Source organism: Leucoraja erinacea, chromosome 27 (genome assembly GCF_028641065.1).
Source record: "Leucoraja erinacea ecotype New England chromosome 27, Leri_hhj_1, whole genome shotgun sequence".
In the NCBI taxonomy this organism is placed as follows: Eukaryota; Metazoa; Chordata; class Chondrichthyes; order Rajiformes; family Rajidae; genus Leucoraja; species Leucoraja erinaceus.
This window is the reverse complement of record NC_073403.1, coordinates 5,282,227-5,354,053: the sequence shown is the minus strand read 5'-3', so window position 1 is coordinate 5,354,053 and position 71,827 is coordinate 5,282,227. Positions and strand designations below refer to the sequence as shown.

General features: G+C 41.1%; 7 protein-coding genes across 8 annotated transcripts; all 7 read right to left on the bottom strand.

Annotated features, from left to right (window-relative positions):
- Positions 1 to 9,477: 9,477 nt before the first annotated feature.
- Positions 9,478 to 11,405, bottom strand: hoxb4a (homeobox B4a). Its single transcript, XM_055656873.1, has 2 exons — positions 10,276 to 11,405; positions 9,478 to 9,939 (listed from the first exon to the last, which is right to left on the bottom strand). Exons 1-2 carry the CDS (start codon positions 10,682 to 10,684, stop codon positions 9,614 to 9,616), a joined length of 735 nt encoding a protein of 244 aa, XP_055512848.1. The 5' UTR covers positions 10,685 to 11,405; the 3' UTR covers positions 9,478 to 9,613.
- A 13,145-nt stretch (positions 11,406 to 24,550) lies between these two features.
- Positions 24,551 to 26,585, bottom strand: hoxb5a (homeobox B5a). Its single transcript, XM_055656872.1, has 2 exons — positions 25,771 to 26,585; positions 24,551 to 24,879 (listed from the first exon to the last, which is right to left on the bottom strand). Exons 1-2 carry the CDS (start codon positions 26,309 to 26,311, stop codon positions 24,629 to 24,631), a joined length of 792 nt encoding a protein of 263 aa, XP_055512847.1. The 5' UTR covers positions 26,312 to 26,585; the 3' UTR covers positions 24,551 to 24,628.
- Positions 26,586 to 28,166: 1,581 nt separating this feature from the next.
- On the bottom strand, positions 28,167 to 30,884 carry hoxb6a (homeobox B6a). Its single transcript, XM_055656876.1, has 2 exons — positions 29,744 to 30,884; positions 28,167 to 29,059 (listed from the first exon to the last, which is right to left on the bottom strand). The coding sequence occupies exons 1-2, from the start codon at positions 30,174 to 30,176 to the stop codon at positions 28,800 to 28,802; spliced, it is 693 nt and encodes a 230-aa protein (XP_055512851.1). The 5' UTR covers positions 30,177 to 30,884; the 3' UTR covers positions 28,167 to 28,799.
- Positions 30,885 to 36,697: 5,813 nt separating this feature from the next.
- hoxb7a (homeobox B7a) lies at positions 36,698 to 40,203 on the bottom strand. Its single transcript, XM_055656878.1, has 2 exons — positions 39,042 to 40,203; positions 36,698 to 37,503 (listed from the first exon to the last, which is right to left on the bottom strand). Exons 1-2 carry the CDS (start codon positions 39,439 to 39,441, stop codon positions 37,268 to 37,270), a joined length of 636 nt encoding a protein of 211 aa, XP_055512853.1. The 5' UTR covers positions 39,442 to 40,203; the 3' UTR covers positions 36,698 to 37,267.
- Positions 40,204 to 40,557: 354 nt separating this feature from the next.
- On the bottom strand, positions 40,558 to 46,325 carry hoxb8a (homeobox B8a). Of its 2 annotated transcripts, XM_055656874.1 has the most exons (3): positions 45,906 to 46,325; positions 42,230 to 42,943; positions 40,558 to 41,400 (listed from the first exon to the last, which is right to left on the bottom strand). In XM_055656874.1, exons 2-3 carry the CDS (start codon positions 42,654 to 42,656, stop codon positions 41,114 to 41,116), a joined length of 714 nt encoding a protein of 237 aa, XP_055512849.1. In that variant the 5' UTR covers positions 42,657 to 42,943; positions 45,906 to 46,325; the 3' UTR covers positions 40,558 to 41,113. The 2 variants fall into 2 exon arrangements, with proteins under 2 accessions (XP_055512849.1, XP_055512850.1); XM_055656875.1 differs by lacking the exon at positions 45,906 to 46,325 and having other exon boundaries at positions 40,558 to 41,397; positions 42,230 to 45,676.
- Positions 46,326 to 48,474: 2,149 nt separating this feature from the next.
- On the bottom strand, positions 48,475 to 56,526 carry hoxb9a (homeobox B9a). Its single transcript, XM_055656870.1, is given in 3 exon segments — positions 48,475 to 53,023; positions 54,184 to 54,598; positions 54,600 to 56,526. Coding segments are annotated over 3 exon segments (786 nt in total). The 5' UTR covers positions 54,729 to 56,526; the 3' UTR covers positions 48,475 to 52,781.
- Positions 56,527 to 63,287: 6,761 nt separating this feature from the next.
- On the bottom strand, positions 63,288 to 69,955 carry hoxb10a (homeobox B10a). The gene is made up of 2 exons (XM_055656869.1): positions 69,174 to 69,955; positions 63,288 to 63,692 (listed from the first exon to the last, which is right to left on the bottom strand). Exons 1-2 carry the CDS (start codon positions 69,889 to 69,891, stop codon positions 63,421 to 63,423), a joined length of 990 nt encoding a protein of 329 aa, XP_055512844.1. The 5' UTR covers positions 69,892 to 69,955; the 3' UTR covers positions 63,288 to 63,420.
- Positions 69,956 to 71,827: the final 1,872 nt, after the last annotated feature.

Below are 71,827 nucleotides of genomic sequence, written 5' to 3'. Positions count from 1 at the left end.
AACCTCAAATCTCTGTGGACTGTGAAACGGGGGGGGGGGGGGGGGTGGGGGTGGGGGGGGGGGGGGGTGTGGGGGTGGGTGGGTGGGGGGGGGGGGGGGGGGGGGGGGGGGGGGGGGGGGGGGGGGGGGGGGGGGGGGGGGGGGGGAGGGGGGGGGGGGGGGGGGGGGGGGAGGAGGGGGGAGGGAGGAGGGGGGGGGGGTGCACAGAAAATATGGAAACAAATATTGTCTTCTGGGCGAAATGAAGCCCTCGTTGAACAACAAAACACACACACACACCGCCGGCGTTACAGGAGAAATATTACCATTCAAGTGAATTATATCTGAAAATTAGTTTCGTTTGTTGTTATCAGAGAGAGGTGAGGGGTTAGAGTTATTGCATTTTCACTTTTCTAATAGCTGGGTCTAGGGAGCGCAGAGCCGCGCCGATATAATTGATTGCCTTGTCTTTACTGGAGCTAATTTGATAGGTTATTGAGATGCGCTGGAACAGCACGGCTTGGAGAGCCAGTCACACCACAGGGCAGCCCAAAATGCACAATCTTTGACGAGCCTTTTTTTTTTTTAACCACGTGTGAGTTTACGATGAGGGTAACATTGTCTGAGATTTTTTTTTTTTTTTTTTACAAATACGAGCTACTCTGCTGACAAATAACACAAACTTTAAATTTAAAAAAAGAACTAGCAACGGAATTGGACCCGCATTCTAACATTTGTGATCCCATCATCTGGTCTCCACTGCTCCACCCGTTAAAATGGTATCAATTGAATATAATGTTGCCGTGATATTCGTGGACAAGGGTTAGGTTTCTCTATCAGCAGTTGTGATACATAAACGGCGGCGCGTTCAAGGATTACAAGTGTGTCTATTCTAACTGGCGGTTCATATTGCTACTTAGTTATTGCCATATACACATCTAATGTCACCCTTGCCAATATTTGCAGGGTGCCCATGGTTGCGATACAGTTCTCCCAGATTAAAAAAAAAAACCCTAACTTTTCATCAAATAGGCGGGCACAGCCCAGTTAAGTATATTAAAGTCAAAAACGCATGATTTATTCTGCGGGGGATAATTAAGTGTACATTAAGTAATCATCGGATGAGAGCTACAGTTACCTCTCCAGATGTATAGGGACTTTTTCTTTGTTGCACTCCCTGATACGTCAGGGATTCATTAAAATGCTTTTACTTAAATTATCCGTTCATTTCAATAGTATTAACCCCCTGGCGGACGGCTTGAATAAAGGGAGCAAGATATTCAAGAAACACAATGATAAAACTATTTCACAAATTCAGCCAATTACCGGTAGAGGCAATGGGAGAGAGAGGAGTCCGGAATTACATTTTTAAAACAATTTCCCTTCGAGTTTGTTGCTCTCTCAAAGAGTGACATGTGATCTGTGGAAGGAATTCGCAGACGCGTCAATAAACAATGCAACAACATCTAAAGGCAAAAATATTGGTCAATATATTGGCAAGTCTTTGTTCAGCAATAGTAATGTCATCTGCGTGTTGGGATTGTTCAAATGTATTGGTGTTACTGTCTCCCCCCCCCCCCCTCCCCTATCGCTACTCGCAGAAATGCTAACAAAGCTTTTAGGAGGGGCATTTACCTAGTTAAATCGACAGAGCAATGTCGGGGTCGCTAGCCGAAGTGAGGAACGGTCTAACAACTTTATTAATAGAACGGCCTTGAATCCTTGATCATTTCAGAATATCAAAGCGTAGCTTCCCTTCCCAGCATCGCTCTCAGCGCTTGTGAACGAACATTGTGCCATTCGTGTGTTGAGGGCACCAAGTCACGTTATTTTATTTTTCCATTTTGGGGGCTCGGAGTTATCAACTAATATAGCCTCAATTGAATCCGGGGTCAAGCTTGCAAAGACATTTACACGTCTTCGCTATGGAACCTAAGCAATATCCAATTGTGTTTCAATATCGATTTACTAATGTCTCTCCCCTCTTTATTTTCTCAGGAGCCTGTTTTTTTTTTTGTTTTTTTTTTGCCAAATGGGGAGACGCCGACATTCTGAAGGCCTGTCCATCATAGAGCAACTATTTTCGGGTTTTTTTTGTTTCCTTATGTACATACTCATAAGTGTTATCCAGAGGCACACACACAAAAAACATGCTGGAGAAACTCAGCGGGTGCGGCAGCATCTATGGAGCGAAGGAAATAGGCAACGTCCTCCGCTCCATGCAAAGAGTTGAACAATCTTTCACTATAGGAAATAGGCAACGTTTCGGGCCGAAACCCTTCCGGGTTTCGGCCCGAAACGTTGCCTATTTCCTTCGCTCCATCGATGCTGCTGCACCCACTGAGTTTCTCCAGCATTTTCCTGTGTGCCTTCGATTTTCCAGCATCTGCAGTTCCTTCTTAAACTCTTAAACAGTATTATCCAGAGAGCGGAGTTGCATATTATGTATCCTGGTTTGTAAAAAAAATGGGCTTTACCTGTATCTATGTGTAAATGTTTACATGTATAAATATGTTTATGTGTTGGAGAGAAAATATGTGTGTGGTGTGTGTGTGTGTGTATGTGTGTGTGTGGGGGGGGGGGGGGTTGAAGTAGAGAATAAAACACAGACAACGTATGTTATGTATGCTCCACTAAATCATAACCAAACTCTCCATTTATTCAAAGCATATGGATTTGCCCCCACATAGTTATTGTCTGTCATTGACTTCAGCTCCTGTACATTAAACAATTGAACAGTGGAAAATGAATTTGTTTTTTTATTTTAATTTCGTTGAAGCAGCAGACACAATGGGCACAGACAACCAAGAGTCCTGCGTAATTGTCAAAACAAACAATTATGGACACTTCAGATCATCATAATTAAAAAAAACCCATCATTAAATATCCCTCAATAAGAGAAATATTGCCATTCAGTTGACAGATAGTGATATTTTCAGACACACGCGCGGGTTTCAGCACTGATGTTCCTTGCCTGTTGCAACCATTAATATTTAATATTCATTGAGTTATTCTAATTTTACTACATAAAGGTTTGCACTAACGACCGGTGTTAAATGTTACGCTGCTATTAATGGCTTCAACTTGACTGGCTGGCGTCCAACCACGGAATGAAAGGCGCTGGGTGTTGTGGAAGTCTCTTAGTCTGTGCTCATTTACAAAATTGGGTTCTGCAATTCATTTGTGGTCACCCAAAGCACCTCCTTTACTGGGCTCTTAGTGCAATAAGGGGTTGTGTTTTTAAAAAAGAAATTCATACAAACTATCCATAATTGGTAATCACGGATGCTGTAATTCAAGACCTCCAGCTATAGCTTTCATATTATCCTCTGATCTATTGCTACAAATGGCCAGCAATAATCAACTCTGGGGAGAGGATTCCAACCTTCCCCATTCCTGAATATCATCACTTGCACATCATTCTCAAAAGAGCATGATTTATCACACAGCCGAACATAAACAACACACAGCTTACACACAATGGCATCCATAGTGCTGCTGACATATTTCGCAATAAATCAAGAAAGCCAGAAGAAGGAAAAAAAAACATTCCCACAAAAAAAAAAAAAAAATCAATGAAAACGGGGAAATAAACAAACATACCACCGTGGAAAATTGAAAAATAGGAGGATAGGCACTATTTGTCAAATGTTATGACAGTCTAAATAACACACATAATATTTACATAGAGAGACACGAGGCAGTGCAGCTGTGTACTTACAATAATCCAGCCTAAGGTGTGACTCTCCTCTCAAATTGTTTTTATTTCAGCCTCTCTCTCTCTAGTTATAGGCTTGTTTTTAAAAGGACAGTAGATTTTCACGTCAGACACCGGGAGACCGTGCCGGCGATTTACCGCCGAATACATATCTATTCTGCAACAGCTGCATTAATTATTTAATGAATCACGTGACCGAGGGGGGAAGGGGGGTTTTCAGATTCATACTCCAAGGAGATGCCTGACCTTCCATTGGGGAGTGCAAAGAAATTCTTTCATATGTATCCACACTTTTATTTTTGTACTCAAATGTTGTATTCGTCCATTCTTAATGGTTGCCGTTACAAAATGCAAACGGGGCTCAGAGAATTCATTGCATACCTGGAACTAGATGCTAGTGATATTCTGATGACTTATTTGGAGACAATTCGTCGCACTCACAATCTAAGTGCGACTTTTTTTTTTATTTTTATTTTTTTTTTTACGATACCTTTGTGATCTAGTCCTTGCAAATTTGACCGCGGAACCCAGGGCAACTCTTAACTCAGCCTGAATCATTTCGCCACGTTTCCTCGTGTTGACCGACTAACTTATCCCTCATTGTCCATTTCACCTCCTCTCGGCTGCTTCTCTGACGCACCGTCGTTTCTCTTATTACTTTTCAAACGATATTTATTACTACTAAATACATTCCTTCCCCTGAATATATTACTTCCACTATCCGCTGGCTGCAGAAGGCAAGAAAATTACCTCGACCAGTTAACGGATGGTTATTTTATTTAAAAAAAGATGATTCGCAATTCTGATATGGACATTATTTGCTTCAAATCTCTATGCAGGGTCAGAGTATCTATTATTATCAGAGGGGTATCTATACGGTCCTGCTACGAGCAGCAATTTAAAACAATTCTATAATCCTGGTGAGAAACATGCCCCGAGAATACAATTTAACACAGTTCTGTCTAACGTTGTCATTCAGTTTTCGCTCTGTGGGTGCTTCTTGAAATGAAGGCCAGCGATCTAAATTGCGGGAGGATTCTCAACAATGGCACGGAGGATTATTTCGTTCTACGTTTCAAAATAATCGATGTGATATCGTCTATACTATCACCTGGCGCTCCGCCTTTGTTTGCACCAGATCTCATGGTAAAATGATGGGATATAATCCTCAAATATCTCATCCGGAATGTTAATTCTTGCTATAGTGGTTAGAAACATTTAAGGCCTTAAGCAATAGGGAATAATGTACAGCAGGTTACAACAAAACCACTACAGTACATTGATCAATAAAAGCAGCGAGGGGCGGGGACTTCTGGCTCAACAAAGAAAATATCATTCATTTCAGTATCTATTTTTAAATACCCATTTCCAATCGGTTTCTAAATTCAATGGCGAATTACTTTTCCATTTCCAACCATTCACTTGTGTCTCTGCGTTCCAGATAAAACGGCAATGTTTGCTGAACAGTTCGGCTACAGAATTTAATAAAGTTACAGAAACTGGACTTCTCTTTCAAATGTTCCCAACAACAACCGCTTGGTGAATAGCGAAGGACAGGCGTTTGTTTTATATCCAGTTTTATGGAAACATCGTTTGAATTATAGCTTCTGTGGGTCCACTTCGGAAATAATAAGCAATAGTGAATCTCTAATTCATCGTGATGGGGGACATCTCTCTCTCTCTCCTCTCCTCCGATCTTCTCTATCCCTCATCCTCCCTCTCTCCCCCCTCTCTCTCCCTCTCTCGCTCTGTGTCTTTCTCTCCTCTCTCTCCCACTCTCTCTCTCCCTCTTCTCTCTCTCCCTCTCTCTCTCCCCCTCTCTCTCTCTCTCTCCCTCTCTCACTCCATCTCCCTTTCTTCCTCCCGGTCTTTCCCTCTCTCTCTCTCCTCCAGAACAAGCCCCTGAAATCGATCCCCTTTAATGAGTCTGACTCCCTCCTCCCTCCTCGCATTCACCCCTCTCCCCCCTCTCTCTCCCCCTCCCACACAATATACCATCCCTCTCTCTCTCTCTCTCTCTCTCCCTCTCTCTCTCTCTCTCTCTCTCTCTCTCTCTCTCTCTCTCTCTCTCTCTCTCTCTCTCTTCCCCTCTCTCTCTCTCTCTCTCTCTCTCTCTCTCTCTCTCTCTCTCTCTCTCTCTCTCTCTCTCTCTCTCTCTCTCCCTCGCTCTCTCTCTCTCTCTCTCTCTCTCTCTCTCTCTCTCTCTCTCGCTCTCTCTCTCTCTTTCTCTCACCCTCTCTCTCTCTCTCTCTACTCTCCTCTCTCTCTCTCTCTCTCTCTCTCTCTCTCTCTCTCTCTCTCTCTCTCTCTCTCTCTCTCTCTCTCTCTCTCTCTCTCTCTCTCTCTCTCTCTCTCTCTCTCTCTCTCTCTCTCTCTCTCTCTCTCTCTACCCTCTCTCTCGGGCACACTCTCTGTCTCTCCCTTAATGCCTCTCCAGCTCACGTTATTTCCCTATCACTGATCAAACAACATTCAAAGACAAGTAAGCTAAACCAGGAAGCAAAACACACAAGCGAATATTAAAACTGCCTGCCTGGTCTATACAAATGTCGCCGAATTGAAGAGGAGAATGGTGCCCAGCGCAATGGATGATATTCTGTACATTGAGGAGTCTTGGATCTTTGGATCACATTCTGATTACAAATGGGAAATACGCCTCTCCCCACAACATCCACGTACTTCTCATTGAATATAAAAACAGGGACTTGAAAACAAACATTGTGATTATCTACCTTATGTAAGATGAAAGCAATTGCACACAAGACGACCCTAACTGCACGGTTACTTTTTTTTTTCAGCGACAGAGCACAGATTTTCTGTGGACTGAACGAGGAGTAACCCTGGAGGTTTTTTTTAAAATCCTTTAGCATTGAGAATGTTCAGATAGAACAGAGTCATGTCTTAAAGGTCAAGGGTTTCAGGGGTCAGACTGCTAGTATAAAAACAGCTAATCGCAGAGAAAAGTTGTCCTTTGCTTGAACCCTTTCGGCCGTCCAGTTGACTAACAGACGCCCTGACTTTATTCTGTCCGATTCATATATATGTTTAAAACATCACACAGAGAGAAAACAACAACCACGCCATCTCTAGCAGCAGCTGATTTCTGGCCGCTGTATTTACTACATTTTCCAAGAGGCACACAGCGAACAGCGTTCACATCTTACTGTCAAAGGGGACAACAAAGCAATCTCGTTTTGTTTGACGTTACCTTTCGTTTCGCTATTTTCCATTTTCCAGATCTGAGCACTTTCTCGATTTTTAATCATGGCTGAGAGGAAATCTTCCGGTGTAACTGAGAATTTCAAGGCACTGCCTACATTTTTAAAGTACCTTCCTGGTCGAACATCACTTTTCTCTGGGACGAGCCTTCCAGATTTGCTGTTGAGCAACAATGGGAGAAGTATTTAAAGAAAGCAAGTGATTAATGATTTCAACTTAATTCCCGCATTTCTAGAAACCTCTCCGCGTACAAATAATGCCTGTGAACTTTAGTTGTATAGCTTGCATTCAGAAGCGCTGGCAGCAGTCAGGCGGGAGAGTGTGGGGCTGACTTGCCTCTTATCAGTGTCTATGAATAGAGAAAGCAGAATAGCTCTTGCTGAGATTCAATGAATAATTCTTATATTATTAACTAAAGCAATTAATCCGCAGTGTACTTGAAAACTGTGTCCCCCCCCCCCCCCCCCGAAAATGTTATATTTGGAAATATTACACTTCAGTTTCTTGCCACCCCCGGGAAACACAAAAAACACATACATTGGTTAGTGAGAATCTTCTCATATAAACGACAGATTGTAAATCCTGCAGTTGTCTCCCAAGGCAAAATGTGTTCTTATTAAATCGAACTTTTTTTGTGTGTGTGTGTCCTTCCCCCCCCTACAATTGGACGTGCGAATTCCCTTTAATGTGAGGTTTGCACCGTGTAACACTTTAGCCTGTGAACGGTAATTAGAAAAGGACACATCGCAATGTGGTCAGGTCAATGATGTTGCGTTTGAAAGAGATGAGAGGGGGGGGGGGGGGGGGGGGGGGGGGGGGGCTTTTGCAGGATGAGATGTGGGGGGGGGGGGGGTAGGATTGGGGGTTATTATCGCACCCTGCAGTGGGGAGTCTGCAAAATGTGTATTTTGCAACAGCATTTGTAAAATCGCAAGTCTGAAGCAGAGCAGATGCATCAAAGATCCGAGGCCTTGAATGAATCATCCAAATGGCTGATATTAATATAGAAAAATGTGTGGTACCTTGATATATATTCCAGTTAGCTTTTCCTTTTTGGTTTGTGCTGCATTTTCAGACCCCAAGTTTGCATGCGCAATGTGTTATACGAAAGAAAATTAAAATTAATACGGAGCTTCATCTGACAAAAGAGGTCATTCATCTTCTTGATTATCTATTTGGTTGTCAAAGATTGAACCATTGCACTGCCCAATCCCTTTCTAACACACAGACACACACACACACACACACACGCACAAAGGAAAAATGCTAAGAGGCTCTGTGTACAAATGACAGACCTGCGCTTAACGTACAAGGTTGCAAAATAAAATTTAAAAAAAAGTATCGGATCGATACAATCAAGAGCCAACAGACGAGAACATACATGACTTAACAGCAATTTTCACAGATGTCACCATTACATTATTGGCAGGCGCATACACCTCTAACAATGTTACAATAAGCATTGTGTAAATTTTTGCGATGTATCTACTTCGATATCTTTTTCTTACTAAATCAATGAGCCTTTGTTATCACACACAGGCCAACTCACGCAAGCAGATGATGTTAAGGAATACCACAGTCATGATATCGGGTCATATGGAGCGTGGCAATAATTTATCCAGCAGACTAGGCAAAGATAAACAAAAGAAAAGATGGGCCTTGAAAAAAATTTATTTCAGTTATCACTATTTACACGTATTTTGGTCTGAACGAGAGTCGACACATGTAGACAATGCAAGGACATAAGACTGCTAACGAAATACAATCTCCTTTGGGCCCGAACGATGCAGCCTACTAAAACTTCATATTTTGGAATGCCATAAACGGCGACGATGACGTTAAAAACAGTTTATCTAACTAGCTTTCCACTTTGTCTCCCCCCCCGCCCCGCCCGCGAAAGCACATAGTGATAATACCGAGGCCAGAGGCAAATATTGTATCGTGGCTGCACAAGTCACATGCAACATTTTAAGAATCACTTTAAATAACTTTGCTGACATAATTTATAGCTACATATGATTTTTTTTTTTTTTACACGTTTGTTTGTTTTTAAAGTCCAACGACATACATTTCTTTTTTTATTGGCACCGGAAGAGATATATTTGGGATCAAAAACGTCTGAAGACATGGAGTTCAGATCAGTGCAATATTCCAAAGGAAATAGCCATTTTTTCTTTTCTTCTTGTAAACCCCTTTGGAAAATGGCTCCAAGCTTAAAACACAAGGGGCATCTTGCCGAACCGTTTCAACATTCTTGCCGCAAAGTTTGTGGGTTTGTTTTTTTTGTGTGTTTGAATAAAAGACTGTTTGTCAACGCAAGTTGATGAAACGGACCCTCATTTATTAAAGTGTTCCTTTGCTGTCGAGGTAATAGTGGGCAGAGAGTTCATCCTTTGTATCACCAAGTAAACCTGACAAATGGGGAGACTTTGGCGTGATTAAAGATGAAACGAAAAGACATCTTTGCCAATCTCTTCTGAAAACTGCAACCTACAATATTACGGGAGGGGGTGGGGTGGGGGGTGGGGGGGGGGGGGAGGGTGGAGGGGGTAGAGGGGGTCAGAGAGAAGTTGGCAAAAAATCAGAGTATTTACAGTTTAGGCTCTGCCATTATAAATAACCTTCAGTCCTTCAAGTTAACATCCTATGCTTGTGCCTGCGCGCATCTACCAGTTTCACTCGCAAAAAGGGCAGCAGCTATAACGTGGCCGATTGTCCACTTGGCTCCTGGTTCTGAGAGCTTCCTTGCGACTGATGATTTGCAGAGGACGATGAGCCTGCAGTAGTGGTAGACCTGATCTTGGTATTTGGCAACTTGTGGTCCTTTTTCCATTTCATTCGCCTGTTTTGGAACCATATTTTTATCTGTCGTTCCGACAGGCAAAGTGAATGGGCTATTTCGACCCTGCGTCGCCGAGTGAGGTACCGGTTAAAATGGAACTCCTTCTCCAGCTCCAGAACCTGCTGCCTCGTGTAAGCAGTGCGGGAGCGTTTGGATTCCCCTCCTTTGCAATTAGGATTCACTGAACAAAAAGCAACAACACAGAAATAACTGACTGAACACCACGCATCTTACAAGGAATAAGCGCTAAGAAAAAAAAACACTTAAAACTAAGCAACAGTAAAAGAGAGGAAAAAAAATGTAAAAAAACTTCACTACTGTCATTAACTGCCTTTCAAAGAGATCCGAGCGCCCTGAACACAACACATCAAAGGCGCATGGCTAGAAGTGCAATTCTACTGCAATAAACATTTATGGAGGCTGTGATTACTGACCTCCAGATAGGCGATCGTAAATCTAAAGAATAGCTATTTACAATGGGTGGAATAGATTCCGGGCTTTCAGGCAAGCGACTCACCGGAGTTTATATGTAATTTCTTCATCCATGGATAAACCACAGGCTCCTTAGAACAAGCAGTGTTTTGGTTGCTGAAGTTCTGGCTACAAGAGGGCGGTGGGCTTGGAGACACCGAGACACACTGGTGGCCATGCTTGGCTAAGTGGTCCTGAAGGCCGGCCTGCGACTGGACGTGACCCTTAGGCGCCACGGCTTGCTCGCCCGAGCCCTGCAGCTTACTGCAAGACGAGTAGGGCTGGTCACTCTGGTACGCTGACCGCGGGTACATCGCCTCATGTTGGAACCCTGGCTCCCGTGCCCGGGTATAGTAATCCGGAGAATGGCTTGGTAGGTAACTGTTCTGTGAATACTCTTCACACGGTGGGAATTTAGGGTCCACATAGTTAGAGTTAATCAAAAACGAACTCATGACCTTTAATATCTGAAATGCAAAATAACTCAAAAAATTTTCTAACCCAGCCGTTTTTTCCTGTTCCCTGAGCCCTCCTACTTCCCTGGCAAGTGAACAAAGTTAGGCGCTCATGTGACGCAGCCAGCCAATGGTAAGGTCGGTTCGATTCCCGGATAAGGAAATAGAATTGAATGCCGAATGTTCCTAAGCTTGTCCTGGAAACAGTTTTTAGATTACTGATGTTGAATGTGTACCTTTTGTAAATTCATGAAACTTAGCAAGTTGCCGAATAGGCGTATCTTGTCTCAAGGCCGTTAAATGCGTTTAAAAATCGGGAAATTCTGTCTACGCTGCGTGTATTAATGTTTGTAGCCACCCCCCAAACGCTGCACAGAATAATCCATTCAATTTTACTAAATGCATAAAAAGTGAGATTGTATCCGCTCAGAATCTATCTGTAACTCGCAAATCCTCTTGTAATGGCGATGCTAACGCCTTTGCGGCGATCGGGGAGGGGGGAAGGTGTCCTGGCTGGCAAAGATAAATCGGACTGCTTCGGATCAATAGAAAATTCATCAACTAATTCTGGGCACCAAAAAATCTACAAATTACATTGAGCAGCTCATTAGACGGGCGATTTTCACCAAGAACACCCCCTGTTAAAACGACCCCGCTCGATCCACACTCAAAAATATGTGCAGTTATAACCAAGGGGAAAAATGAACAGGTGAGAACAGAATCCAAGTCTAAACGAAGTTACCCACGTTCGGTTAAAAAGCACCATCGCAAATTGCGGAGAGGCTGTTGAGGCACGATCATCTCGATATCACATTGAATGACTTTCGTTGTCTTAAATTAAAAACGTCCCAACATATTGTCCTGGAACAGCAACATGCTGTCATTTAGGATGTAATCCTGCTTGTGAATTTCAGAGATGAACTCAGATTTGACACAGATGCCTTTGATGGTTTATTTGGCACAATAGACATAGAATTGAAGGGAAAAGGTACAAATAGCTGGAACTAAAATCCATTTGGAGAAATCTCACAGATTTATAATGTTTTGTGGGTTACACAGGGAAAATATATATGAGTCCCGGCTTCCGAGATAGCTGATATCTAATTCTTAACCAATCTTTTCAATCCGACCATTTCTAAACGGAGGAATGTGCGGGATTATCGAAATAGGTAACACTTACATTCCATATTTCAATGACGTAACCAATGCAAGGCGAGTGCTTAGAATTCTTGCAACAAGAGTGGGGGGTGGAAAGGAGGAAAAAACAAGGACTGCCCGCCATTACAGGGAGCAATCTCACCCGCAGAACCAGGTAGATAAACACCATCCCTCGATTTTTATTTATTTAGATAGATTATCGATTTGTAGAAAGAAGATTCTCGGCGTAAGCATATTCTTCCGTCGTCCGGGTGAATGTTGTAGTGTTTGTATCGACTACATACTCCCCTAGATACGAATTTGTGACCACGACATTGTCAACACAAATTCGGATCTACAGGGTATATATAGAGGACATACATATTTGCAGCATTTTTTGTAGCCCAATGACGTTCAAGAACTTCCATGTAAATGTACACACGTACACACTACAGCACTAAGTGTATAGATGTATGTTAAGGCATATATTTGTGTCGCCACAACCTGAGACAGGATCCGTTTCTATGTTGTCTTTCAGTGATTGAAGCGCAGTCTATGTATATGTTTTGAACATCGAAATGTCAGCTGGATAATTTTGTACACACGTGGCAACAACTTTAATTAATTCTGAACAAATCTATCTGCAAGATTCTCCCAAACAATCCCCTGTCTGGGCCGACTCCGAACAATCCTACCGGCGGCCACTCTTGTGTTTGTATCAAACAGTTTGGACAAGGAGGCAAAGTCATGTATTACTTTTCATGGGGGGGGGAAAAAAGTTAGCTTATTGCTTATTAAAGACAAACAAAATCGTAATATTCATGCCACAACAATGGAAATGTTTAAACCCAGCGGCAACCTAAATCTCAAACATCAAGACAGTGAGCAAAACCGTGCATTTTCCCACCCATGATAAATTATGGCAAAAGAACAAACGTGACTGCTGTATTTGTGTGATTTATAATTGTGTGGCATGTGGCCCAAGTAGTGAGAACTAAACGGCCAACTAAAGTGACCTCTGTACTTCTCCAGATAGCAAATTGTGTGATTTCTCCCCGCGAATTTGACGTTGACCATAAATTGTCTCCAAAATTACATCTTTTTAAAATCTGTGCCAATCTAAATTTATTTACGACGGAGAAATACCAATTGGACCGAATACAAAACATTTATTTTACAGATAGTGGCAATGTTGTTTACGACATGCAAACTGTAGCATAGGAACTGATATCCGGATGGTTGCAATAAAACATGAAAAGCCTGCGGAGATCTACTTGGCGCGCCCATCGCATATGAAAAGAGTTCATGACTTTAAAATAAAAACTTCCTCCACACGGGTCTAACAGCAATAATGTTGATATGCAGCTTTAAAATGCAATTTTATGTAATTTATTTTTCGGCCAACATCCATGACTCATTCTTTTTTTTTTAAACAGAACTGTGACTGCAGTTCAAAAAGTAAGCATGCAAGCTTTTTTTTCAAAAGAACCTTTTTATAAAAGATAAACCCAGTGCTTTGTTGAACCCGCTGTAATAAAAATGTCGACGTTTCGGAAGTTTGGAAGATGAATATATTTACTGTCCCCTATCTGCCCTGCATTTCAAAGGAATCTCGCTATAGATTGCTATCCTAACAGTGGACGCAAACAGCAGCGGGATGGGGAGGCCTTTTTCTTTCCCTCCCCTATTTTTGGCCTGTCATAGGGGAAGTAAATCGCAGGCCCCAACCTTACTGTAGCGAGGGTCTCACCACTGCCAATGATAGGGGCTTAAAGCAAGAATAAACATGCAAATATTGTCGACACGACAAGCATTAAAAAAATTTGCATTAATGTCGCTCATATCATTAGAAACAGTGACCATTAAATGATTGCAATTAATTCAGAATCACCAATGCTTAGACCACGTATTTTGATCATTTATTTTGTAAGATTAAATTGTGACGTTTTGTTTTGAAACGCATTCATGCACGCATTCTCTCTCCACGCAACCCCCCCTGACACACACACACACACACACACACACACACACACACACACACACACACACACACACACACACACACACACACACACACACACACACACACACACCACACACACACACACACACCCCACACCCCCACCCCTCCCCACCACCCAACACCACCCCCCCCCCCCCCACACCCACCCCAATCCCAGATATATTTGTTGGTGTTAGTTCAAGGCTACACAAGTTACTCTTACACCCTTTCATAGTTTACCGATTGCGCTAAAACCACATACATACCCTCACTCACACACACACACACACAAAACCCTTTTGTGCTTCTCCGTCTATAATCTGAAATTATACATTACAGGATGCGTCAGTGTGGGGTTTTCAAAAGATAAATCGAAGTGAGAGGTCGAAAATACTAACTTCAACATAAACATATTCGTTTTCCTTTGTCTGTCTTTGCACTGATAAAAATCTACTTAGAGTAGCGCTTTGCAACCGCACTCTATTTTTCCCCCATTCGAAATGCTTAGCAGCTTTTTAAAAAGTGCCGAGCACCGGCCTGCTGAACATTTTGTTTTCTCCCTCAGTTTTCGTATTAATCTCATACACTGACAGTCTTTGTTAACCACTAAGGCGTGCCATGCGTCTGAGTACATTTTAATATTTGTGAGACGCTTTGACCTGAGCTTCACCCCGCTCCTGGACTCTCCCCCTCTACAAGTTCTATAGTATGGATGGGTCTCGCAGTCATATTGAATTCTGCTCAGGTCATTACGTTTGAGAAAAATAGCAAGGCAGGAGTTAGCCCAAACCAGCACTAAGGCTGGGGAAAGTTTCTCAAGCATAACATGTTCTGCGATTTCATTAGCATTAAATATTTATTATAAAAGTCACATCCCTTCCCTTCCCTTGGCTCCTAAATGCGCTGTTTCCAATTTGAATAACAAAAGTGATTAATACATCTGTTTTCTTGTGCATGAATATAAAATGTACTCGTTTTACATTTACATATTCCCTCTAATATTGCTTTGAATTAGTCCTAGGGTAAAATCTATAGATAAAGCGCCGATCGAATTAAAAAGACCCAGCATATATATCACATTGTAAAAGACGAATGCACATGTGTATAAAAGGGAATTGATTTGGTTTCTTGAAAACAATTCTTTTAACCCGTCCCGGAGAGGGTTTTTTTTTTTTTTAAATTAAAACTAACGAGTTTGACCCTCTCGCCACACAAATCCTTCTAGGTAAAATGTAGACAAATATTTCGAAGAACTTAAATCCAAGCATATTCATGTTGCATTTCATTTCTTCTCCTGACGCGTGTTCTATCTTTCCATAAGTTAGCAAACAGGGGTTAATCAGTCCAAAAATAAGAATTAGGTGAGACGTTTTTCAATTATGCTATTATTTGGGCAGAAAGCACGGGGGATTTCAATTTTTTTTGCGGTTAAAAATGGCGAATGTTTCAGTTAAGATGCAGAAACTTGGACATTTAGCCAGCACGCTGTGAATGAATGTTCGCGTAGGAAGCTACCGCAGAATGCAACATGATTTGAAAATCTGCCGATAATTTCAGGGGGGAAAGGGGGGGGGGTTATCTGAAGTGAGGCGAATACTGGTTAATTAAGAAAAGCAGAAATCATGTTTTTTTTTTAATTTCGTGATGCTAACCTGGGTGTAAATATGTTGCCAAGGGAACGAGGTGCACTTCACCTGATTTAATCCAAAGTAAATTGGTGACATGTTTCAATCCAGGTCTTGGTCTATTGTCTCATCCCGAACTTGTGCAATTTCGACCGCGCAGCACACCCTGAGTACTGCGGATGATACTGCATTCGGGTGGGTCTTAAACCCAAAACCTTCGGGATTATATCCTCAATTTGATAAATCATAACATACATTTACGATTTATCAATTTCAGGATACAAAACAAAAGAAAATGTAATTTAAGGCGAATATGACACATAAGCCCCACAACACGCCGTGTCACTGGATTTAACCAATGCAAAACATTTCATTAGAAGAAATATTATTGTTTTGTCAACAGAGGACAAATTATTACATTTCCACTTTGACTAAACTTCAAAAAATGCTCGTTGCCTGTAAAACCAGATGAGTCTTCCTGAGGTCAGGAGCAACATTTTTAAACAGATATTCTTTATTTCCACACTGCGGAAATGTTACACAACACTTGCACGCAAACATCGCCACGTTCTATTCAAATGGATTCGTTTAATTGGATCCATGGAAACTGGAAAAGGTGACCGTTGCCTTTCTGAAAATTAAGCTAAATGCTTGCAGCATGTTTAATGGATTACGCTGGTATTACAAAAAAAATATATATCTGGCCGCTGAGTTGGCTGATGATCAAAAGTTGTCTGATTCATGTTTTCTCCTCAACTTCCCCACCCCAAAAAATGAGAATTGTTTGTTAATGGTTTCATCAGATTGCTGAACAAATTGTCTGTACAAACGTTCCAAAAAAAAAAAATTCGTGTTAGTTTGCGCAGATTTATTACAGAGCAACCATGTTGCAAACAGATTTAAAACGTGTTCGATGCGCTGAGCACAAATAAACAAAACTGCCTCGATTTAAATACTTTACTTTGTTTAAATGGCCGGACAATAGCTTGTAGATTCTTTGTGGCAATTTACAAGAGTGGTGCATTAGTATGATATAGGATACAGGCACCGTTTGATGATAATTATAATGGTAATTAAAATAGGTTAACATCCAGTTCATTCTAAATTTGATAAAGGACCTAAGGGGAAGGAGCTGGGGGAAAAAACGTAATCATTTTCCTTTTCGTAAAATTTGATGGAAGTTCCTCCATTCCTCACAGATGGACGCTAATGGATCAATTTTACTCAGGAGATATAAAGCTAGTAATAGATGGACAGAGAGAGAGAGAGAGAGAGTGTGTGTGTGTGAGAGAGAGAGAGAGAGAGAGAGAGAGAGAGAGAGAGAGAGTCTTGAGCAAGTACATCGAAAAATGCAAGAAATAATGTTTTCCTTGCGTTTTCTTGCAATATAATTTCAAGATACGCTGTAGCTTTGAGGGGACTTGTTTGGGTTAGTTGATATCAAAAGCAATGAATTTTATCAATTAATTACAAAACTTCGTCTAATTATATTTGACTTCCTCTTTCTACGTCCACACGTGTACATTTCACGACTGTACATGCTCGAAAATACCATCAAAGTAAACGTTCTTTTTTTTGTTTGTAAAAAAACAGTTTTCACATCTGTTCGGTAATGCACACTAAACTCAGCCGGTTCCCCTGACCTGATATAAAAAACATGCACCATTCCCACATTTTTCGTCTGCTCATCAATTTCATCGAAAGTTTTTTTTTTGCCCATTCCTCATAGAACTTGACTCTCAAATTATTTTAGAAGGAACGTTGATTGCATCTGACTAAAACTATTTGCCGCGACCTTTGTTTTAAAAAAATAGAGCTCTTGTAATATACACGCTAGTTCCCCCCACCGCGGATCTGATCATTTCTAGTTATCATGCAGTGTGTTCCATAAAAGAAAACAATGAATCCTCCCAGTTTTAGCACAGATCGCGGTCAGACTAGTTCGCGGCTAACCCTCCCCCCATTCACCCCCCCCCCCCCCACACACACACACACACACCACCCACAACCCTTCCAACACACCACACACACACCTCCACCCGTTACCATTTGTGTTCACATTTCCAAACCAAATCATCCCCCCCCCCTCTCTCTCTCTCCGTTCATCTTATTCTCTACAGCTAATAGATTGTCGATTGCTGAGTTTTGCTAAGTTATATACCTTACCTCGGCGTCAATGTTCCCTCTGCGCCTATAGCCAAGACCATTCCTTTTACCATTGACATCGAACTGAGTCTATCTAGGCAGACAACACCAAGTCACGCACGACGTAAACTTTTGACCCTCCACTTTTTGACCCCTTAGCTATAATGCTGTACTAACAAGCCCCCATGAACAGTCTCAACATCACAATCCTCAGACAGTATTGCCGTACAGTTTTGTTTCCTATACGAGGCAGGATTTTGAGCTTAGCGCTGCTAAATTTCCAATACATATATTTTTAGAAATCGAAAAGATTTTATTGAGACACTGGAATTTCCTGAAAGTTGGGTTTGAACTCTTCAAGTACGTATTTATTTTTCTTACTGGCACTGTTTGAATGCATTTATGTCATTTATCGGCAGGGAAAAAATATATACGAACTGTAAGGATGAGCTTTGTCGAGATTAATTGCCACTGCACTTAGAAACTTAGATAGTACATAAGTAGAAGATTTTTTGGAGAGATATCAAACACTCCTCCGTCTCTATTCCGCCAGATTAAGTACAATCGAAAAGCTGGTAAGAAAGGAGATGACTATGAACTTGGTCTGAAGCGGGCTCTGGTGGCAGGTCCTACACGTTGCATGTGTCAAATAGCGGGCCCAGATTCTGTTCATATTTATTGCAAATTCTGCTTTTAAGTCCGATTTTTTTTTTTATCGCGGTAAAATATCAGGCTATCAAGAGGAAAATGTTGATCGAAGTCTTGGTCAGCTTGCATGTAGTATGCTTCCCGTGTGAAGTTGAAGCTGGCAGCAAATCGAATCTTGCTGAATTAAAAGCAGAATATTTTTTTTAAATGCAGGAGCAGGTCATCAGAAAATAATCCTTCAAGTGGCGAATGTTAACTGGGGTTTCATATTATCCTTGTCACCGGATTGTGTAATAAGGTGTGAATTATAAATATAATGGGGGAACTGAAACCAATGCAATTAGTCTACTGCACTGGACTATGAATGGCAGACAACGAAATGTGTTCAGGACAAATGAAAAGTGCTAAGACTTTTTGTTACAAAATGTGTTGCCCAATTCCATGGCAAATATTGGATACCAGCCTAGCATTATATTTTGATGTTATCGGTAACGGTTAACAAATCTGTACGTCCCGAGCCCCATATAAACTCAAACCTCGTCGATTTAAAGGAAGGACGAGGGGCCTGATAACCAAAGAGAATGGATTGGGAATGGTTTGAATGGTTAGTTGTATCTATTTTAGGGCAGGCGAGTTATTATCGAGCTTGATACCAATTATACAGTGGTTTATAGTTTTCGGTTTCATTGTACAATTTATTTAGTGGAGGAGATGCTTGGGAAGTAATAGCGCCCTATAATTTAGAATCTCACCTCATGCCCGTGTTGCATTTAATTGGACCGTGATGTGTGTGCTGGTCTATCGAGGGTCGCATGTTTTGGAACAGGGTGCTCGGTTTGTGGCCCAAAGTGTTCTCTGTTAGTGACGGTTAAAACCATGGGGAAGAGTTAATGATAACGCATGGGATCTCAATGCTTTTATCTGCGTGTCTGCAAGTAGATGTTTAATACGGCGATATAATCATTTGACACCTTTATGACTCCATCGCACGTTTGTGCCAGCGCCTTTTGTTCCTTTTCTACCTAAATTACAACCTTAGCCCAGTGCTCATATCCATCCAGTGCCTATAACTGGACCAGATGCATACCACTTAAAAACCTAAACAAAGAGAAATGCATCACCTTTAGGCTTTGCAGTTAACCTGATAGGGATGCTTATCGATCCTGCACGTGTCTGTGGAAGAGATAATTTGCTTGTGATTGTACCAGGGACAAATACATCTATGTATTGAGGGTGGGGGTGGGGGTAGTGGGGAGGGGGAGAGAAATGATAGCCCTTTCACTGAAACCAAATTATTAATGCTATCCTTGACCACAGATTGACAATATAAACGTCTGTGTGCGCGTTCATTCACACAAGGACGTAAAGCAGATTCCAATACCCTAAACATAGCTTGGGGAAAGGTTAAACATTCATTTTTGTTGCTAAAATATGGGTGAGGTATATCGATCCTAGAGCCTCCTTTGGCACCTGAAACATTACTTGAACAACAGCAGCGATACGGCACCAAACACATAACAGTGGCAGGATGGTGTGTCAATTCGTACACTTCGCCATGGCTTTCCAGTGCAGTACAGCCCTGGCGTGTTTTACACACGATCTACTCAAGAGTCGGTGGATTCCTGTCTGCTTGTAATTATGTCTGCTCATATCAGTTAATTTCGTACACTAATCATATACTATAACACTAATGTATTTCCTGAGCATCGAGTCTTTAAATCAGATTGGAAAAAGCGAATTGAAGAACGAAGTGTATAGGACACCCATCAAACCTGCACAGAATAGTTGATTGGTGACCGGTTCTGGGATTGACAGATTCTTTTAGCTGTGTGTAAAACAGAGTTTACCCTAAATTCGAGGCTTGTGAATCGTTTTCGCCTTTAAATCAAATGCAGAACATGTTGATACAAATTATAAAACGAATTGAACTAATTGTTGGCCTTTCCCGTTTTTTTATTGCAGAACACTGATGGCTAATCACTGCATAACACAGGGTGAGGACTCAAGACATACTACAATGTGTATTTCCTCCGGCAGCGACGCTTTTTCCTGTTTACCCGTTGGATTTCACTATCTATCAGCGCGGAAAAGCAATAAAAAAAAAAAAGACTTCGGGAATGTTTCGAAATCCTGAAAGAAAGAAAACTTTTGACTCCCAATGTAGATTTTAAACGCTCCCACCCCCAGAAACTGCGCACCGGAAACGGAGAGAATTAAAAACTTGACAGCCGGATTCGAGGACTATGCACACCAATAATTATCAGGGTGAGAAACTTGGCATTTTCTGATGAGAAATGTCAAAGTATAATTTTTCTCTCGTGTATCTACATTTCTCCTTAGACGGGGTTGTGACTGCACAAATAACCTTTACAATGAACCTCACAATATGCAGGCATTCTTCAGATTAGCGTGGCAGGAAATGTACAGTAAGGGGTGGATGTGTCCAACGTTACTCTTGATAAAAAACAAACCGTGCAGTGACAGTATCCAAGTGGCTGCTACATAACATAAGACCTGTATATTAATAAAAAAAATGCTAACTATGCTATAGAAAGTTAGTCGTTGTACTTGTTTGGGGCAATTATTGAACGTGGGATCAAAGGACATCCGTCTGTGCTAAAAAAACCTCTTTAGTCGAACAAGTTGATATAACGCCTATTCCCCTGTCGCTCACTTCAACTTGAAACCCCAAAGGGGAAAAAATCGTATAAAAGTCTATGCAACTTTCAATTAGCCGTACTTAAGAGTCACATTTCAAAATGATGACATTTATAGAGGGCAAAACTCTATAATTCAAAAGTGACAGCAGTAAGAGTTAAAGACTATAATGTTAAACAGTGATTTGTTTTCGTATTGGAATCCCCCCCCCCCCCCCCCGCCCCCCCCCCCCCCCCCCCCCAAATATGGCGCACAATGTTTTCAAAATATGTTCCTAATCCATCCTTTATATATTTTGCAAAAAAAAGGGCGAATGCGAAATGTACCCCGATTGCCTTTAGAGACCCAAGTCAACAGATTAGATCAACATTTATGCTGTTTCCCTTGCTCCCCTTGTGTGTATTATGAGTTCACACAATAGTTCATTTTCGCCATGACCAAAACTTTAGGCCAGCCCAAATTCGGAAAACATGATTAGTCAATACCTAGCAAAACTCAGTGCTTAAAGGAAGATTTGGGGGGGGGGGGGGGGGGGGGTAGGGGGGCTGTTGGTGGGTGTGAAAGAGCGTGCAGTATAATTACCGAAATAACATTAAGACTCATTTTCATGTTAACAGTGTAACAGGACACATTTGAATGACGCCTATTTTATATCACCTCTTAGAAAAGCTTATGGAATGCTTACAGACATATGCTTGACATATGCTTCCTGCTAAAAGCTGAGATCATTTTAACATTTCTTAGCTATTGAGGTAGTTATCATTTGAAATGCCAACAAGACCAGGAAGTACTGTAGGAATGATAAAAAGATGTCGGTGGCTGCGTAGGGCCTTCCACAAAAGGGCGATTTCCTTTTTAAATCTAACATGTGCAAGCAGACTGCATAAGAATAAATTAATCCACGCGGGAACAATGTTGAACTGCTCCAGTCCCAACACCCCAAAAAAATACTGAAAATCAAAGATACGTTTTTAATTGTAATTTTTAAATCGAATTAAGGCCATAACGAAAAGATTACAATGGGAGAGACTATATTTGGTATTGGGGTCTTTAAGTTGTATATACACTAAACTGGAATAACAATTATATTTGCTAGTCTATTTGAGGACCTCCAATAACCCACAGCACCCCCTTCCACCAACGCCTATTTCTCAATTCCCTGCATCAAATCACATTTAAAGGACGCTGCATTGTGTATTTTTTTACTCCCAACGACAGATTAGCAAAATCAAAATCTTAAACGAACAGAGCGAAACGTTGTTAAATGTGAAAAAACAAACGAATTTTCAATTGTGTGATCAGTTTGTAGAGCAGATGACGCGGGGCTATCAGAAAGTACAGCACGAGAGACAGTGAACAAGAGCGAAGCTGGTTATATTACATTATATCCCCCCCCCCCCCCCCCCCCCACCAACCCTCACACGTACACACTCGATCCCCTCCCCAACACACACCAACACACACACACACACACACACACACACACACACACACACACACACACACACACACATACGTACACTAATTTCAAATCAACGTCTCATCGTTACAATCTTATGAGCCTTAAATCTATCTGAGTTAAGTAATCGGTCGATAGGAACAAGGCCCATTCGTCTCGTCCGCCATATCCTCGCAATTCCTTTACATCTCGCTGGCAAAGGGGAAAATAAATGGATCTGTGAAAGTTTATTTATCCACAGCCACCGCCATTAATTAATCAATCGCAATTTAATTTTACTTTTCCATGTTGAGAGCTCCACTGGGCCATGCTTACAAACGCACCGCACGGTTCGCTTATAGTTCGACATAACTTACTTTGAGCGGTACAGTTCCATAGAATCTTGACTGCGGCCAATCCAGTAAAGATTTTAAACCTTGCCGGCCCTAGTAAGGGAGAGCAGTTCGACTCCTCTGGAAGACTAGTCAGATTAGACGCTCGCAGGCTGCAAACCCAGCCAGATAAAGTTCAGCGTCACTAACATTATACAGAATGTGAAATATATTGTACCTTGTCAACTCCCCAGAACCATAAAACTAACTTTAACGACCCCACGTGACTTTTGAGAGCCAGTAGGGGTATCAGCCTGCGGTATGGGCGATTTTTACGATCTAACTTTGAGATAAATACCCAATTCATTTGACATCCCAATGTCACACCGACTTCTTGCATATGCAGTCTGTTATATTCACAAGGGAAGCATGCACATTGCAAGATAGACCTAATATTTGCTGTGTGACTTATCTGCTACCGATAAGCACTTGGACGTTCTTTTGGTAAGTTGAGCTTAACCTAAGGTTTACCTGTTGCACCCAAATTAACAAAAGCGCGTAGTATGTTGCATTGACAAAGTTCAATGCATCTGATAACTGTATAACTCTCTGGGGTAGAGAGGGGGGGGGGGGGGGGGGGGGGTGACATAGAAATCAGGGTTGGAGGGGGGGGGGGGGTGTCTTTTAATATAGCTAACTACGAATACTAAAGAAATCCTGATGCAGTATTTAAACAAGCGGATACCTAATGCGGTATACACCTAAATACCGTATTTAAGGCATAACAGAGCGAGGAGGGGTGGCGTATGCAAGCTACTAGCCCTTAGAAACGGCTCCGGCCTTAAAATGGAAGATTAATGCGGCCAGCTAGCATTAGGTCCGAATAATGTTATAGAATTAACTTATCAACTATAAAACGAGAAGCAATCGATAGATGCAGATTAACGAAACGCAATCACGTGCTCTATCCGTGTATCCTTGCGTTGCATACTACAGGTAGTTAAATTATGGCATAACACGTGGCAATACCGCAATGTTAACGCACCTTTACTGGCCGACACTGCGCTAGATCAAACAATACCTATCCCCCAACTTCAGGGAGACGTTTTATATCGAGCAATAAGGCCCCAAATCCTTGCATTTAGTGAAGACACCACGCTGCATAAATCAGGGATGGTTATAAGAAACTTTCACTTTATTAAGCTACAAACAGATACAAAAAGCTTGTTGGCAACATTCTGTCGGAGCTTGACATAGGTGTCCTTGATTTCCACAGAAAATATGCCATTCATCATCACTCTGCCCATTACAGACTAGCTATAGGCGACATTATAAACATTTTTTTGTATTATTTACAACCATTATAACTCACTAAATAATCGTGTACAATCGTCGCTGATTTCAGAATCTATCCACATGTATCGACAATAATTAGGTTTCTACATGGACTTTTCACAGACAGACCTTGTTTAATTTCACGGACAGCATTAAAGACAGAGACTTCCACGAAGGTGTATGTATATATATATGTGTGTGTGTCTGAAAGGTGACAGTGCAAGAGCAAAGATTTTTTTTTTTAGCATTTTATCAACGTGGGGGAGAGGGGGGGGGGGGGGGGAGATCAAATTGTACAACGTGTCAATTATAAATAAGTTATACCATTTACAATCCACAAAAAAAACATGCTACTTTTCCAACAGAGCACCAACAGTTCACTGACACATACAAATGTAAGACAGCAACAAGCACTTTTAACAGCGAAAGGACAACACAACAGAATAAATCAAACCAAATTGTTAGCAGGACCACAGAAAAGTTATAAGTAATTTTTAATATTTAACAAACACGTGGGAGGGGGGGGGGGGGGGGTGGGGGGGGGGGGGTGGGGGGAGGGGGAGGTGGGTGTAGGAAGGTGCCTGGCTGTACAGTACTGGTGCACGGTGTCTTTCACGCTATTTGTTAGGGTTGGAAAGCGCTTGCTCCAGCCGACATGCTCATACTTTTCAGCTTGTTGTCCTTTTTCCATTTCATTCGCCGGTTCTGGAACCAAATCTTTATCTGCCGTTCAGAGAGGCACAGAGCGTGAGCAATCTCTATCCTCCGCCGTCGGGTTAGATATCTGTTGAAGTGGAACTCCTTTTCCAACTCCAGGGTCTGAAAACGAGTATAAGCAGTCCTGGCTCTTTTCCCGTCGGGTCCACCCATACCATCTGTTAATAAATACAGGCAGGTTTTTTTTTTTTTTATCCATGCTGAATTATCTATCCACGAAAAGATTAATTAAAAAAAAAGCAGAATGCTAGACCTTGAAAGTTGCAGTATCCCCTTCCCCTGGGCCTCCCCGGACATGGTATGTCAAAATTAAAGTATAATTGTCTCCAGTCCGAATTGCTATTAATTATCATTTTCCATTTCATTGTCTGACTATGTAACCTGTGTGTCCTGACGGCTGTGATTCCAATTATCCACACACACAGACACACACACACAGACACACACACACAGACACACACATACACACGCAGAGACACACACACATACACACGCAGAGACACACACATACACACACACGCAGAGACACACATAGATATACACACACTCACAGAGAACAAACACAGGCATACTGATACAGAGTCATACACACACACACACACACACGTGCACACACAAGCGCTCTCACACGCACACCTCCTTAAAGAGTCCGAAATTGCAAATAAATACATGAAAATGGATCCCAATAGCGCTGATTACCCAGAGAAGCAGCACAATCCTCTTTGTTAATATGCTGATCGTGCCATACTAGTCATAGCTTTCTGTACATCAATTTCTAAATATCATATAATATTTACAGTTTAAAAGCATTCAATACTATTTTAATATTTACTGATTTTTTTTTTAATGGTCGCTTTCCGCGTTATATTTCATGCACGTTGTCAAATTGTAATTTACAAATTTAAATTCAATTTGCGGAAATGTTTAGCTAAGTTTCTGCAGAGCAATAAAAAAAAAACAATTGTTCAGGTTTTGTGTCATCCTGGCGCTATGAATTATACGACAGCATAGCAATATATAAAGTAGTAAAACAGAAAATGAAAGTGTACCATGGGCAATGTGTAGCTTTCTCATCCAAGGGAATATTTGTGGCTGCTGTTCTGGTGTTGTTGCCTGTGTTGCGTCTTGCTGTTGTGCCCTGGGATGGCTGTTGGTGTTGTTGGCTTGAGTGCCCTCTTCGGCATCCGAGGATGCTCCGGCCTCGTCCATTTCTGTAAAATTACTCGCTGAACTAGAGGAGGTAGTCGGGTCGGATGGGGAACCCTTGGCTCCGTGATTGTCCTTGCCGGAACAAGAGAGGGGTTCTGGAGATGAGAGGGTGCAGCTCGTTGCTTGCCTGAACCTGGTTTCTGTAGCTGGAGAATAGCTTCTGGAGTTTTCGGCATTAACCACTCCAAAGTGGTTAGATGAAGCTGAACGGGTGATGCTAAGGTCCATACCATTGTAGTTGTAGCCGTAAGTGCCTGAATGCATGGTGCCTGAATCCCTGTATGGTCCGTTCTCGGAGCTGTTCGACCCATAATTAAGTAACTGATAATCCGGGCCATTTTGATAGCGACCGGAGAATGAGTTTACAAAGTAAGAGCTCATTTGGGTTTTTTTGGGTTGATTTGTGGTTGTTAGTCGTTATAACCCAGTCCTGCACGATTTATGATATATTAATGAATTATAGAAATGACTGTACTTCGTTCGGTTCTATGTATGCGGCCAAATATGGGGGGTGCGAGTCGCAATCACGTGCTTTTGTTGACCAGTCGTAAATTCTCACTGATGACCTCAAGGGGTAATTCATGCACTATGGTTACAAATAATGACGAGCCACGAACGGTTACGCCATGTGAATGCACGGTTCCAAATGGTGGCCAGGGTTTGCAGAGTGCGCCACCTACCGGGCTCCGTCAAAACACACCATTTAACACCATTGCTTATCTATTAGCATTGGCAATACATTAATAACAAAACCTTTTTAAAATATCCCTAGCTTAAAAAACACACACAAAACAAACAAAAAAAAAACACAAACCCACGCCATCCAATGTCGTACTGCAGTTTGTTGCTCAATCTCTGACCGTGGATTCCTTCAGAAACGCAAAAAGCAAAAATCAAAAATGCTAAACGCGAACCGGCGATTCAATTATATTTCAATTGAATTGGAAATCGCGTTTTATTGCTGTGTTTCGAGTGGAACGATTTATTTCGTTTTTGACCAGATACATTTAAAAACAATTAACTTGCCATCCTTGACTAGTCACTTAAATGTACGCGCTCATTGACTTACGCTGCTTGCTGTGGATGTGAGCCGTATTATTTGCTACGTGGTACACAGTTTTAGTATCTTTGCGGGATTAAACTTCGTTTCGAACCTAAGTAAATGTGCGCGCATAAAGTATCCGAATATTTGTTTAGTCAAATAAATTATTGAACAATTATACAGATCCTCTCAAGGCGACACACGGGCTAAATCTTAGAAAGTTGCTGTTTATGCCATATGTGCAGACCTTTATGTTCCACGGGCTGTGTGCAAAACACATTAATTTCCAGTACTCTATTTTGAGGTAATTATCTAAAGAAAATGCACCACAGAACTATTTCTTAACTCCCCTAACATTGGGAGTCAATATGCATTCTTGAAATTACCGTGCAATTATCTGACTTAAACGCAGGATAAATAATATGAATTGTTATTCTGGAGACTCGAATCCTTGATTTTGTTTTGGTAAACCGTATTAGCTGGTTATCGTGCTCGGATCTTTATCGGTTCTGCCCGATCCAAGTTACCTCCTAGAGAGTTCACTTCCTGGGAGTAACTATAAGAACTTTTGACTCATTCAGAGGCAATTTGGTATTTGTTTTTGTATAGAAGGCTTTGAGCATTCACTAGACTGGGGTCTGTTTTAGTTTTGCAGGCGTGCATAGTTATGACGAGTGGTTCGGGTGTGCTCAAAACACTGTAAAAAAGCGCCTTGAAAAACACGACACCCAAACTGAAACATGTAGTTAGCAGGACGGCTACCGAAACAAAAACCTGCACATGATTAAGCAACAAAGAATGAAACAATTGAATCCAGAGAAGTGATTGTTAACAGCCACAATGCCCTTCGCTTTCTGCTTCCATCAGAAACTATCTGATTTCGAATGCTGAAGATTTGGGTGCTTTTTTATCAACGTTTATATCATCCAGACAGGATTTTTTTTTTTGAAGGAGCAGGGAAAATGATTACAGGAAAGAAATTTAAATAAGTTTGATGGGAATACATAGTGATAAATCAATTACGAGAAACACAATGAGGAGGCTGTCATCTTTTTTGTTTTGTGATAGATTGTAACCGAGATTTAGATAAGCCGTGGCTATATTGAAAATACACCTCAGAGCGATATGATCATTGAAATGAACATTACACGAAAATTGTCTCTTTTTTAAGAAAAAAAACTTTATTATTATAATTCCAGAGAAGAAACCTTAAGTTTCAAAAAAATATGACCCCCCCTCGCTACAAACACAATAAACGCTCATTGAACAAAGGAACACAAATAAAAAAATAACCTTTTACTCGATTCTTCAGACATTTGCTTTAATTTCCCCCTCGCTTGGTTACGAAAAACAAGGCAAAATACAATATCTAGACTTTATATCGTGTAGTTTCCACACGCACGCACATACAATTTCACACATGCACGCATACACACATAAAATAAATCAAAAACAATTGTTGTATTCACAGTGCACACAAAAAAAACATACAGCTAAATAAACTAGAGCTGAGACCAACGTCAAGAAAAATCACAATATTGCAGCAGCTCAAGTGAAATATAGAATACATGGCATACATCCAGTGTTTCTTTCAAACTATTGACACCAATTGAAACAATGGCTGCCTGGATAGACCAAAGGAATGCATAACTTCATAATAAATCTTAGGACAAATACAGAAATGTACACTTCCACTGGTGCGCAACAGCAAATAAAATGTAAACTTTTAATATTCAATATTCATTCTTTTTTTAAATAAAGAACTGCATAGCGTTCCTCTTCCGATCTTTTTTTTTCTTCTTCTCCTCCTCCTTGTGTGTGCGGTTTTCATTCTGTGGATTTTTCTTCTGTCTCCTCGCCGCTTAGTTGCGCGTTGCCGAGTAATTTGTTTTCCTTTTTCCACTTCATGCGCCTGTTTTGAAACCATATTTTGATCTGGCGTTCTGTAAGGCAAAGGGCGTGTGCGATCTCTATCCGGCGCCTCCTGGTCAAGTAGCGGTTAAAATGGAACTCTTTCTCCAGTTCCAGAGTTTGATATCTAGTGTAGGTCTGCCGCCCGCGCCGTCCGTTTGGGTTGAACGCCGAGGCTTCACATGGAAAGAATATAAAGGGAGAGGTAGAGAGAGTGGGAGAGAGGGAGAGACAGAGAGAGAGCGTTAGAAACAAGCTGAATATTACATATCATATGGACATTGTACACAAGCATTTAAATTGGAAATTTGACTCTACTGATTATATTGGAAATTGTAGACATTGTAGGGGAAGGGTTTTTTCCCCTTATAACTCTAAAAACTGAATTTTTTGGCGAGCACTTTCGATTTTGAAACATTTAATAATAAATTCTATTCATAGTGTAGCTTCATTCGGTTATGTGAAGTCGTTCCACCCTATGGGCCTGGCAAATGGGTATCATGATCTTTAAGGGGGGTAAAATACAACTGCAAGTTTACTGGAGATTGGTTATATATGTTTATATTAATATAGTAATATGTTTATGCACATAAAGATATTAATGTTATGAACTAGGCGTTGGATTTTAATGAATTATTCAGAATCTTTCAGAAGCAATTCATAATTTAACGTGAAACCCGACACTGTAAAATGCATGTAAGTGGCTTGAAATAATCAACTATCTTCTAAGAAAGGGGTTGAATGTAAAAAGTGGTCCCTCCTGTCCTTTCTACTTTGTTTGCATGTAGACGTAAACTTAAAGTTTGGTTTTTTTCTTGAATAAATATGTAAAGCATAACAGTATTAAAATGTAAACTTACCACCGCTGGAATTCATTCTTTGCATCCAGGGATATACGGGGAGAGAACTCTTCTGATCTTCCACTTCTCCATATAAAATTCTGTTTTGGACGCAATCGGATTTGCGGTGTTCTGGGTTAAAATGCGTTGGGTCTTCCAGTGAGTGGTATTTGGAGCTGGTGGCTGACGCGCCGCTGGAAGGGTCTTTATCCCGATAAAAACTGGGGACACCATAATCGCATGGTGTTCGGTTGCACCCATAAGCCCCGTTGGCTTGCTGATAGTAAGAGGGTGCTGGGTAGCTTTTATCTTGCATGCTTGTAGCCCCATATGTGGCCGGGTAGTGTCTTAAAGGGTCGTAACCGGAGGAATATAACGGAATCTGCCCGAGGAAAGGCTCCTGACCACTGGCAAGAGTCACCGGGAAAGTGGAGTTGACGAAATACGAACTCATTTGTTGGCTTGGGCTGTGTTATGATTTGTTGTGTATTAGTCCAAGTGCCTGTGCTATTAGCAGTTAGCGAGATGGGTTTGATTCGGGATGGCCAAGTGCCAGAAAGGACAGCAGGAAATATAACCATCTGATCATCGGCTGACCAATGGCAATACTGTTTGATAGGAAAATAGCACCCATGAGGCACTTATCCATGAATCAGAGACGCTCGCAGAAAGCGGCACATGTGATGAGAAAAGTCCCAAACAGAAACAGAGAAAGAAAAAATCAACAGAAACACAGCAGCATCTTTGCATTTAGCCTTGTGTTGGTAGAATTAAAATGCTGAAGAATGCGCAAAGTTCGGCATCTAATTAACATTAGTTTTCACGCCTATGTAAACAACGAAACAATCTACCCCTTCAGACTAAACAAACAAGCAAAATAAAACCCATCCAGTATTCGCCGATTTAGCTAATAATTCACTAATCACTTATTAACTCATTTTTATTGCTTTCCCCTTTTACAATCTAACTGCCCCGCTTTCATTTCGATTGTGTTATTAAAGATGCACTCGGCATATTTTGTTCCCATTAGTAGTTCCATCTTACCAGTTGTTTAGCAATCCAGATTATTTTTCGCACACATTGTAACCCGCACATAATATACAGTGTTCTGCACTCCAAAGTTTCCTGATAGTCGTTTGTTCTGCTTGTGTTGCAGTTTGCTCTCTGTGTGAGAATGCGATTCGGCGATGCCAGTTAACTTTGAGCCACGCGAAAAAGAAAATCAAAACAGCGACTTCCAAATATTTAATTGAAACCACAACGTGAACGGAAGAAACTTTCAAAGGGAGAATGAAGCCAGCTAACCAAAACAAAATCCGTGCTGGAATCAACAACAAGACATAACAACACAAGCACGATTTATTAAGAAGCTGCAATGTTAAGTTTTTAACTTCCCGGGGAAAAAAAGACTTTGCTCTCTTTCATTGAAAAAAAAAACTTTGATTCAAAGCAAGCTAGAGAACTGTCCACAAAAACACAAATAAGCTGAAGATCTATTGAAACGCCAACTCGTTTAACACCGACCGCCTTTACAAAACAGCGGTGCCGACGCTCAAAGGCTACAAGTACTGTACAGTATTTACCGATAAAATGTAAGGATACTTAAATATGTTCTGTTTTAACATGCATACTATTTAGAGTCCTTATTCCGTGCAGTTAACCGTAAATATATGATTATTGTTGTCACTTGCATTTAGTACTTAAAAGCTACCGGGCGATATTGGAACTACACTTAGCTCCAATCCGACACACCAACAGATAAACATGTGTCAATGTGCTCTTCTGACTTCTACATCTGATGCTGTGCTCTAACGTACTCTTAAACGATGGGTTTTGTTAATAAAATATTTTTGCAATTTAAATGTGAATTTCGTAATGTCTATTTATTTTACGTGGGTTTAATATGTGCACGCATCTGCCAACGTTACCATGAGGTTTTGATTTTTTTTTTAACCACAGAGACATGTTGTGTCCGCCTGTGAGATTCGGAGCTTTGAAAAAAACAACTCAGTTTGGGCTAATCTGACGTTGTGTGAAAACTCATAAATTTATTTTTTTTTTAAGGAAAGGTATAATTATATTGTCGTTTTTAACTATTGGCTATTATAAGTGACAGGGAGTTTGCATTGGAGTTTCGGGTTTATTTTAAGCAGCGCCTGTGGAAGGCGATCCTTACTTCCTGGTTTGAAACATGTGTTTCAAAGAACCATAAACGGTTTGGTTAGCACATGGCAGGAGTGAAAGTAAAGTTTCCCTCTGGTCCTCGTCCATTTGCTCAGTTGCGAGGCCGTTCCCTTGTCCTGGAAACACGTCGCTTTCAGCAGAATCAGAAGAAGGAGAATTGGGAGCCAAGCCGTAAATGTCTTCTATCGGGCGGGACTTCCCATCTTGTGTTGCCTCTTGAAACAAAGGCGTGTATATCCAAACCAAGTCTCTAACTTAGATCAGGGGTTGTGATATTCTGCAGTCCCCTTGATTTAAAAATATTGCGGCAGTATCCGCTAGTTTAGCTCTCAAACAAATACCCTCAAATAAAACATCCGACTGAATCAAATCCCATCAGTTGCCACTGCTTCATCTAACGCGACTATACTTAATTTCGCTTTCTAAACAAATATATTTCATGTGTATAGTTTTTTTTTTGTAAATCCAGATTGAATTTTGCTCAATCGTTGCATTTCCTTAAGATTTATACTATGTAAAAACTAAACGATGCTCCTGTGCGCGTTCTGAACAATGTCCGTTTTATTTTACGTATAGAATTATAACGATTTAACGGGTCTAACAGATCCCACCCTGTGATCAGATCCATTCTCAAACAGAAGTTACATCCTAAAACTAGATGGGACAAATATGATAAAAAATCATGTCAATTTCAAATGCATTACTTTTCCAATGATGAGTTTTCATTGAATCAAATCCGGTCTATATATGTTACATTGACATTTAAAATGCTAAATTAGAGATATTCGGGCCACAATGTTTTATCTTTCAAGATGCTTTTTAGTTGAGGTATTTTGGCCTTTGAATACCGTAATTTACTTTTTGGTGTCAATTTCAACATGTCTTTGCCACGGTAGGCATTACAACCTTCTTTAGAAGTGGGATGACGGAAGGGGGGCTGTGAAAAAGTACAATTGGTGGAACATTAAAGGCAGAAGTTCGTTTACAACAGGTCTGCTTACGTTCTAAATTGCAGCCCTGGTACATAACATGACTGATTTTGAGCCAGGGGATACAACACATTCAGCACATGCAATCAACTTACTGCTATTAGATTGCAACAAGGAATATGCTCCAATGAGATCAGTTTGCCAAGTAATTTTACAAATCTAAATTACCGATTAAGTTTGACAGGGAATCGGATTTTCCAACACCCTTCGGAATTTCTTCGAAATTATTTCTGTGCAATGCCAATTGGCTGATATCGAGGTGTTGTATGGTATTTGGTCGAGGGTCGCTAGCACTGCGGATTTACATTGGAAGCGAACATTGTGAAAATATTGCCATGGACTGTATCTCTCCCTTATCAAATCTTGAGGGGGGTATCTTTGATTTGAATTCAATGAACAATCCGACACATTGGAAACACAGATAGTTCTTTTAGTACAGATAGTTGATTTATTGTACTGTTGGGGACAGAAATAAGAGGAAAGTAAATAATTAATTTCCTGCTGAGACGAACAAAAAACAGATATATTTGCATTCAGAAGCAGCTTTGATATTGGATTTAATTATTTTTCCTGTATATTTTCTATTTATATGCACACACACGTTTATGCACAAGCACAAGGCAACGTGGTAGAATATATTTGTGCATCACCTTTGTGCAGCTTAGTTCGTTTTTCTATTCTGCAGGCACAATGCAGTATATTCCTTTTGCTCCCTATTTTGTCGCTTTCTGCAGCTCACGAGAACGCAAGGTGGCAGTAGAAAGCAGCACATCCATTCACCCCGCCCCTACTCCCACCTCCGTCCCCAGAAAAGCAAAACCCTAGTGGATTTATATTATAGCAATGCAGAACATGTTGGGCCTCTTGCTTGCTAAACATTCAAAACCACGATGATCTAAACGCCATCTTATATTACATCATCTTACAATCATCCGCTATTGATGTAAGCTGAAACGATAATGCCCTCCAACAAAAAAAAAAGACCTGTCGCATATCATAAAGGTACGAATCTATAACCAGAGCATCGCCTCTCCAAAGAACAGATTATTGACAAGCATCAGACACAATAGAAGAAAAATATCACTATTATAACACAACTATGCTACGTCTACGCGTCACCCTGGGCGACAATGCTCGGTCTCGTCTACTCCAGATAAAAAATATGTTTACGTATCGAGCGACCCACGAGAAACGATTAACAATCTCCAAGCTCATTTAATATTACCATGTAACAGAATTCGTCCCCGAACACAATGATAGATTTATCAACGAACCGCAGTTGCCTTGGATGACTGGTGCCTTAATTGTGCAACATACAAGTAGAACAGAAACGCTCGCGGGAAACAAATCAGTCCCAGAACTAAAGGTCTTTCATTAAATTAAAGAATCATCTTCCAGATAACCGTTTCCAAAACGTCGCCTGATTAGAAAAAAAAACACAACTGATATATTCTCCAACTGACGTCAACAAATATCTAATTACTTCCTCCAAGGTTTTTTCTTTCCGCTTATTTTCTGCACACAGCTCATCTAACATATTGCTAAAAAAAAAAAAAAATCAATTGTGAAATACGTGCTAATATTCACCTTACCTTTTTCAGCATCATCTGTGATTTTGTTTCGATCTTCCATCTCTCAGTTTGGAAGCATCGCGATTTTTTTTCCTCCACGTACAGTATTGTCCCAAACTGATAGCCGTCGGTTTAACCTGCACCCGCAGACTGGTGGTGGTGGGGAGGGGGGGGGGGGGGGGGGGGGGGGGGGGGGGGGTCGTGGATCTGTCATGTACACTGCAATTCGGAACTCGAGCTTCTTTGAAAAATGATATCATCCACATCATTGAGACTTTGCGCCATGCATCCATTGCAGAAATCCCCAATCGGCAGACAAGTGGCAGAATGCAGAAAAAAAAGTCGTTTTTACTTTATATAATGCGTGTGTGTGTGTGTGTGTGTGTGTGTGTGTGGTGTGTGTGTGTGTGTGTGTGTGTGTGTGTGTGTGTGTGTGTGTGTGTGTGTGTGTGTTTGTGTGTGTGTGTTTTCAGTTCCACTAGTAACTATCAAAGTTTGGAAAACCACGACAGAAGCCCTGAGGAGGACGCAGAACCGACCGAAGGTACGGTGGCCAAACGAATGCTGCAATATACTCACATGGGAAATCATAAAAAGTTCATGTTCACGGTTGCTATCCACATGACCGGCAGCGGCCAATCGAAGGACCGATCCACTCATAAAGTTCTCTCACAAAGTTGTAAATTTTCATAAAACAACAAGGAATTTATTGCATTTCTTCATGACTACTAACAACCGGCCCCCTCGCCGCCATCTTTTGAGCAGGAGCGACATGACAAAAAAAAAGAGATTGTTTCTTATTAGACCTTTTATTTATTTTTTTAAAAACGTTAAGATTTACCTAGTATGTCTCTTAATCCACCACCGGTTAAAGCATAGCCTCATTCTGCCGGGCTCTGCAAGACGAAAGGCGGCCACAGACATCAAATAATTCTACGAAAGTAAAATTATTCTTGTCGTATTCCCTCTGCATTTCCGTTATTTGCGGAATTCTCGTCAAATAAACGCGGTGTTCGGTTCTTATTTGCGTCTACTACAAATAAATACGCCGCTTAGTTCAACCGGATTTGGCCGGCTTCATTTTAATAGCCAATTTTCACTTTATATAAATTATTTCCCCCCAAATTAACAGCGAGCCCTCTATTTCTGTCTCTCTATTTGAGGACATTAACTGTGCATTTGGCGTTATTTTATTTGCTCGATTCGGTAGATTTCATTTGTCCTTTGTATCCCAAATTACAAAAGACAAGGGCGAGGATGGACCGACCGTAATCGGCGAATAGGTTGGATTTATCCCCTTTTATTTTACAATACGCAGTGTGCCCATGTAATAGAAGGCATCTATACAACCAATCGTCGTTTTTGATACTGGAATTAATACATTAACATACAATGGAAGAAAACATTATATATTTTTTAATGCTATGAATTGAGTTAACGGGTTCATTCAATGGGGCTCTTTTAAAGAAGAATATTCACCCCTATTTCCCGACAAACCTATTTTTATTGTGGAAGCGATAACGTTGGTTGGGTAAATTAGATGGTTATATATTGCATGGAATGCACAATGGGAGAAATGTTACAATTGGCGAATTGGGCTAAATAGATTACTTTGATATCCGATCCCTAACCCGACCCCATTGTAGTTGCAGTTTATGGTACCTTTTAGATACTGCTAGAATTACAACCTTCCCACAAAACACTTTCTTTCATCGTGTTCTTTCGTTGTGGTGTTTTTCGGTTAATTGCCTTTTTCTGTTACAGTGGGAGAGTTGGTTTTTAAAAACTCGAGTACCGAAAGACGAATTGAAAGAGGAATGTCCCATTCATATGGGCAAATCTTCTTGACTTGGACTCGACATTCTATATATATATAAAATCTCTCTCTCTCTCTCTCTCTATATATATATATATATATATATATATATATAGAGAGAGAGAGAGAGAACACCAATTTATATATTTAACATATATATGTGTGTGTGTGTGTGAGAGAGGGAGTGTGTATATTTTCTGGCCAGAGTGAATCTGTCTGTGTCTGTATATATATATATATATGTGTGTGTGTGTGTGTGTGTGTGTATATATATATATATGTGTGTGTGTGTGTGTGTGTGTATGTATATATATATGTGTGTATATATATATATTTATTTATAAATGAGGGATATTTGTGTCAGTGTGGGTGCTGCGTGAAAAATACAAAGTTTGACTTCGAAGCACAATAACGAAAAAATGTCCTCATTTTATTTCACAAAACAGTTTTACATCCGCCATGGTAAAACGCGCAATCCTAACAAAACAGAAATGGTCCATTCTTAAATATTAAAAAAAAAAATGTACAGAGAAATAATCCTCAACACTTTGACTAGAACACCAATTTATATATTTAACTCTAACAGGAGTTGATACGGGACACACATGGATAAACTGTACACGGGATATGACTACACATAGATCCTTTTCGAAACTATACTTACAAACGAGAAATTACACCAAGACAGTAACAAATATAACGTCACTGATTTTTGTTCCCCCATTAAATACACATGGTAAATTAATGCTAATTACAGTAACGGCCAATTCACCACAATTCACCAGAAAGCCTAATGCACATACTATATATACCTTTACTTGTACAATATAGACTTGGGTTATTCCCTCTATCTGTATAATACAAACTACAAGTTACGGATTTAGGTAGTATTCTGTTTCAGTGTTAAGAAATGCGGAACAAATTCCTCCATTTGTTTAAAAAGTCATTGCTTATGCCTCTAAGTGTTTAGAGTTTATTTGTTCCTTCATTCTTCTTGCTTTTCCTCGGTCGCTTCGGTGGGACTGGTGACTTTGCTCTCCTTCTTCCACTTCATGCGCCTGTTTTGAAACCAGATCTTAATCTGGCGTTCGGTCAGGCAGAGAGCGTGAGCAATCTCGATGCGTCTCCGCCTGGTGAGGTAGCGGTTGAAATGAAACTCTTTCTCCAACTCGAGGGTTTGATACCGGGTGTACGTTTGACGCCCCCGCTTCCTGTCTGAGGCTGCGAAACGCCGACCCAGTAGAGACATCGAAAGAAAGAGCAAAACAGAGGGAGAGAGAGAGAAAAAAAATATTACTAACAAAGCATCAACAGTCTCTTAAAAAATTGTAGCTTTGCTCCCCCCCCCCTCCAGCCCTTCATGCTAGTCACGAATTCCACCATTTCCCCCCGAATGTCTCATTGACAGATACAATAAATTGCTGTCGGAAACTAACTGAGTTCAATCAATATAAAGTTTGTGTTTGGTGCATTTGAAAGAAGGACTGACTTGGTTCTTTATGAGAGAGAATTTACAATGTTTAAACTGCACTGAAAGGTTTCAACCGACTGTCATGTACTGAAACTCAAAAACATATTGACTTTAATTTTCTATTAGGTATTACTTTTAAGATAGAGTTTTTTTTTGTGTATTAGCTGAGTAGCCTTAACCTATTGATGGATGGTTATTGTGCTACATCCTAAGAGCTCTCTGGATTAGGTGAATTAATGTTATGTAACGTGAGACTGACAGGTAGCTAGAAAATGGATACAACAATTTGGTTTGGAGAATAACACCGTGGTGCACTCTGTTGCCACGGCTGTGTTGGAAGGGAACAATGTCCAAATATATTAATGTTGCTGCTTTTCACCCACATATGCGGGACAAAACAAAACAAAGGTAGATGAAGGGCAGGACACAGGCCGCGCTGGTCTGGTTCCCAAAGTGGGATACTGTTGCTAAGAGGCAACCGCCCCCACAAAGACTCCCATCCTCACCCCGCCACCTCCCCACCCTCAACCAAGTGCGCACACACACACACACACACACACACACACACACACACACACACACACACACACACACACACACACACACACACACACACACACACACACACACACACACACACACACACACACACACACACACACACACATACACACACACACACACACACACACACACACACACACACACACACACACACACACACACACACACACACACACACACCCCCACACACACACACACACACACACACACACACACACACACACCCCCACACACACACACACACACACACACACACACACACCCACACACACACATGCCCAATAGCACGCTGTGACTCGGAAACCCGGAGAGAAACTTTCAAGCGAAGCAAAATCGAAACAGGTTAAGGCGAGATAAACATTAAAAAGAAAGGGCGACTTGAGTCGGGGGGGGGATGTTCCGGGTTCATTGTCTGTTTTTCCTTGATGGGAAAGAACAAAGGTTGCTGAAGGCGCACGAGACCAAAAATTATTCTTCGGTGTGTGTGTGTGTGTGTAAATGTGTTTGTATTTCAATGGTCAACTTTAAAGCCTCCTGACTCTTATTTAAGGTATTTCTACCACGCAGCCAATATAATCCAAATCACTGACTTAATTGCCGGTGGGGGGAGACCATTGAATTTTATGCCCCTGTTTAGTGAACGTCATGAATGAACACAACACCCTCATGCAATAAACTCATTCGCGGCCCCCCTCACATTTGATGTGACTTTTTTCCCACATACCTGAGCTCTTCATCCAGGGATAGATCCGGAAGTTCTCCGAGTGCGGATCTGCCTCTCTTTGCTCCGACTTGCTGCAACTCTGCTTGCAAGAGTCCCCGGCGCCGCACATCATTGATGAGATATTGTGATCGAATGAGGAGCAGTGCATGTTAAAGGAGTTCGCGTTGAGGCCATAAGGAGACGTGTACATGGTCGGGGTCTGGTGGTGCAGACTGTTGCCTGTGCTGTACAGACCCGGCACTGTGGCAGCATACGAAGCCGAGCCTGTGCCGTAGCCAGACCGCTGGGAGTTTGAGGCAAACGCACAAGAAGTTGGCTCCGAAAATACCCCCGTTGGAAAAACAGAAGTTCCGGCCGTATATTTCGAAAATAAAGCATTCGCATAATACAATGAACTCATAATTTGGCCGGTGATTTGTTGGCCGGGACGTTTCAGTGTCGGTTTTACGAGGTACGGTGATATATTACGGAATTAGAGTCCAGATTTACACCAAAAGAACCCCTTTTTCCTCCCGATGCACGTGATAATGGCACGTGACACGCCGGGCCAATGAGAGCCAGGTTACCCATTGCTTCCTTGGTTGATGTAAAAAAAAAAAATCCAGATCAAAAGAAAAAAAATTCCTGCATCCAAATATTAATGTGACTAACTTTAATGATCAGGCGCGGAGCGACCGGTTTCAGTTTGGAGGTTTGATTTGATCGATAATTTAGATAAAATTTTAAGAAAATCGATTCGTTTACTGCAGGTTGGAATCAGATTACTGTGGAAAAGTCATTTGTCAAAAACAGCATCTTTTTTTTGGCCCGTTCACGTTCTAATAAAGCCTGCTATAACTTCCTCCAATCGATATCCACCTTCAGACCGGTCCCTGATCGGGGCACAATCTCTTGGACCTATTTTCCCCAAATAGGGAAATAGCAACGGTCTGATACACACAAACAAAACAACAAAAATGTGCTCACCGTATCATTGCTCCACTGTTATTGCTGGCTAATATCGCAGCGTGGATGGCCACTTGTTCTTTTTGCAAAGGGGGGGTTTTAAAAGGGGAGGAGGCAGGAATGTGTGTGCAGATGAGGCAAGGCAACTCTGAACATTAACAGGATGCTAATAATGAAATTCAGAAAGACAAATCGAGTCAAGTGTGTGATAACTGTGTATTATTGATATTATGATGTGCACACTTTTCAATAACATTATCCGTCCCACCTATCTGGTCATTTGGCTGTTGCGATATGGCGTGCATAGTTAATTTTTTTTTAAATTTGCCAAATCTCATTTTTAATAAAATCCATTGACAAGGGAAAAGAAACGAAGCCAGTTCACAGTTGTGATTTTTTTTTTTTTGCTCTCGCTGGTAAAGTTTATTGTCCCCCTTTCCGCCGCTCGCATGTTCAAACAATAGTCCAATTCTGTGTGGAAACAATAATGCATCACCGCTCCGACCACCTCGCCGCACCTCCCCCCCCCCCCCCCCCCCCCCCCCCCCCCCCCCCCCCCAATAATTGCAACTCGCGTTTACAGTAGGTTTTCTCACAGTTAATACTGAAGAGTCATTTTCTCCACGTTTCGTAAAAAAAAACCAACAGACTTTGCCATTCCGCCGTGAGGAAAAACAATTTTATAAATACACCAAAGCCGTAAACAATAACACAATCTAAATAGCTAAAGCTTCAATAGGCAGCTTCATGTTGTTGGGATTTCTTTTAAAAGCTAATAGTTATTAGCTGATGTAGTGCAGACGGCTTAAATATACTACAATGCTATTTCAACACACAAACTAGTACATTGTTCTATAAACTTCACGTTAAATACTTTACAGAAACTCACTTAAATAGCTAGACTGTTACACAATGACATGTACATGTCAGGTACAAAGTTGAAATGGTCCCATTAGTCAACATCTTCATACATTTCGGTACAATGTTTTTTTTTGTTTGTTTATTATACAGTATTCAGTAACATTTGTTCTGCTTTTCACACCCACCCACACAACTTTAAATGTGTCAACCTTATTCTATCATTCCCCTTCCTTATTTTTTTTTCTTTTTCGAATGGTTAGTTGTGATCATTGCTGCTCATCGTTGTTTTCGTCTTCCTTTACTTCCTTCTCCTTCGGACTCTCCTCTATTTCGGACTTACTGCTGGGAAACTTATCCTTGTTATTCTCCTTTTTCCATTTCATCCTCCTGTTCTGGAACCATATTTTGACCTGCCGCTCGGTTAGTCCCAGGGCGTGTGACACTTCGATCCGCCGTTTGCGAGTCAGATATGGATTGAACAAAAACTCTTTCTCAAGTTCGAGTGTCTGATAACGACTGTACGTTTGCCTTCCCCTGCGCCGTCCTGCAGCTACTGAGTAACATAGGGAGGGAGAGAGGGAGAGAGGGAGAGGGGGAGAAAGAGAGGGGGAGACATTGAGAGAAAGGGGAGAAAGGAGGAAAGAGAGAGAGGGGAGGGAAAGGGAGGGGAGGGAAAGAGAGGGGGAAATTGGGGGAAAGAGACAGAGAGTGTGAGAGAGATAGAGAATGAGGAAGGGGGGATAGAGAGGGAGAAAGAGAGAAAGAGAGAAAGAGAAAGGGGAGAAAGGAGGGAAGAGAGAGAGGGGAGGGAAAGAGGGGGGAATTGGGGGGAAAGAGAGAGAGTGTGTGAGAGAGATAGAGAATGAGGAAGGGAGATAGAGGAGAAAGAGAGAAAGGGAAATAGTGAGGTGGGGGTGGGGTGGGGGTGGGGGTAGAGAAAGAGAGGGAAAAGGGAGAGAGAGGAGAAAAGATGGGAGAAACAGTCAGGTTCTGTAAGTGTTATAGAGGGGGTAACCTAAACAAGATTCAAACACTATTAAGCATTATTCAACATCTTGGGATGAAATACGCCATAAAATTGCAATAAAGCTACAAAGAGCACGCAATATACTACACTTAAATACGCCTTCAGGATCATTAAAGTATAAAGTAATTTACAAGTGTCGAAGTTTAGAATCATAAAACACTAAAGTTACAGTCTTTCCTTTATTGGCTCAGGAAATGAACCTTGCTGCCTTTATTTTAATGTGTGTGTGTGAGTGTGTGTGATTGTGTGTGATTGTGTGTGAGTGGGTGCCCGTGTGCGATAGACTTTACCCCTTATTCCTGGCTTTCTCTCCCCCCTTTTTTTTTAAAGAATTTCTTGTTAGCTCATATCTCACCTTGCGGTCTCATCCACGGGAAGAGCTGTGTCGGAGATGGACTCTGTTCTGAATTCTCTGCTTCTTCTCCTAGGCTGTTCGCCGTCGACTTACAGTCGGGATATTGAACCAGCTCGGCCTCTTGTTGTGCGGCGAAAATGGGCTGCCTCTGCAAGGCGTCGTAGCCGTAGAAGGTGCCGGGGTCCCCGTGACACGTCACCGTACACGGATTCTGTTGATACGCGGAGGTGGAGAGAGTGGCGGCGCCGTGATGGTAGAAATCCTGGATTTGACCGGGGTGTTGGAAGCTCCCCCCGCTGCCCGGTCCATAGACCACGGTGGCTCGAGTGCCCAGGTCTTGGCTGAACCCGCAGTCATAATAATTGGGGCGCAGGGAGTCCCCACTTTTATACTTGGAAAACAACGAATTGACAAAGTAGGAGCTCATCTGGAAAGGACTAGGTCTCTCAGCTGAACGCAGGGAACTTAGTGTTTGGTAAACAATCAAACAAGCCAAGGATTTTTTTTTTCTGGGAAAATTAAGCCTTCATCTTATTGATCTTAACACACGAGATCCAGGCATCACATCTTCCTGAAGAGGTTCGCTCATAAACCGTTTTCTGTGATTTACTTCAGCCCAAATGAGTTGTTTCATATTTTGCCGTCTCTTTTCATGATAATTTGCATTTATTAGCCCGACCACGTCCTATTGGCTTTGCCTACTCCGTGCGGACACTGTACCGCGTGAAAAGGGAATGGTGAGAGAGAGAGAGAGGGAGAGAGGGAGAGGGAGAGAGAGAGAGAGAGAGAGAGAGAGAGAGGGAATGGGAGAAAGATAGAGAGGGGGGAATATGCGCATTAATATATTCCACCGTGTTCATTACCGGGATATCAGCCGCTTTACAACAGATGAAATACATACGCCACCAAAAGATTGATAAGGGGACGTATCTAGGCTGTGGTGAAGTAGAGGATGGAGAGAGACGTTAATTTCCAAACCATTTAATGAGTATATGCGTCTCCTTTAAAGGTCAGAGTTACATCAACAAGACATGGAAGTGCAGTGGCAAACCTAAAATCTAATTACTATCAACATTGGACCTAATTGCTATATTTCCTCCCAAGTTATTGCAGTCTGGCCACATGTCCAGCAGCACTCGTATGCAAATTATTGGGTTTTTTTTTTTTGTAAAACATATATATATATTTAATCTTAATAAGGAGTTCTAGTGGTATTTAACAATTTAATGACCCGTTTGCCTATTATTAATAAAGCCCTTTATCTGGTGCTTGGACGGAGTCTGGAACAGTTACAGTCATCTGAGAACTATACGAAAGAGATTAAGGAACTGTAAAACGCAATAAAAGCGCAGCCTGTTATTGTTTATAACATCCAGTGAGCGGCAGTTAGTGATTTTATGGGACGCTCTGTGCTGAGCAGTAAAATATAGGGGTTTTGAAGTGGACTCTCTCTGACCGCTTACTATTTTACACCATAAACTTATACATAAATAGTATGTATATGCAACAACGTTTAATATATAAAAAAGGAATTATGGACTAGTCCCTACGGGCTTACACAGTATATTGCAAATTTGGCCTCATTAAAGTTGTTTTAGCTACGAACAGACACAACATTTTCATTCCCTCTGCCGGCAAGTGTAATGACTCTAAATAAAGCAGAGACTTAAATAGAGCGGCATCGAGCCCTTTTTATGCTTTGTACGTCATAAAATATGTGTGTGTGTGTGTGTGTGTGTGTGTGTGTGTGTGTGTGTGTGTGTGTGTGTGTGTGTGTGTGTGTGTGTGTGTGTGTGTGTGTGTGTGTGTGTGTGTGTGTGTGTGTGTGTGTGTGTGTGTGTGTGTGTGTGTGTGTGTGTGTGTCTGTGTGTGTGTGTGTGTGTGTGTGTGTGTGTGTGTGTGTGTATGTGAGTATGAGTGTGTGTGTGTGTGTGTGTGTGTGTGTGTGTGTGTGTGTGTGTGTGTGTGTGTGTGTGTGTGTGTGTGTGTGTGTGTGTGTGTGTGTGTGTGAGTGTGTGAGTGTGTGTGTGTGTGTGTGTGTTTGTGTGTGTGTGTGTGTGTGTGTGTGTGTGTGTGTGTGTGTGTGTGTGTGTGTGTGTGTGTGTGTGTGTGTGTGTGTGTGTGTGTGTGTGTGTGTGTGTGTGTGTGTGTGTGTGTGTCTGTGTGTGTATCTATGTATCTGTGAGTGCGCTTGTGGATACAATTGAAATAATTTGCAACGAAATGACAATGCAACCTAAAATCCAATGCTAACCTGAGGGAAACTCTTGCAATGCTAGGCCATATTTTTAACCATCGTTTGCTATTAAACCCTTGAAGAAAACCAGTAATAATGAAATATAGTGAATCCAATGTTAATTTGTAAGTGTGATCATTTATTTGTGACGATTGACTGTGAGCTATTTCCAACTAATATGAAAGCCAGGAGAACAGCACCGAAACCTTTTTTTTCCCGGTAAATAGACCCAATACTTTGGTTTTGAGGACAAGTTAAGAAGAAGCTGAGATCGCTTTAACGGGTCTTGCAAGGCATATCAGATGCAATCATACATTTAAATCAGAATACACCCGCTACTTTGAATAGGCGATCAGAATATCCATGTCCAAACATAAACCTGGCCCAAATCAACAGCTTTCTCCCCCTCGTCATGGTTTGAAAGTTAGTTTAAAATTTAACTTATTTGAACGTCAAGTGAAAAATCAAACTTTCGTGCATCGATCTCATTGCATTAATCCACAGTTATTGCGTCTTTAGTTATTCATTCATTTCTACCGATCTCTCTACCCGTGCAACCTGTTTCCGACTACTTATTTTGTGATATTTAAATTGGACGATTTGCTCTAAGTATCTGCCAGTATGGCTGCATTAAAGATGAAAATCCGGATGATTTCCGAGCTGTCTATTTCGATTCTATTTTGCAAGAGGGACACATGAAATGACGAGGACCTGAACGAGTTGGTGCCGGAAAAGTATCACGTCCAAAGTTATTGTGTGGAAGGTAGTTGTGATTATTCGAGATGGCGGGTTATTATAATGGTGTTCTGGTGGCCAGTGAAATATGGTCAACTAAGAATAAGAAAAGTGATTCAAATATATTCACCGAAGATAGTTAGTTATGTGAAATACTTAACAACTTGCAAACAGGATTCGATTCTGGACATCTTCACGTTTTTCAGTTGCATTAAACTTCACATATTTTTTTAGGGGGGGTGGGTGAGAATAGGTAAATTCAGTTCTGCAATCGTTCGCTAAATGGCCCCCCTTCGAAAGTTTGTCCTATACATTTACCTGTACCTGCCTTCCTCTGACTGCAATTAAAATAATTTAACACAACTCCACGTTTCCACAAGATTACAGGAAAACTTTGAGATTGTTACCTCTTGTTACAATCATTTTCGCAATGCCTCTTACTACTTATACTGGTCTATAACACATAGATTATCTCTCCCCCCCCCCCCCCCCCCCCCCCCCCCCCCCCCCCCCCCCCCCCCCCCCCCCCCCCCCCCCCCCCCCCCCCCCCCCCCCCCCCCCCCCCCGCAGTTTACATGCAATATTGTTAAGTAGAACTGATTATTTTTTTCGATTTAAGCCGATTAAAGTTTTTTTTAATGCGATTTATCTGCAACATAGACTAACAAGATTAGTACCAATCCCGCGAAAAACGCACGGAGATACCTGGTTGGAACGCGGTCCTCTTGTAACTACACTTGGTTAATAAGCTGACGAATTTTTAGAGCTTTTTCGGGAAACTGATATCAGACGGCAAAAAAAAATTCCACAACTTGCGAATGTCCATCCCGCGAAGACACACGTGACTGTTGTTCTATGATGAGGTATTGCGGCCGTGACGTATCTGCATGGTTCTGGGATGTCTGCTTCATATTGCGGACTTCTCAGCATCTTGTGCTTTTTTAAAAATAATGTTATCACGCTATCAGCAACGTGAATCATTTCATGACTTTAGTTCAATTTTGTCGGAAAGTATGCACAATTGCACATCTTCAGTTTGGACTTGAGCATTTGACTATTGTGCTTTTAGAAAGCGGCATTTTGTAAACTCTTTGACTCCACAGACATACACACACACACTAAGGCGCCTGCACATACACACGCACACACACACACACACACGCACACACACACACACACACACACACACACACACACACACACACACACACACACACACAGCAACACGCACACACACACACACACACACAGCAATACGCACACACACACACACACACACACACACACACACACACAACACACACACACACACACACCACACACACACACACACACACACACATGCACACACACACACACACACACACACACACACATACACACACACACAACACGCACACACACACACACACACACACACACACACACACACACAACACACACACACACGCACACACGCACACACACACACACACACACACACACACACACACACACGAAGTTGTCACACACAACGATGAATACACATTTTCAAACACACACATTCGGGACGCACACAAATCAACACACAGTTAAATACGCACCCGAAATGTTTGTACACGAATTTGTGAAGCCAATGTTCTTGGAGTATTTCAAAACAATTCGGGAAACACAATCAATTTCGCACACACACACACACACATCTATACACACACAAATGAAGCCAATGTTCTTGGGAATATTTCACAACAACCATGAACACACGCACACACACACACACACTATATATATATATATACATATTGTATATGGGACATTAGGAATGTATGCTGGAAATATACAGTAGTATAGGCTTATGCCGCGACACCGTTTATTTTCCCAATGACGACCAGTTCAATTGCTAAATGGAATAACACAAATAAAACGCAGTTAATTGTGTATCTGCGCGCTTGTGCCGCCTTAATGGGATAAATGTTGATAATTTAACGGATGAATAGCATCTCACTGGAGTTTAATCAGAAGTTAATAGAATGCGAGCATCGTATACGAAAGGGAAAACATCCTCGAAATGGTTTGGTTTGAATTTCCAACACCAGCCTGGTGTGCATAGTGAGTCGTGAGCCCATAGCCACAACACCTTCAGATAGGAATTGTACATGGTCGTAATTGCAAATTATTAGTGACATATATCCGCAGTTCTCGCTAGAGATTTCAAAGAATTACAATGTAAAATTGTCCTCAAAAGTGATTGTCCTCGGAGCTTTAATCTTACATTTCGCTCCCTCCCCCCGCCCGCCCGAACACCCCTCTCAAAGTATGGGCCACGGATTGACCATGAAGAATATGTATATATGCAGTGCAGGAAAATAAGACAGAATGAATGGTAAACTACTGTAGAATAAAATACACAGGGACAGAACCAGATTTTTAAAACGTGATAAAGGCAGAAATGAGGCAGGTTGAGGTTGAAGTCAGTCCTATTTTGTCAGAAACCTATTTCAAATGACTGCTGTTCCTCCGTCTTCATGTTATAAACATACCAAGACTGCATTTCGCTTTCAACCTGAACGCGGAAGATCAATCTAAAGATGAATCGCGAAACTTTTCAAAATGGTGTCAAGGATAAAAAAAGGCCCGCGATGAATGAAACACGAAGGGCTGGAAATGTCTGGAAGAAATGTCCATGCATGTGTGGGGTTTGGTTTGTTGAATGAAAGACCGTCACACAAATAATAATCAATACGCATGAAGCAGTCTAAGATGCATCCCAGTGCATTGAGAGGTGAGGATCTAACGGGGCTGAAAGTTCATTTGGAATCTATGCACCCAGATATGATAATATCTACCCAAAGCACGGCCTTTGAGTGAAGAAAGCGACGTTACTTTCCTATCGTTTTGTATTAGGCAGTCGCAAAGCTCACTGTTTGCTCGCTATCTAGCAGTGCAAACAATAATTTGAAGACCTCATCTTAAACATTTTGCACATTTCCCAGATGTTTCAAGCCTCGGAAAATTCTCTGCTATAGAGCAGTCTCCTTCCTTTTATTGTCCAATGCCGTGGGATATCTTCTCAAAAATGGCCGAATTTATTTATCCGTAAGTTCTTGAGACTTACTAAAACATTTCAAAAAATAAAAAAGGCATGAACCGCGAAACTTACGTTACTACCCCAAACAAGGTTCTGTGATATTTTGCAAACAATTGGGGCAAAATATCTGTTTAGAACAAAGCTCACGCAAACATTTTTCGACGCGTTATGCTTTTTTTGTTGTGCAACGGGATGGAGCAAGAATGAAGGTGGCGTGTTAGAACTATACTTGTTAAGTACATAAAGGCTTCCGAATCCTGGATTAGTGGACTAACGGGAGGTGAATGGGGGGCATGGCTGAGTTCGGTGGAACACTGCTGCCACCTACTGGAAATTATGGGAGTTATTGTCGACTTGTAAAAACAGTTCAGGGTGAAATAGCATTAGCAACAATATGCGCAAACGAGAGATAAAATCTCACGGTAAAGAATTCATTAGCCCCGGGCCGCGGTGTTTCAAGTCTTCAGTCCCATCGTCTTATGCAGAGGAGAGGAGGACAATGCCAATAAACCACATCCTCGTAAAGTATTGGGAAGGAAGGATTGCTTCCAGCATACATTCCTAAAAAGCAGTAAACGGGAGGAACAGGCGGGTGAAGGAGCTAAAGAGCGCTTTGAGGTCTGATTCGTCTCCACCTCCAAGAGTAAACAATTGGGCATTTTACTTGAAGATACTTGGGCGCGGGCTGTAAACACAAACCAGAGATTGTGCACCAGACGTCTCGCCAGAATCTGGGTAGCTTTTTTTATTGCAGTAATTTCTGGCAGCTTGGAATGGTTAGGAAGTCGAACAAAAGAGGGCGTCGCTGGCTTTAGGGTCTAAAAAAGCATGTTGGCTTCACTGCAATATTCAGCTGGATTCATCCTTGAAATACAATTCTTCGATATTTGCCCCTAGAAATAACATCTCATTTTTATCACTTGCCGCCTCCAATCGTGAATTTAATTTTAATGGCTTCTGAAAGATTCCCCTTTGCTGTGTTTGTTTAACAGACGTTCAATTCTTAACCTTCAGAAATTTATACCCTATAAACTTTTACAGCGGCCATATTATTTTATGGCAACACACACACTGAATTTCCTATAATGACAGACAACTTCCCAACCCCTCCTCCACCAAGCACCACCGTGCAAGACTCATTTCTGGTCTTTTATTTTTAATGTGCTTGTGTTTCCTGCGTTGGAGAAAAATAATATTGAAAGAGAAACAACTGATATATTAGTGGTAATATACGACATGCTGGTCCTGTAATTATTTCCATCTAGTCTTAGTGGAATCTGTTTCCAGCGCTCGCATAACCACTTTCCCTAATACGGGGGTATTATAAAATATCGAATCGTAGATTTAATTTTTAATATCCCCTTGACACATGCATAGCCTTTCCAATGAAATATCCTGAAGCTTTTAAGGTGGTGAACCCTCTTCCATCCCATTTAATTATAGATGGTTTCGTTACCAACAATGAGGTTTTGCAAGTATTATCAACCAGAAATGTCACCCAGCCTGAACACACGATGGAATTGATCTCCGAATTTCATTATATGTCGTATGATCAGATTATTTTTTTTGTTGGCATGTGGTTGTGCAAAGGCACTTTGAGTACTGTGCACCATTTTCAGTGTTCAATGTCTATCAGTAGAATATCCCCATTTATGTTTAGGTCCAGACATACATGGCGAATATTACAGAGTAATTTAGCAACTATTCTGAAATATTTTCGTTCGTGACTTAATTTTGCGATTGGTTAATAAATATATAGATGTAAGAGACAGCGCGAACTTTGTCAATTTCTCGAAGCGGTTTATAGAGTCCACCAGACCAACCTCACCTTTTATACAATAAAACATGTTTTATATGTATACCAGAATGTATACATTCGTTTTCAATGTCTGTATGTGTGTCTGCATTAACCTATAGTCAACCAGTCGTGTTGGTGAAATATGCATTGACTGAACAAAAAGGTTCTTCATATAATTTACTCGAACCTGGTAAATATATTTTAAAAAGCTGCCTAAAATTCTCGATACAGAGCAAATAGTGTTGAAATGACATCCCTTTAATTCCGAAATTTAAATTGTATAGGTGGGGGTTGACGAGACATTACTGAGCAGGAAACCATCTCTGTAAACCTTACAACTCAATCTGCAAGGCTCGGATAATGATATTTTAATCCCAATAGTTATGTCAATTCTCAGAGAATGCCTTACATATAAATATGTGTTATTTTACATTTGAATCCGTCAGCCTTTAATTTTATTCCAGTACCGAAGATGCTTAACATTCAGCGTGAGATAAGTGATGAAGTTTCATAGTTTATGGTGTCAATTAGACAGTAAGGCGCATAAAGAATGCGACATGTAAATGCGGTTAATATTGTTGTCTGTACTTCCGTTAATTAACCGGTCAAAAATTCACTACCAAATAGTGAATTTTCCAGACGCCTCCCTATCAATAAAATGATATGGGAAGTAACCCAAAGTCTCGGCATTTTAATTTAATTTTGCACTAAAAGCTTTCGACCTCTTTTGCCATCGACTCCGGATAAAGTTCCTTAGTGCAGCTGAAGCATGTTGAGGTAGCATTGTTTAAAGGAACGTTTTTATTCCGCTTCTTCCCGGTAGCCGCATACATTCTCTGCCCTGTGCTATTGAAATGACCCTTCCCTATTGTGTCCGCTGTGATGGAGAATTTATTGGGGGAAAAAAGCTCAGGAATCGCATCATAAAATTACTGAAAGACTCTGTGTGTCTCAAACTGCGGCAGCGAATGCTGACGTTGTCTGCAACTCTTTTCTCATGGTTCAGGGAATCAATATTTAATCCCGTTGAGATTTGGAGAAATTGGGATCAGTTTCTTCGTTCCAAATGTAGCCTTCCATTTCCGGTTGTCATTTATTTTTCCAAACGCATTGAATAAATATAAACATTTTAGCTGTGGTAGTGGGTCTGCGCTAGGCCCAGGGACTTGATCGTGTTTACAACCAACAGCAAGGCCTAGAAAGGAGACGCAAGGTCATGAGGAAACATGCACTTTTCATTTTATCAGCAGCATTTATTTTGCAGTATGTTGGTCATACATTCAGATATTCCCATCTATTGATTGTGGTGTTAGGTTCACCGAGAACGGCGAGTTCAATTGTTTTTTACATCATTCAGTGGATTTCAATTCTTAGTTTGTCTATGATTAATAATATAAAATCACGTTAAATAGTGCAACCGCGCGCTGCTGCTGTTGTACAGTTCCGGTAGAGAAACAAAAACTAGTAGAAGCCACCCAGATTCGGTGTGTTTGTGCCATTCAGTTGATTTGATTACTTTAAATGTAAAATCGGCACAAACCTATAAAATTCGGAGTATAAACACCAGCTCCAACCGGACAGACATAAAAATACGCAGAAATATTTACAAATTCCCCTCAGGAATGTGTTTTGTTTTTTTACTAAAGTGTATCTCTTTTTTTAAATGATCTATTTGTTGATTTCCTTTCTTGCGTGCTGGTGGGTAATGGTCATCTGGGTAACTTCGTCAGATTATTCCTACTTTATGTGTTTTCATAATGTTATGAAATCCTATCGTGTGCATTGTTAAATTTTGGTCTCGACCCTACTTGTCCTGTTTCCTAAGTATTAAGCCCTTATCTTTTTAAAAAAAAATCCACGTGGTGATAATAGTTGCCCAGAGAGATACACAAAAAAACACTCAACCAAGATTATAGTCAACGAAACGTGACAACTGCTCGTTTCAATTTTGGGTGCGCGGTTATGCGTTTTAAACCCAAAATTAAGAAGACAGGCCCCAAACTCACCCCAAAAAAACACACAAACTAGAGTCTACAGAAAGAGACATCATAATGTACACTATCATTCGGTTTAAATAGTAATCACAATTCTGTGGAAGAAAGCATGCCCCCAAAATCAAAATGACTAGGGGAGTCGCGTGAAACAATCGCAGTGTGACGCGTTTAACAACGTGTTATTAAAAATTCACCTTTGCCTGTAAACAATTGATAGTAAGTCGTGTTAAATCAGTTCGAACGGAAAAGGTTACAATATATATAATCGTAGGTTAAAGATCATTTTCTCTCTAAAACGTGGATCTGCAGCGAGATCCGCCACACAGACCGTCCCTAAAAGATTTACAGAAATTGTAATAATTTATATATAACCTGAAATTTATTTTTAAACCGCCAAGAGGACTGAGTAGGAATAAAAGCTCGCTGCTCTCTCTCTCTCTCTCTCTCTCTCTCTCTCTGGCTAATAGAAGGGGTTGTGAATGAGAGGAAGTTGTATCTCATAATATCCTGTCATAAAAGTCTCTACACGTGACTCTATTCCCTGAATGAATGCTCTAAAATGTTGGAAATAAATAGCCGAATTGCTGGGTTGTTAATACCTTCCATTCAGGCTATTCTTTGCGGTGATTTTTTTTTTTCTCTGAATTACTCTGGTTTACGGCTATGTGCAGTGGGGCCAATAATCTCCGGCGCGCTAAAGTTCCAAAAGAAGTTTCAACTCGTCACTTGAAGTCCTTCGCATGCTCCTTGTTCAGTCTTTTCATCTTCATCCTTCTGTTTTGAAACCAGATTTTGACTTGTCTCTCCGTCAGGTTGAGAAGGCGAGCCACCTCGTGTCTCCGCTCCCGGGTGAGGTACATGTTGAACAGAAATTCTTTCTCCAACTCCAAGGTCTGGTACTTGCTGTAAGGACACCTTTTCTTCCTGGTCGAGCGAGCATGTAACCAATTTGCCGAAGGGTTGCCTGGAGAAGCAGTGGAGGAAGAGGGGAAAAGGCAGTCAGACCCCCCAAAAAACAAGGACGTTGATGCCAATGATTTTCATTCTTGCACTTCTCACAGTGTGATACTTAGCCCCAAAAAGTTTCATTTACCCAAGAACTGTAATAGCGCGAGGGTGTCTTAGGATATATCCCTCAGCGTGTATCCTTCCAGTAAATTGTAATACTAAACTGTGAATAGCTGGGCGGCTGCAGAAGAGTTGGATTTATATTTGGTTTACAGTTTATGACCCTGTTTTGATATTGGGGTGTAAAACTTAACTGTGGTAGAAACGCGTGAACTGTTCTATCTCTCTCTCTCTCTCTCTCTCTCTCTATCTATCTATCTATCTATCTATCTATCTATCTATCTATCTATCTCTCTCTCACTCACTCTCACTCTCTCTCTCTCTCACACACACACACACACACACTCACTATCACGTGTGTGTGTGTGTGTGTGTGTGTGTGTCTCTCTCTCTCTATCTCTCTCTCTCTCTCACTCACTCATTCACTCACACTCACTCTCACTCTCCTCTCTCTCGCCCCTCTACACACACACACACACACACACACACACACACACACACACACACACACACACACACACACACACACACACACACACACACACACACACACACACACACACACACACACACACACACTATATATCTCTCTCTCTGTCTCTCTCCCTCTCTCTCTCTCCCTCTCTGCCGCTCTCTGTCAGTTTCCCTCTCTCCCTCTCTCTCACTTTCTCTCTCTCCCTCTCTTTCTCTCTCTTTCTCTCTTTCTCTCGACGGTTTCACACAATGGCCCGCCACACATGTTTGCTCACCCTGCTTCAGAAGAGTTACACAAAAAAAGGGGAGAAAATAACAAGAGGAAAACGTATAGTCAGTCATTTATGTCTTTATTGCCTGCGAGAGGAAGGGCTGGTGTAAAGCCGTCGTTAAAGGGTCTGCAGGTGGTTACTGGGGAGCCCATTAAAAGGCCGAGAGGAACATAAAATAACCAGGATTATAAAATACGTGTGACTCTACCGAAGGCAAAATGACTTCAATTAGAATCTTCCTCCTGTGGCATTAGTTTCGAAAACTATTTTCTCTCCGGGATTAATCAAGTGCATCATATGCCCAACTTACTTTGTAATGACGCCTCTTTGTCTCCTTTCTCTTCATATAAGCTGTCCTCATAGCATGGCGCTTTCCCGGACCTCATGATTTCACTCTCCAAGGATTCCCCGTGCAACTTTTGTAGCGCCGCTGGTAAGGTTTGGACGCCGTGACCCGCGAGGGGCTCCGTTTTCAATGAGTCGTGACCACTGGTAGCTATCCCGGCGACGGCCACGGCTCTGGGGGTTGGCTCCAGCCAGGATCGCATATACCTGCTTTCGGACGGGATGGGGTGAGGTTGGACATATGGATGGTATAACGTGGACACATTGGCGGGAGGCTGAGGGTACACCGGTGTCCAAGAGGTGCCGAACACCGAAGATTTCGTCTGAAAATTACAAGCGGGGAAGTCGGAATGTTCGCTAAGACCAGGCTGTCTGGAGAACTATGTATTGGCCCGAAGTTAACTTTGTTGCAGCAGTCCCTTCGTTATCATGACTTATAAGCGAATCGACAAAATAGTTACTAATAGCACCGGACATCGTCATTGTTAAACACCATACACGGCGATTCATTGGGAAATTATATGTAAGGCTAGAAATTGTTCCCTCAACTTCTCAACTAACAAAGTAGAGTTAGCTAATATGTTGTGGGCTATCTGCGAAATGATTGGTTAAAGTTTTCATGAGGCTGACAAAGCGACAATAAAGCGTAAATCAATCCGCAATGGGGGTTAAACAATTAACATGGCCCCTTGTATTATATACGTTTAGAGGTGAAATCGTGTTTTAAACAAGGAACACTAATGCGTATAAACATATATAGTACAAAATCGGTAACAATGCAGCGCTGGATTAAATTAAAAACTAATAGTTTTCAGAGGGACTACTTTGCCTGTTAATTAATCTTATCTCATGTGACAAATTCTCACACCAGGGCTCATAATCGGCAGTCTTATTATTGCTGTTATTATCTTAAACCGATAACAGAAAGTAGCTTTAAACCCAATTACCCTGCCACACAATTCTCGCACGTTTCCTTGTGTTGTGATGGGCAACGCAAACCAGCGACTCTGGCGGGGTTGGAAACCTAATTTTGAATTACGAATATTCGTCTGAGACACCAGTGCTGGTGGCCAAAACGCATGTGAGTTCAATATGTTCAAAACTTTACACGGGAGGGTTTGTGGTGAAAGTGTACTTCCTAATAATTGACAAGTCAAGACTTTGTAGTTCTCCATCATATTTAAATTTGGCCAACATTCGTACTGGACTCGATTAATTTAATGATAACTCGTTGTTCATAAGATCCTTTTGTTCCGATTTTATTTATTTTGAGGCTGACCCATGCATTAACGACATAATACTCTGAATCACAGGGGTTTGCGTTTTAATTCCCTAACAAGGCTATTTTACATGTATAGGAAGTCTGGACAGAGGGCAGCCGGATCCACGGCGAATCAGCGAATTATGTGAAGTGATTTAAATACATGTATCAATTGTTAAGAGTGGTTAATTTAAAGTCGCGTCCTCTCTTCTCATCGTTCCTATCTGCTCTTTCGGTGAGGATGAATGCCACCAAATGAAGTTATTGGAATCCGGGAAGATATTGAGAAAATAAATTCAGAGTGAAAACTTCGAAATCTCTTTCTTGTTCACAGCGAAATACTCAAATAAAGACAACACTTAACGTCGTGAAGAATGGAGGAATACTGAAATACCCCGATAGAACCATCCAACTTTTCCACACATCTTTTGAAATTCACTCTTCCTCAAAAACTCAAAATGTTTAACTTTGTTATGCCTCTAGCAACAACAACAAAAAAACTAGACGCGGTTGGATTTAGCTAATTCAAAGTCAAATCGCAGGACATATTATGGTGAAGGCAAAGCACTGTGTGGCCAACCGCTTGTATATACCACAGATCTTTTTTTTTGTTTGCCAAACTTTGATGACTCAGCCCTGACGCGAAAATTCATTTTATGCAGAGAAGTTCAGTCGCCAAGTACCAGCTTATTAACATTCAAGTCTTTAAACTTAAAGCCGTATTAATGGCTCTCAATGGGCTTTCAGACTGCCATTGGCCCGCCGATCTCTCCTTTTTTTTTGAACTGATTATAAATTAAAGCTAATATTTGTGCATTTGTTAAATATATTAACCACGCTCTGATAATCTTCCTCCGGAAATATTCTTAACTTCATTTTAAACGTATTATTAACTACAGGATGGGCCCGAATATGTAATAACGGACATTGAAGTCAGAATAGCTAAATATTTGATCAGGATCAATGCAAAACGGAATCTATATACTGTTTACTATCCTTGGGTATAGATTTGCAAATGTACATCATTTTATTGACACATAAGATATACACATTTGTCTTGTATGTAAATAAATATACTGTTGTTATTCCGCCCTGTGTGCTCTTCCTCTAAACGTTGACTTTGCTCCCATTATACTTTCAAAAGTCCAGTAATAAACAAATAAAACATTTTGAGAATATTTTCCTCCTAAAGACTGCCCATCTTAATTATTATTGAAAATAACGGCCATATTAGTTTAAATGTGATGTGAATATTATCTAGTGATATAATTAGCCATACTTTCAACAAACAAGTTAAGCAGCCAAAACAAGCGGGCCTCTAATTTGGCATGAAAACTGCGTTTGGATGAGCGCTAAAGACACTCACATCTACATTTTCTGATTAATGTTATAAATCTTACGAAATAAGAGGTGATCTTGTCTGCAACAAGTTTGTTCAAATCTAAGGGACAATTAAATATTTGCATGGCGCAAACTTAATTAATAAAGAACTAATTGTCGTCAGAAAAATGCTTTTCATGGCTATTTATTTCCATTGACGCCCAAAATAGGTTTATAAAATAATGAGACTTCCTGAAGCCAATCAAGTGTAAAAATCAAGTTCTTAATTCTGGCCATTCGAAGCACGATTGTTATTTGTGGGTACCCATTTTGCAACGAAACACCGCTAATCGGTTTGGCTGTTGGTGTGCACATGTTCAACTGCAGCTTCAAGGACTCCGGCTATCTCTCTCTCTTAAAGCGATAACAACACTGGCGCAATCAGAACTATGAAATTCCAGATGTGTCTTTAGAGATTGCATCGCCTCATTTTCACAAATAAGATGTTTAAACACACAAGACCTAGTTTTCACAGATCTTCATAGCGATTGGACTTTCACTGTTGACAAAGTAAAAAATAATAATAGCACTCTAGACCATCCGAGAGCTAGCGACAAAACCTGTGTTTCTATTTTATGTAGCCACTCAAATGTGTTTCACATACAGAAGGTATGATGAGAGAACGGAGTCACAAGGAGTAACAACCGCATTTCTGAGATTTAGACTGTAAAAAGGACAAAGACATTTATGGCTAGATTTACGCGACAGATTTCTGTGTACCAGAACCCTAATGCATTGAATCTATGTTCAAACAGTGCAGACCAATGGACATTTTCAGTACATCGCACATAGATGCGGTTATATTTTAAAGACTTTTACACCACATATCCAGATCGCTGACAACCAAAAAAATGGCGTTTGGCTCCAGCGCCAACATCATGAATAAGGAACGTCCTATCGTTCGTGGTCGCTGCAAACCATTGGGGTGGGATCGCCGCATTTAGATTCAAAGAAAGAGGTTTATATCAAACCTAAATGCACAAGATATTAAGCCATTTGCCCCTGGCTACTACCAAGCTGTGCTCGTCTAAGAGTCTAAATGAAGTTTTAAACGCCCGGCACCTTTAACAATAACGAGTTCCTGCTGTCTCCCTCTGCTTGGTACATTTCATGGTGCATTGAAAATATGCAGATGAGCAGGCAAAACAAACGAAGCACGTTTGTAATAAATAGCATTCAACTCGTGAGGAAAAGAGAGTTATACAGTTATAACACATGGCCGAACCACATATAGCGTCTAATTGATATTAACATCCTTTAATTTAATTCCCTTCCATGATCGCTGGGCGATTAGGTGACGTGCTGGGAGTGTTTTGCGCAGTAGCCGATAATAATTTTGCCGGTGGACCAGATTGTACACTGACAGTTAATATCAACGAATTGAGAAAGTGTTGGCCGCCCTTCCATTTTTTTAAGATATCGCTGAAACGGGAATGTGAGGAGCGAAAACACAACCCTCCCCAAATGGTCCAAACGGAGGCGGTCTCTTCTCCTTATGTTATGAACCAGTTGAATATCCCCACCAAGAATAATATCCATCCAGTATAAAGGTCTGAACTATCATTTTAACTGATTAATTAATATACATTACCACATGCTTGGATCGATCACATCTTGGAACCGAAAATATCACAACTGCAAGGCCACAAATATGATTGATCGCGTGGAACGTGTTTACATTCACAATCTCAGATGTTAAATTATGTTTTCTTCCATTATATTTTAAATTTGATTAAGCCACCTGATGAAACAACGCAAATATACTATAAAGTAGCCATGCAGTTTGTCAGCGCCTCTATGTTCTTCTGCCACTAATCAGGGAAATAAATTGAGCAATACGGAATCAGTTCTCTCTAAGCCATGAATTCACAGATACGACTCACTAACTCCAACCTTCATAACACAATGTAGAGTTATTTGGTGGCTATATGTGTATGTGTGCGCGTGTTTGTGTATGAATACACCGCCACTCATACACAGGCACGGACATATGTACATATATATACCAAATAACTATGCATTGTACACACACACACACACACACACACACACACACACACACACACACACACACACACACACACACACACACACACACACACACACACACACACACACACACACACACACACACACACACACACACACACACACACACACACACACACACACACACACACACACACACACACGTGTGTGTGTGTGTGTGTGTGTGTGTGTATATATGAGTATACACATATATATATACACATATACGCCCGGCATATATACACACATATATATACATATATATATATATACACACATATATATACACACACATATATATACACAAATATATATATATATATATACATATATGTATATATATGTATATATATATATATATAAATACACACACACATATATATATATATATATATATATGTGTGTGTGTGCGCGCGTTTGTGTGTGTATATATATATATATATATATATTTAGACACACACACACACACACTTGCACACACATATACACACATACACACATTATATATTTATATGTATATGAATGTCAGTACATTATTAATTCGCCTTTCTTCCCACCTACGATGATGGATTGTGAGGATTAGACATGTGAATCGAACAAACAGCCACCACTACACAATTCCACAACTTTATATTTAGCTGTGAGGAAAATATACGAGTTGAACGAGTTAATATGCGGTGTTATTTGATTGCACAGAAGTTATGTTACCACCTATACTTGTATCGTATTAGAGACAATTAGACAGTTTGATACTTCGGTTCATCTTCAAAAACAATCCGCACCAGGCCTTGTTAGGGACATCATCCATCTGCACCACGTTGATACATACATACATACATACACTCTTATTTCTTCGTCGCAAATGCCAGCGACTCCACTTTTTTTTAATTTTAAAATCCAAAAAGGTTTTGCGATGTCAATAACTGGAGTAATTCAGGCAGTTTCTTGTCACTGCGATCAAGCAGAAGCCCAACAACATGAAACTACCTAAGTCACTCAACAGTTCAATTTCGCCGGCGCCAGTGTCTGGTCCAAACGAGTCGGACAGTAAAATAAAAAGCAACGATGCAAAAATATGTTTCAGCTGGATACGATTATTTAAACATCAAATAATAAAAGCAAATATTTATAATAAATATGAAGAGAGGTGATTAAATCTGACAGTTAATGCCTGCTCAGGAATCCTGTCTATCTATTTTGAATTGTACCAATAGTGCAGGCCGTATCGTTTTGACCTTGCTTTGTCTAAAAGTCATGACACTGTCGGTCAGTGCAGCCACAGACCTCACTAATCTGTTTCGATACCGCAGGGATGGGTCAATATTTTACCTTTTTAAGCTAATCACCGAACTGTTGGCATCAACTAATTGGGAAAAACTTAACGTTCAAATGTCTACAAAAGTCAAAGTCTTATATTAAAAAAAAATGTCGCTGCAGAATATATATACCTGACGTGACAACAATGTCCTACCATTTTCCTCACGTTTTTCCAAAAATCTTGAAAGCCAAGTGATCCAGGTTGTCAGGGAAAGAGAAGGATGACCATATCCTGATCTCAAAGCTATGTCTTGTGGCGTGCAGTTCACAGCCAAACTGCCCAAGTCCAACAAGTCCTACATGACAGCGACTTGCCAAACACACATTTAGCTGCCATAAAACTTTACAAATGTAGACTTGATTGTCCATGGAGCATCGGCGGTGCCCACAGTCAGGTTACGACCGTCTCGATGGTATTTAAATCACCGACACCGGATACCAAATACATTTCAAACTGCGAGAGGCTGGGAAAATCATGAATTCCCTGTCTCTTTCCCTCTCAACCACCAAGTTGTCCATTTCAGGTCAATTTCACGGGTCCACAATCAGCCAACCACGGTGCATGATATACATGAGTCAGGCTTCAAGGGAGAGCCACTAAATGGCCACAATAAATTCCAGTAGATTTGAAAACGTTAAATAACAAACAAATTTTCAAAATGCAGAAATGCTGACAAACACTGATGTATTTATTTATTTTTATTGCGTTTTTAATATAGACCTGTAACAAGGCCTGGGAAACGATGCAACGACTCCAAGCCGTGATATATACAGAACATGCTTTACAGACGAATTTCTGCCCACACTTGTTGACCAACATGAAAACAAAATACTTCATCTAAACACTGATGAGTGGGTTTTTAATATTGATCAAATACTGACACCTTATTTTAATCCCCGTCTCTTGCGAGGACTTTGTGCGGAGTTCAGTGTGTGGTTGATAAAAAACAAAATGCGATGGACACACAAGTAATAATCTTTGGTATAACAATTATTTTTACACTATTTTTAAATTAAATATAACATTTTAATCCACAATTAATACACAGTTCGTATCTGACAAACCTCCACCATATGAAAAACAAATTGAGACGACAGATCATGTTCTGGGCATGTGTTAAATGTCAGATATTTTGATGAATATTTCTAAAAGACAATACAAAAACGCGGTTTGTGTAGAATGTCCACTAAAGGTGTAACAGGCCTAAACAGCACCGATAGTATGTTACATGCTGAGTTCTCCTCAATTACTCCATGGGCACGTGATGACTGCGACCTATATTCTATAGAATCCTTCATTGGGTTTTACTTTCATTAGCATTGTGTGTACATATTTTTATTTGCCGAGGGAATTGGTCTGCAAATAGAATTAAAATTTCGTTTTAAGTTTAGTGGGTTCTCAAATAGTTTTATGTTTGGCCGGAGTGGAGCTCTTCACTCGGTGAGAAAGCAAAGCTAAACTTTAAACTCAGCCTTGTTAAACATTTAGTTCACCTTGAGGTCCAGGGTGCAAGGGGGAAAAGTGTAGGTCACCAGCAGTTCGCAATAAAAATGAAATTAATAGCTACCGGGAGTCTTTACAAATTGTTTTGGGTTAGGAGATATGAGCCAGGTGTGCAAGTTTATTCGTGACTGATTTTAGCCTCTTTAAGTCAGTCAAAGTAACACTGCCAGACAAAAACCCAGAGGGCCATTATTTTTTTATATATCATGATGAGTTCAATCTCGTTACTCGCTCCTTTCGTTGTACTAACTAATATGCTTTAAATTAACGTGCTGCGGCATCTAAGCTAATACAAAGTCCAGACGCTGAGCCGCGTCAATTATACAACGCTGTGTTAACCTCCACGATAGTCCGCATGATCCCAAAGCGATTTTTGTTTAAAAATTTCAAGTCGTTTCGTTCTTCGAGAAGTTTGAATTCTCTGCCCAGGAGAGCGGTGGAGAATGAGTTACTGGGTATATTCTCGGCGAAGGTCAATTGAGCTTTAGATATTAAGGGAGTCAAGGGACGTGGGATTAGAGGCAGGAAAGAGGGCCGGGATAAAAGATCAGCCATGACTTCACTAAATGGTGGAACAAGCGCCAGGGGCCTAGAGGCCTACTCTTATTTATTTTGCCTTGAACGCCTTGCAGACGCGTGTTATAATCTTAATTAGAACGGCATGCACTCAATGCCTCTTTGCTTCGTTATCCCATGCACTTCTATTTAATTGTATGGGAGATATTTGGGTATATCTGGATTCCTCCACGAAAAAAAATGTATTAATGAACTAGTTCGTACCTGGGACTTGGAAAAACAAAAGTGTTTACTGAGAGAAAATTAGAATAACGGAAACACAATGACCACCGCCGCTCACATCTGCTCCACACTCGTGGATATATATATATATATATATATATATGTATCTTTCTCTCCTCCTGTGTAACTTACAATCAAAGAAGACGAGATGAAACCCAAGGTAAGTGAAATAAATACCACAAAGTTAATTTGGTGAGCCACATCCTTTGGATACCCACGCGTCCGTGGCTCCCAGTACTTTGATGGGATGTTGATTTACACTTTATTAACGCTTCAGATACTTGTGTGGGCAAAATACGTCAGATGCTTACACGGTGTTCTCGCCCAACTGCCAATTTTCTACTGGCCTTCAATAACTGGAAGTTACCTTAAAATAATGTCTTCAAAGCATAATATATAAATGCTGGATTAACAACAGAAATACAAATAGTTTATAAGCACCTAAAAGATGAAAATGAACACACAAAAAAAGCCCGAGGTGTCATTGGCTTCTAGGATATTTGTTTTCCGATTCATTCGGTGCGACAATGAGAAATGTCACTACATGAATCGATGACAATTAATGGGCTCATGAACAGCAACAGACCCTTCAGTGTTTGTTACATTTGTTTGTCAGAAGGTAAGCCATTAGATTGAAATTAGAAGTTCGCAATGCGAGTATTCCCCTTTCTCTTAAGTTGCTCCAAGTTGTTTTGTTGACTAGACCTGAACTTGTAACTCATCCCAGTGTCTAGCAAATCCACCCCCCCCCCCCCCCCCCCCCCCCCCACCCCCCCCCCCCCCCCCCCCCCCTCCCTCCAGCCTTTCCCCCCTCCCCTCCCCTTCACCATCTTCAATGCTGTTGTAGTATTCGGACTCCTCAACCACATTGTCCGCCGCCTCTTCTTTAATCAAATCGGAGCACAGTGCCGCTTTCAGATGGGGAAAGCAGTCGATATTTCACGAATCCTGTGCTCTCGGCTCATCTTTTTCAGCTTCATTCTCCTGTTTTGAAACCAGATTTTGACCTGCCTGTCTGTTAGATTCACGCCTCGACTGATCTCCAGGCGGCGCTCTCGAGTCAAGTACATGTTAAAGAGAAATTCTTTCTCGAGTTCCAAAGTCTGGTACTTGGTATACGGACAACGTTTCTTTCTTCCTCCTTTCGCGGTCATCCAGTTCGTGGTACTCGCGGTCTTCGCGCTTTCTGTTAATCGGGAAAAACAAACTGTCAAACGACCTGAACAATTAACGGCTTTCCCTATTTATTTTTTTTTTACCGCCGACAGTGTTAATGCCCCGGGAGTTTCAACCAACTTTCTGAGTTAGGGAAACGGGGAATGAGTCAGAATTTCAACTCACTGTTTACTGGGCGGATATGAACCCTTGACATTTGCCCAATCCCCATCATTGAGCGCTATAGACGATTGTGATACCTCGCGGCCATTATACTGCATTGCTGTGGTATAACTATGCGATCGACAAAATATATTCCAACCTCACTTATGTGGGGAAATTGCTCAGAGATGAATAAACATTTAAGTTCAAATTGAAATGTTATATCGAATGCATATTGTACCGAACATGGAATTTCCGGTCATACTGGGAATCAATGGAACTGAATGAACTAGAAAGGAATATATCAAAAACCAATGCTCAATACGCTGTGCCCTATGCTTATTGCCAGGGCCTTCTACGTTGACTGTAAATAGACTTGAAATCTTAGTAGCTGCACTGTGAACGCCGCAACGGATGGCACTTGGCATTAGCAGGAAATAAAATTTAATTAACGGTATAAACACCCCTGCTTTACAAGTTTAAGATCAAGAGGTTTATATCCTGTAGCTATCACGCTAAAGTCTATTAAACACATACCAACTTGCACAATGTAAAGCTGCTATATTCTTTTAAAAGTGAGTTCTCACCTTACAAAACAACCTTTAAGTCCCATAATGTATTTTGATGAGATTTCCACGTTAACGTGTTATATAAGGGAGAGAAAATAACCCTCTAGCAGCGAGAGAAACAGAAATTAAAATATGGACACACATTATTTTCCACCGACGCAGACTGCAACTTGGTAAACATTTTTTTTCTTTCATTAGTTAAAACGTAAATATTTATTTTATTAGTTGTGATGCCAAAAGGTAGTGCAATATTTTGCCATTCGCTGAGTTGTTCACAGTACGTTGATGAAACCCACAATTCTAAAAAAAATAAAGTCATGCATTTCAAAACAGCGAATTCTCTCTGTTGCTTGAGCCAATTCGCACTATCACATGCATCTGCCGCCGCTGCGATACATTCTGGTGACAATTGGAAAATTGTTGACACGGGGCATATCCATGTTTTCCACCATCTGTGTAGTAAAGGTTTGTTATGGACGGTGAATAATAAATGTAATAACGAAATCCTGTCAACTGTATAAGTTCAGATAGTTCCAAGAAAGGGCATTACAAAGGGCTGAGAGGACACCGAAATATCAATGGCGATTTCATTGGTCTGAACTACAGTCGAACAGAGAGGACAAACTTGATTGTGAAATACAGGAATAAACATTATAGAACGTGGGAAACACGCCATGTTTGCATATATACTTGCTGTAAATTAATGTCCCAGGAAAAAAATATATATCATGTTTTAAAACGTCGACAGTTCCTCAAATAGCGCAGAATGTGCAATATGGTTCTTCTTTTCCTGAAAGCGTTCAATCCGGAACAATCTGAATGTCCACGAAAATGCTGGATAAACTCAGCGGGTGCAGCAGCATCTATGGAGCGAAGGAAATAGGCAACGTTTCGGGACGAAACCCATAGGGTTTCGTCCCAAAACGTTGCCTATTTCCTATAGTGGAGATTGTTCAACTCTTTGCATGGAGCGAAGGAAATAGGCAACGTTGCCTATTTCCTTCGCCCCATAGATGCTGCTGCATCCCGCTGAGTTTCTCCGGCATTTTTGTCTACCTTCGATTTTCCAGCATCTGCAGTTCCTTCTAAAACAATCTGAATGTCGTTGCTTAACCTAAATGCAAACGGTTAATGGTCGACCGTGACCTTGCTGAGAATTCAAAAACTCTTACAAAAAATCCATCCTGCTAAGGTTCATATTGCAATTGCCAATATTTAACACAATAGTTCCGGATATTCCAGACAGGCCCCTTCACTGTCCATCTTTAAATCCTCCCTAAAAACTCACTTTTATTCACTGGCTTTCGACACTGGCTGAGACATTGTTCCTGTTTTAGTGCTTTTAATGTCTTTTAATTTTTTACTGTTTTTATAGTCCTGTCGTCTTAATGGTTTTAGTAGTTTGTAATAACTTTTTGTTGATTTCCCATGTACAGCACTTTGTGGTAACTGATGTTGTCTAAAAGCGCTTTATAAATAAAGTTATTATTATTATTATTATTATTATTACATTCCTCAGCTATGTGTTTATAAAGTTACATAAAACGTCGTTTAACACACGCCAGTGTGCACGGTCTGATATTGAAATAACTGCAGCGGACCACCAAGATTCCTTCTGCATATTGTGTGAATTTGTGATATATGTCCATTTGTGATATTTTCTTTTTAATTTCATACATAGAAGCACATATTTAAAATTCTAACCTTTCCTTCACCTGTTTACCACACGAGGTAACAATTTCAAAAGAAAAAAAAAATTCAGATATTGTTGATGGGTCTGACATCTTCTAGGTTTCTCCGATACTTTTATTTTACAGAGAGTGTGTTGTCCATTTCACGTTACTTATGATGTGGAGAAGTGCTTACTCATTCAACTAACTTAATTAATTAATTAAGGGTGCTTCGAACAACACGGGGGTTGCATGATGTGTGTGGGTGTCTCTCCAGTCCTGAGCTAAAACCACAAATAGACTAATTTGACTAAGTGTTCAGAGTGCCAAGGGCTTGAAATGAAATACGCCAAAGCAGACTCGAGAATTAACGTTGAAAATTAAAATGGATTGCAGAGTAGTTTGTTAATGAATTACAATATAACGTCTGCTAACAGTGTGCTGGAAAATCTCGTGATAGTGATTATATGTTTGCATTCTACTTATAGTTTGAATCTCACCAATTATTCTAAATTGGCCATAACAAGACGTATTACGAACAAGACGTATTACGAACAATGAATACATTTAAATCGAATCGAATTAAATGGAATTACATTTCCCATTGTTATTAGCATGGACTGTGTCTTTCAAAATAGGTGGAATTCCAATTCAATAAAAAAAAGTTGATCTTCAATAGCAACTACCTAGTATCATGAAACTCTTTGTGTGGAACTGACATTACTTCAGAACAGCAAAGATGGCGAGAGTCTGTCATTAAGATTAGGTTTTTTTCTTTTTATGGATTTCCATTAAAAATAGAAACAGGGAAATCACATCATGTCCAGAAATTTGGCATGTCAGCTGTTCTATGCAGCCACCGATTTGCTTATGTTTTTAAACAAAGCATTTCTGGACGATATTGCTCTCAGCGGAATTATATTCAACCAGCGATGAGTGATCTTTCACAGAACAGTCTAACGATTCATTGGTTCTAAAGTAAACAGAAGAGTCGTTGTATCAGATGAAGATTCTTATAGGCAAATGGTAGCAAAGCCCAGGCAGCTCCACATGTCGTTCGACCAAAGACCTTTAAGTCGGAACTTCCCACCCTATATATAGCTCGATTGGACTCCTCGTTTAACTTGCATTCTCCCACCAAATACTATCTATAATTTTCATGCTCAAAATATCAATTTAAAAATTAGAAAACCTTCAATGCCTCTTCCTAATTATCAGCTAATTTGACCTGTAAGTGTTTTTCTTGTCTATCTCGTCGGACAAGGCCGGCATACAATACTTTGATTCAGAATGAAAGTGTAACGTGTAACTAACATGTCCCAAATTTCCATAACAATGTAACATTTCTATACGCCATTGTGACTTGATGTCTAGTTTGGTCTCTTGGTTTGTGTCACCCGATTATATGGGTAAACAGTCAATAAAGTCTGTGTCTGAACGAAAGAACAGCCTATCACTGGAACATATATTTAGGTCTCAACATCACACAGGGAAGACCAGACACAAACAAGGAATTAACCATTCAACCCGTTAGAGATCACCTTTTTTATTTTGACAAAGGATTTGCCCGCTCGTGTTGAAATGGCTTTGTTTTACAGTTTATTACAACTTTGGTGTGTGTGTGAGTGTAGCGAAGGAAATCCGTTTTGGTAGATCCCTATTAATTGCAACTTCCTCAGAGTTATTGCATCCTGGTGTTTACCTGCCCTTTCCTCTTGAGAAGTGGTAAACGTTAGCCAGCTTTATATTTTATATTATAGATTTGCCCTCCCGTTGAACACGGGGAAATTCCCAAATATATGTACAATGCAGTGGCAAGAAAATCGAAAAAGCCAGTGCTATTGATTGGCACGATTTAAATTGTTGGTACCAATTGGAATGAAATGTTATTTAAGATATTTTTAAAGAAAAATGCGTTTGCCCATGCCACACATTTCTTACTAATTTAACGAGCAGCAAGATTTCATGAAACAACGCAGTAATATCACCGCAGCGCTGTGTGGTGCAGTTTTTATTTGGCGCCATAATTTAGCTCCATAGCAGCATGCCGACCTTAAATAAACACCGCATGCTGCCAACAAGCTCATTTTTTATTTATATTCAGCATTTGGAATTTATGGATGCATCTTAGCACGGTTTGATACACGAGCTAACATTAAGAGGCCTATCTTGCTGTTCTCGTGATGCCAGCCTCACGTCCCATCCATCAACAGCCCACAACAAGTCATGCAGCATATTGATGGTGACCAACGTGGTGCTTCTCGAAACCGGCTCAAAAACCCGACCTCTCTCTGTATTGTATAGTCCATCCATGTGTGTTAACCTTTATATCTGAGCGTCCATAAAACCTCATAGCATCATTAGAGCTGATCGCTCTTGCTTTCCCGCTCGCTCTTTCTATCACACAGCCGCGCACACCTATGTACATAAATATATTGACTCCAAGGGATGTTTAGGTTTCCTGCGAATTTGTGTGTCTTTTCACGTTGTTTCTCGCCCTATGATATGGACACATTAGCACATGGGCCCACGTTTATCTGCTCCATATTTAGAATGATATATGTCTTGTAAGCGTTTAACTATGATTAGTGATTACTGATCATAAAATGTGCCTAAATGTTAGTAGTTACACTAGTATGTTCGCACAATGCTCTGCCTTTCTGGTGACCCAACGCTACTTCATATTAATGCTGCATTTGAAACATCAGCATTTGGATTATTTTTTTTGTTGTTCCAACCCGTTCGCAAATCATTCCTGAGAGTCTCAATTGCTTTTTGTTTTGCCTAGGTGGTTATTTTTATTGGGGACATTTACAGCAGCTTTTTTATACGATTGAGAAATGGCCTGGAGAACAGAAATCTTTCGTTCTTTTGATCTTTAAAAGGTTCACTTAAACGTGTTTGCAATTTACTCCGCCGCGAAGGGCCTGTGCAATAAATAACTCAAGGTATTAATTTGGACTGTGGGTTCTTTGTGTTGTGGACAAAACAGGTCCTTTACTGCCTAAATGAAGTCACCTTGTCGCTGATGAGAGAGCTGCTCGACGCTCCTGCTCCAAATGCGTGTAATTGCTTTGCCTGTGTTTTTTTCTTTCAAGCTTTTTCACTCACCTTTTGTTTCTCTCTCGGAATGAGCCGGGTCCCCGCCAGGGAAGTCTAAAGTGGGTGTATCTTGTACAAAGTCACTCTGTCTCGCTTCTGTGGGTTTTGCCGGGTTTCTGCGGACGGGGTCGCTCGAGCCGGTCGCTTTTATGGCCTTTTCACCTGGTTTCGAGGAGGAAGACGACGAGGCGAAGGAAGAGCTGAAGGGAACGCTGGATGTGATCGAGCATGGGGCCGCGGCTGGCGGCGGCGGCTGGTTGTAATCCGTGGGCTTGCTGGACGTGTAGCTCGGCTCTGAACGGAAATAGATGGGGACTGGGACTCTGCCACTATCACTGGCGCACATCTCAGAGATCACCCTCGGGTACACAGGCACCTCCGGGACCGTCTTCGCGTGTTTATCCCCGTCTAGTAGACAATAGTTGGCTTCTTCTTTCACGCTAGACGCGAAGGAATATGCGTTTATCTGCTGGAGGCGGCCGCTGTGGCCGGGTGCTGATGGCGATGCCCATCCTGCCATACTTGGCACGTACTGGTGATGGGGCACCAACCCTAGAGCTTGCTGGTGGCTCATCTCGTCGTGTTTACGATGACAGCTCTGTGCCCCGTAGCCCTGGTCCGGCCTAGAGGACAAATAACCCCCAGGACAGTAAGGTCCAGGCTGGTTGGAGCTGATTAAAGCCCTGACTGAAAACGATCTTGGAGCAGAATTCTCCGAACATGACATAGCTGCAGCTGAGTTGAGCAGGGCTAGATGGGGGTGGGGGGGGGGTGGGGGGGGGGGGGGGGGGGGGGGGGGGGGGGGGGGGGGGGGGGGGGGGGGTGGGGGGGGGGGGTGGTGGGGGGGGGGGGGGGTGGGGGGTGGCATTCGAAAAGAAGGTCCTTATCAAACTAACGTGTCTCTTGGACTCATCAGACGTCGGCCGTGGACAACTTCCTTTCAACAGGCCAATCAGAATCAACGGACGCAGCGCCGGCCCCTCCTACTCGGCTGGGTTTTGAAATGAGAGAAACATTTATGCATTTCTGGCGTTGTGTGACACCTAGTTACCGTGACAAATACACGCTTGTTAATTCAGCTTTTACTAACCCAAAGTAGAGGAGCCTTATCCTGTCCCTTATTCCACCCCCCGAGTCGCTTCATGTGGTTAACGTTTCTTGGGACAAAGTTAAGGGCAACAAGTTTACAATTTCCAGGCAGCTCTTCAGACATTATGGCGACGGCAGCATCGCTGAAGGAGCTCTGCAAATTTACCCATCGCTCGTGGTAACAAAAAAAAAATGATAGACAGCAACAAACGAGAGGAACCCGAACATAACAAGGAAATTTGAATCAAAAATGGACACAAAATAGTTTAATTTCCACTACAATATCGGCACCTCCAACAATAAGCGGGATGTATAAGGTGGAATATACACAACATGCACATATGTAATTTATTAGAAAGTCTGGGTGTTAATGGATGGTTTCAATAAAGCCAGGCAGTTAAATTACATTAACAATCTTACATCGATTAAGCATAACATTTGGAGTTAATAACACCGAAGCTTGATGTAAAATATACGTTCTCGCACAGGCATGGTCTTGGAAGCTAAACTAATGCAAACGTGTTGTATTTGGTGATGGTGGGATATAACGTGTATACACATATATACACGCGGTATTGGCTGCGTAAAATGGTTCCCTAATCTAATACATTATTCTATAAACACCGAATGTAACAATGAACCGCAAATGATTTGCAACAGATAATACATTCCTGTCCTGGAACCATTCACTGCCCGACATTCTATCAAGGGACTGGATTAGGTTTCAGGATTCGATCCATCGAGATTTTCCCTTCGCGTAAGGTCAAATCCTTACAATCAGCCGCCCCCCCCCCCCCCCCCCCCCCCCCCCCCCCCCCCCCCCCCCCCCAGACCCTTTGGCACCCTGTATTTGTTCAATTGTAACAAAAACAGAATTCACTTCTCAGCTTCATTTTGTATCCCAGTCCTTTCCCCGTTGCCCTTTTAAATTATCGAACCCTTCAAACCCCTTCTTTGCTGTTTCAGCGATAAAACCGAGTAATTTATTGACAGCTCACATGCTTAGAACCTGCTATATTTAATTTAATACATTATTGCAGCACGGCTGCTTCGGGAGCTGAACACCAACATCAATCAAAATGACATGAAATAAATTAACGATAATCCTGCGGATGTAGCAAATATTAAAGCACATTCGCGTGGAGCTTTTCCGAACTAAAGCGTTCCCGGATCAGCGGTATATTTCGCAGAGATCCGCATTAAAGGATCAACGATTGGACTGTTTATGCATTACTATAAAGTCTGAGTTCATGCACACACACCTAAGGTGTTTATGTCACATCAAATTTCCAGTGCAAACACGACTTCACAATAAAGTTTGTGCAGGAAGGAATTGCAGATGGTTTAAACCGAAGATAGACACAAAAAGCCTTAGTAACTCAGCGGGACGGGCAGCATCTCTGGAACGGGTGACCGTTTCGGGTCTAGACCCTTCTTCTGAAGGAGGTTCACAATAAAGTTAACGGCAATCGTGTTTATTTTTTAAAGAACAAGTAACGTCTACTACATAGGTTGTCCCTGAGCCGACAGTGACTATTTTGGACCCGTGTAATCTACGCACAGAAGCCAAACTC

Bases quoted from the DNA above. Each gene is read 5' to 3' on its own strand.
- hoxb4a (XM_055656873.1), bottom strand. From the start codon at position 10,684: ATGAGTTCGTTTTTGATTAACTCTAACTATGTGGACCCTAAATTCCCA. The intron at 9,940-10,275 runs GTGAGTCGCTTG...CTTTTTGTTCAG, and splicing joins GAAATTACATATAAACTCCG to TGAATCCTAATTGCAAAGGA.
- hoxb5a (XM_055656872.1), bottom strand. From the start codon at position 26,311: ATGAGCTCTTACTTTGTAAACTCATTCTCCGGTCGCTATCAAAATGGC. The intron at 24,880-25,770 runs GTACACTTTCAT...ATTTATTAACAG, and splicing joins AAAGCTACACATTGCCCATG to ATGGTATGGGTGGACCCGAC.
- hoxb6a (XM_055656876.1), bottom strand. From the start codon at position 30,176: ATGAGTTCGTATTTCGTCAACTCCACTTTCCCGGTGACTCTTGCCAGT. The intron at 29,060-29,743 runs GTAAGTTTACAT...TTCCATGTGAAG, and splicing joins AAGAATGAATTCCAGCGGTG to CCTCGGCGTTCAACCCAAAC.
- hoxb7a (XM_055656878.1), bottom strand. From the start codon at position 39,441: ATGAGTTCATTGTATTATGCGAATGCTTTATTTTCGAAATATACGGCC. The intron at 37,504-39,041 runs GTATGTGGGAAA...GGCGTTTCGCAG, and splicing joins TCCCTGGATGAAGAGCTCAG to CCTCAGACAGGAAGCGGGGG.
- hoxb8a (XM_055656874.1), bottom strand. From the start codon at position 42,656: ATGAGCTCCTACTTTGTCAATTCGTTGTTTTCCAAGTATAAAAGTGGG. The intron at 41,401-42,229 runs GTGAGATATGAG...TATGTTACTCAG, and splicing joins CCCGTGGATGAGACCGCAAG to TAGCTGCAGGACGGCGCAGG.
- hoxb10a (XM_055656869.1), bottom strand. From the start codon at position 69,891: ATGTCATGTTCGGAGAATTCTGCTCCAAGATCGTTTTCAGTCAGGGCT. The intron at 63,693-69,173 runs GTGAGTGAAAAA...CCCGATTAACAG, and splicing joins TTCCGAGAGAGAAACAAAAG to AAAGCGCGAAGACCGCGAGT.